The sequence below is a fragment of the Geotrypetes seraphini genome, chromosome 16 (assembly GCF_902459505.1).
Source record: "Geotrypetes seraphini chromosome 16, aGeoSer1.1, whole genome shotgun sequence".
Lineage (NCBI taxonomy): Eukaryota > Metazoa > Chordata > Amphibia > Gymnophiona > Dermophiidae > Geotrypetes > Geotrypetes seraphini.
In genome coordinates this window covers 12,351,041-12,409,016 of record NC_047099.1, presented here as the reverse complement: position 1 = coordinate 12,409,016, position 57,976 = coordinate 12,351,041, and the positions used below count along the sequence as shown (strand labels likewise).

The 57,976-nt window shown below is 40.7% G+C and overlaps 4 protein-coding genes and 1 pseudogene across 4 annotated transcripts; all 5 read right to left on the bottom strand.

The window, feature by feature from the left end:
* Nucleotides 1-12,626: 12,626 nt before the first annotated feature.
* Nucleotides 12,627-13,565, bottom strand: LOC117349628 (olfactory receptor 10A7-like). The gene has a single exon (XM_033923220.1). The coding sequence runs from the start codon at nt 13,563-13,565 to the stop codon at nt 12,627-12,629; it is 939 nt and encodes a 312-aa protein (XP_033779111.1).
* Nucleotides 13,566-22,652: 9,087 nt separating this feature from the next.
* Nucleotides 22,653-23,594, bottom strand: LOC117349627 (olfactory receptor 10A7-like). Its single transcript, XM_033923219.1, has one exon. The coding sequence runs from the start codon at nt 23,592-23,594 to the stop codon at nt 22,653-22,655; it is 942 nt and encodes a 313-aa protein (XP_033779110.1).
* A 9,222-nt stretch (nt 23,595-32,816) lies between these two features.
* Nucleotides 32,817-33,770, bottom strand: LOC117349626 (olfactory receptor 10A4-like). The gene has a single exon (XM_033923218.1). The coding sequence runs from the start codon at nt 33,768-33,770 to the stop codon at nt 32,817-32,819; it is 954 nt and encodes a 317-aa protein (XP_033779109.1).
* A 5,601-nt stretch (nt 33,771-39,371) lies between these two features.
* On the bottom strand, nt 39,372-40,307 carry LOC117350896 (olfactory receptor 10A7-like). The gene has a single exon (XM_033925608.1). It carries the CDS (start codon nt 40,305-40,307, stop codon nt 39,372-39,374), a length of 936 nt encoding a protein of 311 aa, XP_033781499.1.
* Nucleotides 40,308-50,100: 9,793 nt separating this feature from the next.
* On the bottom strand, nt 50,101-51,085 carry LOC117349625 (annotated as a pseudogene).
* Nucleotides 51,086-57,976: the final 6,891 nt, after the last annotated feature.

Genomic DNA, 57,976 nt, shown 5'->3' with positions numbered 1-57,976 from the left:
AGAATTGACACGGTTTTAAGTTAAGTCACAAAGTCTTAGATGGTATTTGATATATTTTATTCTACTTTTTGAAATTTTATTTTTGCTGTCATTTGTTTCTTGTTTTGGTCTGTTTATTATTATAGCATTAGCATTCACACTCTGTTACCGGCAATAGCAAGACACACCCACAACTACTTAAACACACAAATAATCACATAACTCATGTTAGTGGAAGAACTATTTGGCTGCAGCTTTATTAATTATCTTAACATCATTTCAAAAATCACATCACAATCCATATCGAACAACCCCAAACCCCCAATGTAATTTTCATACCCCCTTGAAGCTATTCGGTGACAAAACTAGCTCCCCTTAAGTTCTTAAATAATAATAATAATTTATTTCTTATATACCGCTATACCGTGAAGTTCGAAGCGGTTTACTGTGTAGCCTCCCCAAAACATGACCCACGGTAACAACAGGCCATCCTCCCCTTGCCGCAGTGTCACCTGCGAGAATTGCATTTAATTATTTATTAACTGCAGATGCCCCAAACCCAACTGGGTCCAATACCACATTCCCCCCCCCCCTTGTCAGCTGCGACCTCCCCCTCCCACCCAAACATTGAAAGCACCCAACTCGCCCAACCCAAAAACCCTGTAACAGCAACACAACCCAGGGGAAGGGTGGGTGGGATAAATTTTTCCTAGCCCTACCCTATGCTTCCCTGTTCTCCTCACACCAAACTCCAACTCACCAAAACACCTGACCAATCATCAAACTATTCCTCCCCAATCTCCCCATTTACCTAAACCAATCACCCATTTGTTTACATCTACCTTTTAACCCTTTATCTCCTCATTCCCAACCCCTGCATTCTAATCCCCTGCTCATTAGTACCAAAAACTAACTTATTTCTTACCCCCTTCTTTTAACTTTAATTACTCCTAGCAGGTGACTAGGCTCAGCTAATGTTATCTTCCACCAGCTTACTCTGGTGTCTCCTTTATGTATGTTATTGCTTAACTCCGCCTAGAATTTTTCAGAGAAATTTGCATGAGAGGGCATAGGATGAAGCTAAGAGGTGAAAGGCTCTGGAATAATCTGAGGAAGTACTTTTTTAAGGAAAGGGTGGTAGATGCGTGGAACAGTCTCCCAGAAGAGGAGGTGGAAACAGAGACTGTGTCTGAATTCAAGAGGGCCTGGGATAGGCATGTGGGATCTCTCAGAGAGAGAAAGAGATAATGGTTACTGTGGATGGGCAGACTAGATGGGCCATTTGGCCTTTATCTGCTGTCATGTTTATAGGTTTCTATGTTTATAGGCATATTTATTAGGGTATCTTGAAAATACAGCTGGCTGGGGGTCCCTAAGAACAAGTTAAAGAACCCTAAAGTAAACATGTCAAAAGTGTTGGTAAGTGTTTTTAATGGACAACATTTAATTAACATATGAAATTTGTTGATTCTAAGGTAATCAATATTCAGATCTAGTTTAACTTGGTAGGAGAGGCTGTTATGTGGTTAACTCATGCTAATATTAAGTTTCAGCTGGTTAAGTGGCACTTAACCAGCTGTAACTTCCACAGTACTATCAAGGTAGTCTGGGAGCGAATGAGCGCTGGTGGAGCTTGAAATTATGGTCAATTAAACAAGTTTTGTTCCACCTTGATGCGCTGCCTGGATTACCAAATCTAATTCTCAGTGCCCTTGCCTGACAATAAAACTTTTCTCTATGATACTCGCAGGGAGTGTATTTATACTTTTTTTTTTTCACTAAACTAAACTAAACTAAACCTTAAGTTTATATACCGCATCATCTCCATAGATGTTGTGGAGCTTGGCACGGTTTACAAGAACTTAAAATATAGGAAGAGAAGGAAAATAAAAGGTTCACATGAACTTATATATAGAAGAGAGGAGTAAGGGGGGATAGAATTACATTTTAGTGAAAAGCCAGGTTTTCAGTTGCTTGCGGAATAATTGGAGGGAGCCCAGGTTCCGCAGCGGGATAGTAAGGTCGTTCCAAAGACCTGTGATTCTGAAGAGAAGGGATTTTCCCAGTTTGCCTGCATAGCGAATACCGTGTAGAGAGGGGAAGGATAATTTATACCTTTGGGGTGGGTCTGGTAGAGTCAGGACTCGAGGAGTTATAAGATAGTGGGATTAAGGGAGGAAGGATGCTGTGAATGATCTTAAAAGCCAGGCAGGAGCATTTGAAATGGATTCTGGAAATCACTGGGAGCCAGTGAAGTTTGGCTAGGAAACATTGATTTAATTAGTGCACAAATGTTTTTATAGCTCATAAGAGGTACCTGATGATGGTGTGTGGCCTACGGTGGAGAATAAGTTTTCTGCTGTTTCAACTGGGCCTAAAATTAGAGCATTAGGGCTTTTAACATAACAATCAGCTTATATATCGCAGGACCGTGAAGCTCACAAAAGAATGAAATATACAGTTGAATGAAGAGAATTAGTTACCCAAGTACTTAGTAAATAAATGTGTTTTTAAATGCCCTAGGTAAATACTAGAAGTCACAATCAATTGATCCAAATCTTTGCCCCTTAAATCTGCCTGATAGGACAGTAAGCGTTGGTGATTTCTTTTAAGTTTGCAGCCATTTAGAGAGGGAAAAATAAAGCTCAAATGCGAGCATCTCTTATGTTTGTTAGTAGTAAGAGAGAAGAGATCAGTTAAATAGTTAGGAGTAAGTCCGAACAAACCCTTGTAGCAAAAGCAATCAAGCTTAAATTTCAATCGGGCCTCCGCCGGCAACCAGTGCAGCTCTCAAAAAGAGGCGTTATATGGTCAAACTTCTTAAGCCCCCAAATCAGTCTGACTGCGTCGCTCTTTGCCGTTCAAGCCCCATTAAAATAAAAATATTATTTACATGGTCACACTCCCAGTGAGATATCTTGACATTTTGTATTTGGTATATTTGAAAAAGTAATGGCCCATTTTGGCCATTGGGCTTTTGTAGTTGATATAGTCTGGGAACAGAGTCAGGGTTTAAGTGGGAGTTGTCCAGGAACCACCAATAACTACCCAGTTAACCGGGTAATACCTTGGTATAGCTGCAGAAAATCAATGTCTTTCCAGGTACTGGCTCTGAATATTGATGCACAAGGTGACCACTGAGAGGTACCCAAGTACCAGTAATATTATGCATCAGATTATCAATACCCAGGTACCTCCCAGTGGCCACCTTCTGAAATGAATATTCAGTGCCAGTACCTGGATAAGCTTTGATTTTCTGAGTTCACCATCAATCAAGTGAGGTAGCCGGGATGCCTCCCACGATCAGAATATCAGCCCCATGATCTTTTGACACAGATTCAATCAGGACAACATCCAAAGGGTTTGTTAAATCTCTAATAAATGTAGCCTTTATTCCATAATCAGATTTTATTCCAGTTGACTTGATCCACTAAAATGCAAGCCATGCTGGTCTTCACCCCGAGTCCTTTTCTTAAACCCAAATGCTAATAAGGCAAGTAGAATATTTTATGTTGATACACTTCAGATTTGATCACCGATTAAAAAGTGTTATCAAAGAGATTCCGGTTATGTAGATAAACTCCTAAACAGCACAGTGAGGCAAGAAACCTTGAGAGAATTTGCATTAAAATTCTGACCTGTATGACATTAAAATGAGAAATAAAATACATTGATAAAACAAGAGAGAAAAAGTACAGCCAGTGATGAATAAAGTAGGTTTACTTTTGATCAAAGCAATTTAGATTTCCACGGCAAGTCAGGACAAATTTCATCTGGAGCTCCAAGCGTAGAATAAGGAATTGCAGAATCGAAACGACGGTGAATTCAATGAAAATCAGGACTAGTTTATCTTTCTTTTTTATGATATGAAGCTGGTTGTTCAACCTAATTCAGTCACCACTAACTGGGAAACATGAAGACACCACCGCCAGTTGAAGATCTAATTATAGTAAAGCTGGACTTTTATGCTAACTTGATAGATTCATAACTAGCCCAAGTGCTAACCTGGTTGCCTGACCTTCTTTATAATCTTCTTGTCTTTATTCAGACTTTTCTACCTTCTGTATTTCACTCTCATCTGCATTCCTGTCGTTCCTTCTGCTATCATCTTCTCCAACTCCATCAGCTGGTGATATCCTCATTTGAATTTTTTACTTCAGTGTACCTTAAGAATGTTTGCAGGTATTTTATTCATGCTGTGTTTCCCTGGATATTAATTACTGCTAATAATGTCCACAATAACCTTGTTAAATTGCCTTCTAGTTCTGTAATGATATTGTTTTTCCGGTTCATTGTGAACTTCCTGGAGTGAAACATACCGGTTGATGAAATGTGAAAATGTTAATCCTGATAAACATAGGCCCTCTTTTACTAAGGTGTGCTAATCGGTTTGGCATGCACTAAACGCTAGTGCGTGTATGTTAGTCTATGGATGCTAGTAAATATGAATGATTTACTTTGAAGAATAATAAGTATTTTCCATATCTGTCCCAAGAGTCTCACAGTCTAACTATGGTACTTGGGTTAATGAAGGATTAGGTGGCTTGTCCATGGTCACAGGGAGCAGTGCTGGGATTGAACCCACAACGTCAGAGTGATGCAGCAGCTCTAACCACTAGGCCACTCCTCAGAAAGTGTTTCTTAATCAAGGATATCATTAGGAAAACGCACAGATGAGATAGTCATGCATGGAAAACTCTCTTCTGATGAGTTGAATATTATAATATGCCAAGCAACAAAAGAGTAAACTAAGTATTTATTCTGGGGCCTATTTCCAAAGATTGAGTAAAAGGCCATGTTAATGGCTCTGCCTCAAACAAGACTACCAAACCACTGAGCTATTTGAAAACTCATATTTAAGAACATAAGAACATAAGAAGTTGCCTCCACTGGGTCAGACCAGAGGTCCATCGCGCCCAGCGGTCCGCTCCCGCGGCGGCCCATCAGGTCTATGACCTGTGAAGTAGTTCCTGATCATTTTTATAACCTACCTCTACTCCTATCTGTACCCCTCAATCCCCTTAACCTTTAGGAACCTATCTAAACCTTCCTTGAACCCCTGTACTGTGTTCTGGCCTATCACAACCTCCGGAACCTTCATGAACATCACATCTCAAAATTACCATACCATACCATATTGTTTCTTATACTCTGCAAATGTCAATTGGGAATCATTGTGGCATACATAAGATTGCCGTGAAAGAGGCCTGTTTAAAAAAAATTGCTATGACTCTCGATTTTTCTCCTCACTTATTCGCCTACTGGGCCAACAGTCGGATGTGCCATTGCTCGTGGGGGGAGATTTTAATTGTGTTCATGATCCCTTGCTGGATAAATCACTTCCTGCTCCCCAGGATCGGATGCAGCCTACTAAAGGTATTTCTTTACTTTGTTCCTCCTTGGACGTTATTGATGTTTGGCGGACGCTTCACCCAGGTGAGCGTGACTACACTCATTTATCTAGAGCCCATGCGTCCTTATCCCGGATTGATTACTGGCTGACCTCTAGCGCTTTGTTTTCTCAGATTGAATCGGCCTCGATTGGTTCCTTTGACGTTTCCGATCATGCCATGCTATTGTTACTCTTGCACTTGGATGTCTCCCCACCGGGTTCTTTCCGTTGGCGATTTCCGCTCCGTTTGTATCAGGACTCGAGATTTCAGGAATTCTTGCTTCAGAAATGGTCTGACTATCAACTACATAATATGGACCATCGGGCTGATTCTACGCTTTTCTGGGAGGCTGCGAAAGCGGTCCTCCGTGGTGAGATTATGGCCTATTCCAGCCATCAACGTCGTGCTCGGGATAGGGAGCTTTTGCAGTTGGAACGTAGGATTGGTAACCTCCGTCGGCTTTATAGTCTATCTCACGCTTCCTCTTTGCGTTCCCAGCTCTTAGCTTCCCAGTGTAAGCTTCAGGAATTGTTGCATGCTAGAACAGTCAAGTCACTTGCTTATTATAGATATCAATTCTTTCGCCATGGGAATCAACGAGGGGCGCTTCTGGCAAAGGTGCTCCGTCGTTCGGCGGGACGTACACATATCTTGCAACTTCGAGCGGCAGGGGGGGGTTTGGTCCGGACGGACGCCGAGATTAATGCAGTGTTTTTTGACTATTATAGGAAGCTTTATTCACAGCAATCTGATTTAATGGACGGCACGGCATATTTGGATGGCCTCTCCCTTCCATGCCTGTCTGATAGGGCGGTAGCTAAACTTAATGCCCCTGTAACGGCAGAGGAGGTGGCAGGCGTCATACAGAAGGGGTCCTTGTTAAAGGCCCCCGGACCGGATGGTTTCCGGATGGAATTTTATAAACTCTTACTTCCTACGGTGGCTCCAGTCTTAGCTGATACCTTCACAGCAGCTATTCAACGGGGTGCCCTTCCGGAGTCTCTCACTTCGGCTCAAATAGTTGTGCTATTGAAACCCCATAAGGATGCAGCCCTCTCTTCTTCTTATCGCCCCATCTCGCTGCTGAATGTGGAGGCCAAGTTGTTCGCCAAGGTTTTGGCTAATCGATTGGCTTGTGTTCTTCCTGAGTTGATCGCTTCCCCTCAGGTGGGCTTTGTGCAGGGGCGTACGAGTGTGAAAAACATTAGATCTATATTGGCGTCTTTGGAATTCGTGGAGAGAACCCAACTTTCTTCTCTATTGGTCAGCTTCGATGCTGAGAAGGCCTTCGACCGGGTCTCTTGGAATTTTTTATTCGAGGTTTTAACTCGGTATGGCATTACGGGCTTTTTCCAGGATGCGATTCGGGTGCTTTATCACTCTCCTACAGCTTTTGTGTGGGCCAATGGTCTTTGTTCTCCTTCCTTCCCCATATGTCGTGGCACGCGTCAGGGCTGTCCCCTTTCACCATTGCTTTTTGCTCTGTCGTTAGACCCTTTGATCCGTGATATTCAGCTTAATGGAGCTATTCCGGGTATTCGAATTGGTTCTTCCGAATTTAAGATCTCGGCATTTGCGGACGATCTCCTGGTCCATATCTCGGAACCCGTGGTGTCTCTGTCCAATCTGATGGCCACTTTTCAAGAATATGGAGACTATTCGGGTTTTAAGCTTAACCTTGATAAATCTCTGGCGTTGGCCACATCCTCGGTCTTGCGGGATTCTTGGCCTGGATCCTTTCCCCTTCAATGGGCTTCTTCTTCGTTTCGTTATTTAGGGATTCTGCTGACGCCTCGTACTTCCGAGTTATATCGTGTTAACATTGATTCTTTATTCAGTTCTTCGGCTGAGTGTTTTGCTCGTTGGTCTCCTCTTCCTCTGTCCTTGTCGGGTAGGATCAATTTGTTTAATATGGTTCTTTTTCCAAAATGGCTTTATACTTTGCAGTTGCTCCCTTTATGGCTCTTGAAACGGGATGTTACCAAGTTACATTCTATGCTTTCTAGATTTTGTTGGGGGGGACGGCGACCAAGGGTGGCGCTGCGTTATCTGCTCGGCGCGTGGGGAGGAGGGGGACTGGGGCTACCACATTTTCGGTTATATAATGCTGCCTGTTTGATGCGTTTTTTGGGGGAGTGGCTTTCGGATCGTCGGGATTTTACTCCAAAATGTTATGAGAAAGAATTTTTTGCACCTTGGCATATTTTGTCTTTGGTGCACGCGCCCCGTTCTGCCTTGCCGGGGGCTCTTCGGGGGAGTTTGTTGTTGCACTCGCTGCGTGTCATATGGTCTTATGTGTTGGACTCCTGGAAGGGTACTCCCTCGACTACTAGATACTTACCTATTCAGGGGAATCTGCAATTCAGCCCGGGCATGGAGACTGCTAGTTTTCGTAAATTGGCATCCCGGGACTTCACGTTACTTACCCATGTTCTTCAGGCAGATGGTTCTTTAATGTCCTGGGATGCTTTGGTCCGGTCGGGTGTTTTCTCTGTGGGAGACTTCCTTGCGTTTCGGCAACTTCAACATTATGTTCGATCCCTCCCCCGAGCCGCTTTGGTTTTTCCTATTGAGAACAAATTTGCGGCGCTGCTGGATCCCTATTTGGAGGATGGGTTTACAGTTTCGGGTCTGTATAAGGATCTCCATCGATTATTGGGTCCGGCTGATCGAGCTGTCCTACACGCCCGTTGGTGCCAGGATCTGGGGATAGCACGAGACGCTTTGGATCTCCCTTCCTTGATTGCAAGACTCCCGGGAGTTTCCGTTAATGCAGATCTACGGGAGTGTCAGTTTAGGGTTCTTCATCGGGGCTATTTTACGAAAAGTCAGTTATATTATTCGGGTTACACGGACTCTCCTTTATGCCCTAAGTGCCTCCAGCAACCCCATTCGTTTATCCATGCCTTCTGGTCTTGTGTGAAAATCAAACGTTTTTGGCGGCAGGTTGTAACATATGTGGAGAGCGTCTTTGGTACTACATTACCTTTTTCTGCCGCTGGTCTCTTGCTGGATAAGTATGAGGCCTTCCGCTTGTCTGATTCGGGTCAGCGGCAGTTTATGAGACGGGTGGGGGTCTTGGGGAAGAAAGTAATTCTATCTGTCTGGATTGGGGAACTTTCTCCATCCTTTTGGGAATGGAGGAACCGTTTGCATGCTCTGCTGCTGCTGGAGTGTAAAGATGCGTCTTATAGCTTACGACGGAGGCGACTCTTTCTTCGGATCTGGGATTCTTACCTTTTTTCACTCTCACCACGGGCTAGAAGTGACATTCTAAATTCCTTGTGACTTTTTCGGAGACCTGGGCTTGTGTTCCATCCTTGAGGGGCGCCAGGTATGCTTCTTTCTCTTTCTTTCTTCTTCTTCTTTGCTCTCTTCCTTCTTTCTTTCTGTGTTGGTGTTCCTTATTGTCTTGGGCAGTGGGCTATCTGAGTCCAAGCCTACTGCACTCACTTTTTCTCGTTTCAGACTAGGGGGTTTGGGGGGGGGGGTGGTGTGGGTGGGATTGTTGGATCTCCTATTTTGTTTCTGCTGTTTTCCATTGTTACTGTGGTTCTGACCTATTGGTCTGTTCTGTGTTATTTGATAATAATAAAAATTGATTCAACATAAAAAAAATTGCTAAAGACACAATTATTTGTAGACGCTTTTTTCTACTCAGTAATTTATTTTCTGGTTTAGCTGAAGAATTATTCGGGATCTTTTTATTGAAGCTTTTGCCTTTTACAGATATGTTTTTAGGATTGTTTGTTTTATTATGTTCTTTTATCATTTATGTATATAATTCATATAAACCGCTTAGATTTAAGCGGTATAGACATTTGTTAAATAAATAGCGAGCCTATAATGAAAACAGATGTGTTTTTAGCACCTTCCTAAATGGAAGATAGGAGGAGGTCTGATGTAAGCAGGTCGGGAGGCAGTTCCAAATTTTGGGGCCTTGAAACTCAAAGGTGGATTTGATCACCATGCATGTTCAGGTGTTCATATTCTTAATGAAAATAATTATTCAAAAACTATGACTACACAAAATACCATATTCTTTCTAATAACCACCTGGATTATGATTAGAAACACTAGGGCCCTCTTTTACTAAGGTGCACTAACCAATTAGCGTGAGCTAAACGCTAACGTGTACATGTTAGTCTATGGACGCATTAGCGTTTAGCACGCGCTAATCGGTTAGCGCACCTTAGTAAAAGAGGGGGTGGGGTTTCTGAAGACCAATGTGGACTATTAATGGAGGCAAAAAAACAAACAGAAGAACAAGAAATCCTCTGTGGGGGAAAAAAGTACCAAAGAAATAAAGGAGCCAACGGCTGCACAGAAGGCATTGATATAGTTCAAAAGGACAGATTTTAATTGATACACAACTACATCTATGAATTGACACAAATTATGCTTCGGCCCATTGGCCTGACTCAGAAGTCAAAGTTGTCACAAAATCTTTTCCAGAGATAGGAAAATGGTAAAACCAGAGGACATAATTTGAGGTTGAAGGGTGATAGATTCAAAGGCAATGTTAGGAAGTTCTACTTTACGGAATGCGCTCCCGAGAGAGGTGGTGGAGAGGAAAATGGTGACGGGGTTCAAAGAAGCGTGGGATGAACACAGAAGATCTATAATCAAAAATAATAGTAAATATTGAAGAACTAAGGCCAGTACTAGGCAGACTTGCACAGTCTGTGTCTATATAAGGCCGTTTGGGGGAGGATGGGCTGGGGAGGGCTTCAATGGCTGGGAGGGTGTAGATGGACTGGAGTGAGCTTTGCAGAGTCCTCAATAGTTGGAACCTAAGAACAGTACTGGGCAGAGCTTTGAATTCTTGCTCAGAAATAGCTAAGAAGAAGAAGACAAAAAATAACCCAACACATTTTTAGATTGAATCAGGTTGGGCAGACTAGATGGACCATTCGGGCCTTTATTTGTCATCATCTACTATGTTACTATGTTACCTCATCTCGAGGTTATACTGCCTGACTTGGGGTAAAATAACCCATCTTAACAATAGCCTGCATTGATAACATCCCCCTAATCTGTTCTATTCACTTGTCACAATTTTGTGAATATTGTGTTAGGAGCACATTAAAATCACACATCAATGTTCTGCCTTAATGCACCTTAGTTTATAGGTCCTTGTTAATTCATTAGCTCAAGGTATTAAATTATAAAGAGACAATACTGTTCCAATAATATTAATATTAGTCTAACCTTATTCTTTCAGTTGTGAAAGATGCTGTATAATATATATATATATATATATTAGAAACATTTATAAGATAGGTAGCTAATATATATATTAGCTAACTATCTTATTAGCTACCTATCTTATGAATGTTTCTAATCACCATTACTGTGCCTCTGTTATATCTGTGATTTGGAAGTATAAGAACATAAGGATAGCCTTACTGGGATAGACCAAAGGTTCATCTAGCCCAGTATCCCATCTTCACAGAGACCAATCCAAGTCACAAGTATGTAGCAAAAACCCAAATAGTAGCAGAATTAAATACAAATATTAGAATATTGAATGAGCACAATAGCTAAGTTAAGTTCCTGGACTCATCCTAAACTAGAATAGCTATCTAATTTTTGGCATCTTTGCAAGGCACAATTTTTCTGAGGGATATAGTAGGCCAATAGATCTATTTTATAAGATGTGATAATACATTTACTTGATGCTTAATGTTGGCTAAAATGCATTATCACATGGTATCTGAAATTTAATTTGTGAAATTAATGTTAGGTGTTGTTAGAATCTGCCCCTTTGAATGCATGTGGTTGGCTAGTCCAAGAGTGTCTTTTTTGGAATTAAAAGAGACTATCCTGTGTGCAATCTTATGCAGATCTATGAATCTAACATTTGTAGTGTTGTCTAAAAATATCCTTCTTATTAGACTTGGGCATTTCTTCCCATTCGATTAGTGCTGTTGGCCATCCTAATTTGGGCCTTCCCTCAAAACACACCCACAACATGCCCCTCTTGCTATTTGAATGAACTGCAGGGTAGGACATCCAAATTCTTCTAGAATTCCAGTTAGGATGTTTTTGGCGGATGGACTTTTTGGCCATTTTGAGATATCCATGTGCTTTGAAAAAAACAGTCCCCTTAAGTTTTGAGAATTTATAATGTCGAAGACCATGTATTTGATTTAAATGTTTTCTATTTTCTTATGTGAAATGTTATATATTGGTCCTTATTATATGTGAATTTATTTTAAAAATTTCTATGCAATTTGTTAAAATATAATATTGCAAACAGTGCATGCCATTGATCAATGGTAGATCCTGCTATTATTGCACTAGCTATTTTTATCCCAAGATGTGTTATGGTCTCTTTCAATGTTCTCAAGATATATTCACATTCGACATCCACCAATCTTAGCACAGTTTTACTAGGCTTCAGCAGTGTCACTCAATGCTCGATTGCTCTCTTTGCATTGAGTTTTACACACCCACCTTGTCATTAGCCCTTAAGACTTTCCTTAAATTTTAAATGCTCTATAGTGCCTTCTATTCTTTTGGCAATATATAATGAATAACTTTTCAATAATATTTCAACAAGAAGTTATCTTTGTCTAGGCTTTCTGTTCATCAGGCTGGGGGAATCCGTACAACATGTTTTGCCAAACTGGAATGGCTTTATCAAGGACTTCCCCTATTTAGAAGGGCAGAAAGAAATCACAATGTTCCTTACACAGATCTAACCAAACTTATAAGTAACTTGGTTAGATCTGGTTAGATAGAAGGTACTATAGAGCATTTAAAATTTAAGGAAAGTCTTAATGATGAGGTGGGTGTGTTCAGCTCAATGCAACGAAAGCAATCGAGCATTGATTGACACTGTTGAAGCCTAGTAAGACTGTACTAAGATTGATAGATGTTGAATGGGAATATATCCTAAGAACATTGAAAGAGATTGATCAATAGTAGACATTTTTGAGGACTTCTATTCCCTATTATACAATAGTGTGTACTATTGAAATGTGAAAAGAATTCTATTTGTCCATATCATTTCAGGTTAAAAAAAAAACCCAATTAAAAAATAATGTGAGTTCTATGTTGCTAAAATAAATACACATCCCTAATCTATAAACCATGGAGGAATATGCTATCTGGGGGCGAGCTGGTCCTCTGGTAATTCAAAAGAACTTGCTTATTCACTATAATTCAAACTGCATTATTTCCACATCACTCCAAATGGCAAGATCATGGATGGTGAACTACAATGTACCTTAAAGCGAACTTTGATCATCACCTAAAGAAAGACAATATCTTCAACATTTTTCTTCGTAGGGCTCCTTTAACCTCCTTGCTCCTCAAGCTGTAAATAAGAGGATTTAACATTGGGCTAATCAAGCAATAACCCACAGCAAAAATTCTCTTATCTGCATAGCCTACACCTGGTTGTAAATAGACAAGCATGGCGGTCCCGTAGAATAAGGTAACAGATGTGAGATGAGAGGTACACGTTGAGAAAGCCTTATTTCTTCCATCTTTGGAGTTCATTCTGAGTACAGTGGAGATAATATAAATGTAAGAGGAAAGAATGATCAGGAACGGTATGATAAGAACAACTACAGATACTGTGAATCTGAATATGTCATTCAAATAGGTGTCTGTACATGACAATTTCAGTATGGGTGAAATATCGCAGAAGAAATGGTGGATTATGTTTGACTTACAGAAAGGCAAGCTTAATATGAATGTAGTCTGTGCAAACTGCAAGACAAGGCACATCATCCAGGACCCCAAAGCCAAATAAATGCACCTTTTATTGCTCATAAGAGTGGAGTAACGCAGAGGGTTACAAATAGCCACATAGCGATCAAAGGCCATTATACTAAGGAGAACACCTTCCTCGCCACCAAAAAGAAGTAAGAAATACAATTGCCAGGCACATCCCAGGAAAGAGATGCTTCTATCCCCAGCCAAGAAATTCACCAGTGTTTTGGGGATAGTGACTGATGTAAAACAGATCTCCAAGAAGGACAAATTCCTCAGGAAGAAGTACATGGGCATATGAAGGAGAGGGTCCACTGTGAGGATGATGAAGACGAGTAGGTTTCCTATCACTGCAAGGATGTAGAAGAGAAGCAACAGCACGAAAATTAATTGCTGCACCTGCAGAGTCAAGTCTGAGAATCCCAGGAGGATGAATCCAGTAACAAGGGTTTGATTTTCTGCTGCCATTTCTTTGCTGTATAACATAAAGAAGAGAGAGAACACAGCTTGCTGATACATTTTCAAAGGCTGCTATAGTGCAGGGTTCTAGTTACCATACGAGGGGCCACTGAAAAGTTCTCAACTCAACCAACAACGTTGGACAATCTCCATCGAATGACACTTAGTCTGGCGATTTTTCCACTTTTTCCATTCTGAATTTTTTGGATGGAGACTGCCCCGACATTGTTGGTTGGGCTGAAAACATTTTTAGGGGTCCCTCTTATTAGCCCTGGTTTCTTTGTAAGCTATGAGAACTTTTACCTCCTCCTTCTACAAATGGTGTAGAAAGATAGACACTAATTAGGCCGTAAATGATCAGTTTTCTGATTCTACAAAAGTGTGCTTAATTTCTCTATGGTGCAAAGCAAAAGTAATTTTTTAAAAAGCCGAAAGGACAATGAGGATCCCCCTATGTAAATCACCAAATGGAAAGTCCACAAGTAGGGCTAACTTGAATGACTCCAATTTTTCTCCACCCACCCCGTGTTTTATATAGGCGCTGACTTTTAAAAATGATGCAAGTATCCATATTGGTTTTATGTTAACATAACATAATATAACGTAACTTTATTTTTCTATACCGCCTTAATCAAAAGAATTCTATGCGGTTTCCACGAAAGAGAAAAACTGGACAATCGGTGAAATACAAAATAATAAGAAAAGGAATACAGCATGTTATATTAAAAAGACATTAAAAATTTTAAGTTAATGGATTATGTTAAAGATAAAAGCACAGATTAAGAGATAAATTTTTCAAATAAAACTGTCTTAATTTCTTTTCTAAAAGCGCCATAGGACTAGAATCATTTAAAATATTTTGACTCCTGACACAGGTGGATTGCCAACAAAACACAGCACCATGTCAAGTCAGTATATATCAACATTTGGACATATTTACTCAAGCTTTGTTTTGAATAAACTGTTTTTCTTCCCCATTGGTATTTGGAAATGATTGAAGTTAACCCCTACTTTTGAATATTCCCCACTGCAAAAGAAGATAGTCCAAGGGAGGGTCAGGGATAGTTCAGGGGCATCCCCAACATTCATGCCAGTAGCTATGAGGGGCTGCTGAAAAGTTCTCATCCCAACCAAGAAGAGAATGATATACAGCCATGAAGCTTACAAGTTGGAATAACTTGTAAGATTCGTGACACCACATTATTCTCTTCTCGGTTGGGCTGAGAACTTTTCAGCGGCCCCTCATACTGTGATGTCAAAATGCCTCACCGGTGATGTCACAGTGGCTTGGTTTCCCTAGACTTGTGCCCATTTGCTTGATGCATTTGCCTCACTGAAATGAAAAGGGTCAAGAAAAGTGTGGAATAACTTGTAAGTTTCATGGCTTCATATCAATCTCTTTTCAGCAGCCCCTCATAGTCTCAAAAATGCAGACTTAATTTAGTATTCTATAACAGCAGTCATTATAGAATTGGTGCGTAGCGACCTCTATCCCTCTCGTTATAATAGCAATAAAAGGTGTTTGCAAGAAAATTGAACTTGAGTACACTTTCAGTATCAAGCAGGACTTAAGAAACACCAATTAATGTAAGGGAAAGATGAAAAATTATACACACGTTACATGTTAGAAAGAGAGAGAGAGACTATCTTTAACTTCCTGAAATGAACATAGAGGTCTAGTAGCCAAATAGAGGGAGATCCTATTTTGAAGATAATCTGGGTTTAAGGCAATATTTTAAAAATTAATATCAGTATCTTAAATAAAGCGTGCATGCTAGCCTATGGATGCATTAGCAGTTAGTGCGCTATATCTATGTTAAAACGCTTAGTGCGCCTTTGTAAAAAAGGGCCTAAGTTCAGTTCTTGCCTTTACCAGCAGCTCATGCAACCTTGATTAATGTTTGAAATGATTTGATTCTAAGGGGTGACTATTCAGTTCTACCGAACTGGATAGATCAGGCTGTTATATTGATAATTAGTGCTGATTTTCGGCGGCGCTTCACCAGCTGCGACCACTGTGACTGGCACAGCAGTGCAGGGATAGAGACAGGGTGGGAACCACCAATATTAAACTAACTAAACTAAACTAAGCCTTAAGTTTGTATACCGCATCATCTCCACAGAAGTAGAGCTCGGCACGGTTTACAGGAATTGATATAGAAAGGAATTCCAAAGAAAGGTAGAAGAACTTGGTACAGAGAAGTTTAGAGAGACTTAGTATATCGAAGAGGGAGAGATCGTTACATTTTAAAGAAAAGCCATGTTTTTAAATGTTTTCGGAAGAGTTGGAGGGAGGTCAATATTCAACCGTGATGTCCAGATTAGAGAATGACATGGTGACAAAATTCATCACCGTTCCCGTCCCCGTGGATAACCGCGGGAAACCATCTTCATGTCATTCTTTAAGGAGAGAGGGAAGAATCAGAGTATGAATGGCCACAACAACTGACCCTCAAGCTTTGCGTTGAAGAATGCTGGTGTAGAAGGACTGAGGTTGAAATAGACACTAGAAAATGACATGGGATTATTTCCCGTGGGGACGGGAACGGTGATGAATTTTGTCACCGTGTCATTCTCTAGTCCAGATAACAATCCAGTAAACTCAGGACAGAAAAAAAAAAGCCTCGTCTAGGTACTGTCTGGGTATTTTGATTGAATATCATTGGCGCCTGGATATTCATTGAAAATCTGTGTGTAGCTTAGCCAGGGCAGCCGGCATTTAAAGAAATACTGAGCAGATGAATATTGCGCTCAAAATAACTAAGGATCTTTGAAAACTAATGTTAATAAAAACTCCCTTTCTAGAAGATAATTTCATTTGATACAGATTTAATTAGAATAGCATCCAAAGGGTTGGTTCAATCCATAGTGAATGTATCTTATATTCTCTAATCAGATTCTTCATCTGTTGGCTTGACCCGCTAAAATGCAAGCCATCCTGGACGTCACCCTGAGTCCTTTTCTTAAATCCAAATGCTCATAAGAGAAAAGTAGTTGACTTTATGCTGATGCACCTCAGACCTGAACTCCCCCCCCCAAAAAAAAGAAAAAATGCCGTCAAAGAGACTGAAGTTACATAGATAAGCTTCTTAGCTAAAATGAAACTTCTATCAGCACAGTAAAGCAAGAAATCTTTGCAGGAATGTGTATGAAAATTCTGAACAATATGGCATTAAAATCAGAAGTAAAATGCATTAGAAAACAGACAAAAAAGTAGTCCCATGAGGAACAGGGTGTATTTACCTTTAATCTAAATAATTTAGATTTCCACAGCAAGTCAAAACTAATTTCAGTTGGCGATCCAAAGAGCAGAATTAGGGATAGAGGAATCCAGATGGTGGTGAATTCCGTGGTAACCAGGAGTATCTCGTCTTTCCTTTCTTCGAGACACGAAGTTCGTTGGTCATCCTAATTCGGCCAACCCTAAATGGGAAACAGGAAGACAACTATGGCAGTTGAAGCTCTAACCTCAGTAAATCAGACCTTTTAATCTTACTTAATAGATCGATTACTTGCTCATGTGCTAACCCGGATGCCTGACCTTCTGTCTAATCTTTTTCTCTTCACGTTTTTCTTTCATTTTGTTTATTTATTGTACTTTTCAAATAATCACACAAGTATACTCTTCAAGCAATAGTGAACCAACCCCTCCCCTCTTTTAGTAAACCGCATTAGCGTTTTTTAGCGCAGGGAGCAGCACACTATACGCTAACATGGGCATGTTAGTCTATGGACGCATTAGCGTTTAGCACGCACTAATTTGATTAGTGCACGCTAATCGGTTAGCCCATCTTAGTAAAAGAGGGGGTTAATGGTCTTCCTTAGACCCCAAAATAGAAGTGGGGCATTCTAGATAATAAAGAGAAAAAAAAAGTAACAAATATATCAGAAAAGACTTTAACGTGATTTACGCTCCGATACAACTTGAAATTCAGGCGGACAACTTCTTTCAATTAATAAACGCCCTCAGATGCTCCGGCTGCTAATAAACATAAGTTGTACCCAAATATTTTATGCAACATTTACGCCTCCCGTGAAGGAAATATATTTCCACATTTTTCTACCTTCTGTATCTCGTCCTAATCAATATTCCTGTCGCTCCCTCCCCATGATCTGATAACAGGCATCATTCTTATCCAACTCCAACTGCTGGTGGTATGTATCCTCTGATTCAAATCTATAACTGAGTGTACCTTAAGAAGGTCTGGTGGTATTTGTTCATGCTGCATGTCCCTAGATATTAATTACTGCTAATGACCTTGTTAAATTGTCTTCATGTTTTCTGATGCTATTATTTCTACTGTTCACTGTGAATATCTTAGAGTGAAGCATACTGTTATAAATCTTATGAGGACTGTTCCCGTATTGTGACTTCCAGGACGTCTTATAAGTTCATTGTATTTGCACCTAAGAACATAAGAAGTTGCCTCCGCTGGGTCAGACACGAGGTCCATCTTGCCCAGCAGTCCGCACCCGCAATGGCCCATCAGACCCATGACCTGTAATGTGATCCTTCTCTAATCCCTTTTATCCTTCTATCTATACTCTGTCTAAAACCTATCTTTACCCCTATTTGTATCCTTCAATCCCCCTATCGTTCAGGAATTTATCCAAACCTTCCTTGAACCCCTGTAGTGTACTCTGTCCTATCACAACCTCCGGAAGCGCATTCCAGGTGTCCACCACCCTCTGTGTAAAGAAGAACTTCCTAGCATTGGTTCTAAAATTGTCCCCTTTCAGCTTCTCTGAGTGCCCCCTGGTGCTTGTGGTTCCCAATAATCTGAAGAATCTGTCCCTTTCCACCCAACTAGGCGCCCAACTAGAGAGGCGCCTATCTAAATTGAAGAACAAGCTCAATTAAGCTTTTTAATCAGCACTGATTGAAACTTAGGCGCCTATCAAGAAAGCGCGATTCTGCAACAAGGCGCCTCTAAAAATTTAGGCGGTCTTCAAAAAAATAGGTGCTATGCGTGTTAGGCGTGGGCGTGGCTACCTGTTAGGCGCCTTGTTGCAGAATCGCTGCTCTTAAGCGTGCGTAAGCGCTCAGCTAGGCGCCTAATTTTTAGTTGCGCCTAGAGCTGGCCTATTTCTTGGGCGCCTCCAAAACAGGTTCCGCTCAGTGTGATTCATTAAATAGCGCCCAATTTGACTTGAATCGCGCCGATCAGTGCCTAATTAGGCGCCTAACTTTTGGGCGCTTCTTATAGAATTTGCCCTTTATTCATCATCACCAACAATTGAAACCACATTTTCATCTCAACAGTCAGCCATATATTTGAACAATCAGGCCCTGATTCTGTATAGGACGCCCGGGAGAGGCGTCCTATTCAGAATCGGGCCTACACTAAACCCCGATTCTGTAACCGGCGTCCATGTTACAGACGCTGGTTAGAGAATCGGGTTAGATTAGACACGGCCCGCTACACTTATCGCGGCAAGGGATCTCTCTGCCGCTATAAGTATAGCGGGCCGCGGCCCACTGTCCGATTGCAGGCAGGAGGGTGCCCAAAACCTCATGCCGAAAGATGCTCCCCCCCGACACTACCGACCACCCCCCCGACATTACCGACCGCCCCCCCCCGACATTACCGATCTCCCTCCCACCCCGACACTACCGATCGCTGGCAGGAGGGTGCCCAATCCCTCCTGCCCAAAGACGCACCCTCCCCCCCCCGTGCTAACAGCCCCCAAACCTCCACCCCGCCAAACTAACCTTTTCTTTTGGCCAGACAGGTCTAGCCCGTCCAGCCGGCAGGCCCGCCTCTTCAAAATGAGGCGGGCCCGTCCCTTCCCGGCCCATCCCACCGAAGCCTAAGGCCTGATTGGCCCAGGTTCTAGAAGCCTGGACCAATCAGGCCTTAGGCATAGCGGGTCCACCCATCCCCACTTAATCTAAGGCCTGATTGGCCCAGGCCTAAAATTGGGACGCACTTTGTAGAATCAGGGCCTCAATGTCTGGGTGCAATGTTCTTCCTCATGAACTTAACTAGAACTAGAACAGCTAACTACTTTAGCAGTTGGAACCTAGGATAATACCAGGTGGACTTTAGTCTATGGCCCAGAAATATCAAAGAAGAGACAAGTTAACTTAATCATGTATTTTTAATGAGAATAACTAATGGGCAGACTGGATGGACCGTTCAGGTCTTTATCTGCCGTCATTTACTATGTTACTATGTTTTCGGCTGCTTTGCAGGGCACAATTTTCACCTTGAGGGCCAAAAGATCTATTTCTTAAGGTGCGATACCGAATTATGGTACATCAGTTGCTGAACTTGATACTTAATCACAAATTATCTGAAATTTGATTAGTTAGATTAGTGTACCACATTAAATATTGTGTCTTACCAAGAGTAGTACTTGTCCACTCAGTTCCCTCTAAGCTGACAGGGTGTCCTTCAACAGCATTGCTGTCAGTAAAGTGTGTTTTCAGTTGCTAGAATCAGTCAGGTTACCTGAAGTCCTGCAGAGCTTGCCTGTCATTGCCTGATAGTGACCAAAATATAAGTTGGGCGTGCCCTAGGACATTGCCCCCTTTTTTCCTGCCTGCCTGGAATCACTCTGACCTACAGTCGTGTTGGCCTGTTTGGTTCCTGAGGAAGGAGCTATTGCCCTGAAACCCCGCTGGGTCGAGCCGTGTTGAAAGAGGACTGTACTTTAACTTTGGTCTTTGATCCGAAAAAAGATGGACTCTCCTTGCTACTATTTGACTACAACACCTTTATTCAGCTAAGTGACTGGAGGGACAAGTGACTAATTTTTTCATTCTCTGTTCAGGTTAGTAGGTTGGGCATTCGGGGCATTGCAGGCAGTGAACTTTTTGTCTTCCACTTTTATATATATTTATTTATTGCACACTGTTTGCACTTGACTTGCACTTTAAAGCACACAGGAGCTCCCAGATGATGGTGTGTGGCTGGCAGTGAGTGGTCATTTCTGCTCAGTGTTTGCTGATTTTGCTATTCTAAGCACCAGAGCTGCTCTTTGAGTTGCTCTTTAAAGCTTTCAAACTCACGCTGCGGGTGCTCCTTATCTTAAAAATTTAGATTTGAGGTTTATATATTTTGGTGGAGTCTAGGGAGTCAACTTTCCTACAATGTCCTAGGGCACGCCCAACTTATATTTTGGTGTCTTTTAAGGATATTTTGTCTTGGGGTTTTTGCTATTGCCTGATAGTGAAAAGAAATCAAAATGCTACTTTTCAAAAAATTTATCCAGATATCTTAACCCAACCCTTCCCTCTCCTCCTAGATAAATTCTCCCCTCAAACCTCCACTTAAATAATCTCTTCCTCCCCAAAACACCAACCAAGTATTCAGATCCCTGAAATGTAACGTAATCTTATTTGTACTCTTAACTGTAATCTATTTGTTATATCACACAGTAATGTACAGTCAATTTAATATCCAATTTGCAGCTACCTCTCCTCCCTTGTAAACAAAAAAAAACAAAAAAACAAAAAAAAAAAACTGTTGTAACTTCACTGGAAATGTCCAGTTAGCTCTTTTGTAATCCGCCTTGAACTGCAAGGTATGGGCGGAATAGAAGTCCCTAATGTAATGTAATGTAATGTACCCCCCACTGGCAGGACTATAGGTGGAGGACTCCCATTGTGCTTATTAACTGTATAGCCATAAGTTCAATGCGGTTTACAAAAGATTATAAACAGTAAACATAATCTAAGAAATGGAATAAGTTAATTAGCCAAATACTTAGAAACTATCAGAAACTATCCCAACCAACATTCGCTGTAATGATATTTGAAAGCAAAAACTATTTCATTTGGTTGTACATTGTGAGATTTTTTGGTTTTATTTAAGTCAACTTTTTTTTGCTTTTATTTCATTGAGCAATGGCCTCAATAGTGAGCCATGGTGTGCAGCATTCCATAGCAGAATGCACTATTTTTCTACGGAGTGCACTATGGACAAGTGAAAAGAATTCTGCTTTCCCATCAGTTCAGGTTATAAATATTTTAAAATGCCTTTGATAATCTCCAAGGGAAATGCTTTTGTAATTTCCCATGTTGTTTAAAATGAATGTAGGACAAAAGAAGACAGTCCTCTACGTATGGCAACCAGAGAAGAGTAGAGACAGACCAAACAAATTCCAGCACAAAGGTTTTATTTAAAAAAGTCCAAATTAAAAGTTAGTATCCTTACTTAAACTCCTATGTTAGAGCCAACGATAGAACTGAGAAGTAAGGCTTGCTCATTAATAGAGATGAAGACTTTATTTCTCAAGTGCCCAAAGTCAGCATCCAGAGCGAATCATGGTTGTTGAAAATGTAGCTGGGCTATCATCGATTACTGTCTTATTTTCTCTATGAGCTTCTTTTTATATTTTTTAAATTATATTATTATTCATTTATATTATTATTGCACTTTTGCTTATGCTGTAATTGTGTGGTACTTAGCTCGGGTTTGGAGTAACGCCCGGCTTGCTTCCCACACCCGTTCGTGACGGAAGATCTTCGTTTCGCTCTTGTTGGAATATTAAGAGCTTCTTCAGAACAGCATTTATTTTAGCTTGAATTTTATTTTTGATCCATAGCTTTTCTCCCAACATATTATGTTTTAAATAAAGACCTTGCACAGATGTGGATTTCGGCACAGACATGCCCGCCTCAGGAGTCAACAATTCACTGAAAACAGGTATAGAAGCATGCGGATGAACAGCGGAAAGAAGAGCAAGCTGCATTCAAAATAATGAGTCTAGCCTGGTTCCTTATAGGCATCTATACCTGTTTAAAATTAATTGTTGAATTCTGAGTTAGATGGTTCTGGATGAAACACAGATCTACGTGGGACCTTTTTAAAAATAAAACCCTTGTGCTGAAATTTGTCTGGTCCACCACTCTACTTTGGTTTATATGCCTATCCCTATTTTGTATGCTGTGGAGGAATCTGCCACCCAGGTTCCTACTTATGGGACTGGTGCAACTAGATCATGGTTTCAATTACAAGGTAATGCCAAAGAACGTGTCTGCCCCTCTTCACTGAAACTACATCACTTCAAATGTATGCATATTTCTGCATCACTTCAAATGGCAGAAGTATGGGTGGTGACTACAATGTACCATAAAGAGAACTTTGATCACAACCTAAAGCGAGACATTATCTTCAACGTTCTTCTTCTTAGGGCTCCTTTAACCTCCTTGCTCCTCAAGCTATAAATAAGAGGGTTTAACATTGGATTAACCAGGCAGTAAATCACAGCAAAGATTCTCTCGTCTGCATATCCCACACTTGGTTGTAAATAGACAAGCATGGTGGTCCCGTAGAATAAGGTAACAGCTGTGAGGTGAGAGGCACAAGTTGAGAAAGCCTTATTTCTTCCATCTTTGGAGTTCATTTTCAGCACGGTTGACATAATGTAAATATAAGAGGAAAGAATGATCAGGAATGGTAGGAGAAGGAAAACCACAGATGTTGCAAATCTGACTATGTCATTCAAATAAGTGTCAGTACAAGATAACTTCAGTACAGGTGTAATATCACAGAAGAAATGATGGATTACTTTAGACCTACAGAAAGGTAAGCTTAATATGAAAGTGATCTGGCCAAATTGCAAGACAAGGCACATCATCCAGGACCCCACAGCCAAATAAATGCACCTTTTATTGCTCATAAGAAAAGAATAACGTAGGGGGTTACAAATTGCAACATACCGATCATAGGCCATAATACCAAGAAGGACACCTTCCTCACTACCAAAGAAAAAGGCAAAATACATTTGCAAAGAACATCCCAGGAATGAGATGCTTCTGTCCTCGAGCAAGAAATTTGCCAGTGTTCTGGGGATAGTAACGGTTGTAAAGCAGATCTCCAAGAAGGACAAATTCCTAAGGAAGAAGAACATGGGCGTATGAAGGATAGGGTCCATCATCAGTATGGTAAAGACGACTAAGTTTCCCATCACAGCAAGGATGTAGAAGATAAACAACATCACAAAAAGAAATTGCTGCACCTGCTGAGACAAGTCTGAGAATCCCAGGAGAATGAATCCAGTAATCAGGGTTTGATTTTCTAGTACCATTCCATCAATGTATAATCTGAGGAAGAAAGAGAGACCAAAGCTTGCTAATACATGCTCTAAGATGGCTAAAGGGTAGGGATGTAGTAGTCATATAAGTCTTCTCTTTGCAGGTGAGAACTTTGAATGTACAAGCATGATCAATAAGTATTCAAGACAATAATTTAAAAAAGAGACTTTTCTAATCTCAAAAGTCCACACCCACACAGTCAGTTATACATGTGAGACCCTGGTTCTATAAAAGACGCCTACTGGTAGGCACCTAGGTCAGGGCGCCTACTGATCAAGACGCCTAATTTATTTTATTTTTTTTTAATTGGTTTAATTGGCACTGATAATTGAGACACCATTAAAAACTGATCTTGGTAGGTATCTACACTGAGATGCCTACTGGTGCCTACATGGAAATTAGGCATGCTTAGAGGCCGAGTTTGGGGTTGGATTGAATTAGGTACCAGTATATAAGGCCAAGATAAATCTGGATTAATATAACGGTACCTAACAGTATGATGCCTACTAGCATCTAAGTCGATGCCATTCTACAAATGGTACCTAACGATTCACCTTGAAGAAACAGGAGATACAGCCTTCTCAGAACTTGGAAAGCAAAAAGCAAGAAACAACAACGAAGGTGACCTTTGGTGCTCAGTTGCTTTTATTGTATCTTAGTACTCGACACAAACGTGTTTCGGCCCAGAGGGACCTGCCTCAGGAGTCTGAATGCTAATTGAGAAGTGGTTATTATAGAGTATCATACAGTCAATGCCTGTGTTGTGATATGTGAAGTTTCTTTCTGTCTGATGACACAGTGGTAATCATTTGTCTGCTATCTGCACAAACACGTGTTTGTGCAGACAGCAGACAAATACATTTCTACCTGGAATTTGCATTACCTGCTGTTAAGTACGAGGGTAATTTCATAAATAATGCACACTATATATATATACTAGCTGATGCCCCGGCGTTGCACGGGTATTTAATTATAGCAATAACACTGTAAATGGATTCAAATAAAGATACTTTATAGTGGTGAATGAAATTATTTTTTAACAGCTTTATAAAAAGTACAATATTCAAATTATAATGTGAAATATTTGACAAAATGAATACAATACAACTAACACAAAACTTGATTATAAACAACATTTTTAGTTTCACCTCCAGGAGCAAGAACATATAAATTCTTGGGTGAACCCACCCTTGAGCAAGCAACATAGAGTTGTCCATGGGAAAAACAGGGGGATCTTAAATCCACTCCACAGTATGTAATAGTCTGTCCCTGTGATTTGTTGATTGTGATAGAGAATGCAAGTCTCACTGGAATTTGCAATCTCTTAAAATGAAAAGGAAGATCTGTTGGAATAAGTGGCATCCAAAAGTTTCAGTATTGATTTAAACAACTCAATATGTGGAAACTCAGGTTGAAAAGAAACTCCATGCAGTTTGTTCCCGGTTCAGAATGGAACCTGTGTTCCTAGTTCAGGATGTGTGAGTACTCATGTAATGTAATAACATTATGAACTGGGGTGCATGAAGGAAACAGTTACAAACACAGTTAGAACATACAAACTCTATATGTATGGTGTCCGTGGTAGAATAGAAACGATGTCCCTAGTGGTTATAGTGTCATAGAAAGTGTTTTATAGTTGGAATTACTGTGAGAATGGCAGCTTTTTACATCCTTTCCAATGACATGAATGGGTGAAATCTGATTTTCTGTTTGTAGCTCCGCCCACATGTGCAGGTGGGCCGCGAGACCCCCAGAACATATCACCCCAGGTAGTGAGGGATCTGCATACCAAGTTGCGTTCAAATCGGTCAAGCCGTTTTTGAATTACTGTGAGAATGGCAGCTTTTTACATTTTTTCCATTGACATGAATGGGTGAAATCAGATGTTCTGTTTGTAGCTCCGCCCACGTGTGCAGGTGGGCCGCGAGACCCCCAGAACATATCACCCCAGATAGTGAGGGATCTGCATACCAAGTTTCGTTCAAATCGGTCAAGCCGTTTTTGCGTGATCGCGGCACATACATACATACACACATACATACCTCCAATTTTATATATATATAGATTTTTTTAATGTACATGTTTTATTTTTTTCAAGTATTTCTTTACAATCCTTCAATATAGTCTCCCTGCTTTGCAATGACCAAGTCCCAACATCCGGGAAGCTTCATTATTTCATCCAAAACACTGTTTTGGTTCAATTGCCGAATGGCTCGGGTACCGGTGGAAGAAAGCTCTTCCAGAGATGCAAAACAATGTCCATGCATAGCTTGTTTCAACTTTGGAAAAAGGCCAAGTCTGGTGGACTCATGTCTGGACTGTAGGGAGCATTAGGTAACACCTCCCAGCCATATTTGCATAGTTTTTCAACTATGTGCGGGTGAGCGTTGTCGTGAAGAATGAGTGGCCCAGCCAAGAGCAACTGAGGTTGGGTTTTGTGCATTTTCTGCGCATTTTTTATAAAAAACAAACAAACAAACAAAAACCTCATGATAATGCACTGCTGTGACACTTCTTCCAAATGGAACTTGATGCCTTCATGATCATAAGCAAAAATCATCATTTTTAGACTTTTGATTGAGCTCGTCAAAATTTTTTTGGTCGTGGAGCTCTCCACTCGTCATTGAAAAACTGCGCAAATACGGCTGGGAGGTGTTACCTCATGCTCCCTACAGTCCAGACATGAGGTCACCAGACTTCGACCTTTTTTCAAAGTTGAAACAACCTATGTGTGGACATCGTTTTGCATCTCTGGAACAGCTTTCTTCTGCCGGTACCCGAGCCATTCGGCAACTGAACAAAAACGGTGTCTTGGATGGAATAATGAAGCTTCCCAGATGTTGAGACTCGGTCATTGCAAAGCAGGGAGACTTTACTGAAGGATTGTAAAGAAATACTTGAAAAAAATAAAACTTGTAAATTTTTTTTTTTTTAAATAGTGTGCATTATTTATGAAATGACCCTCGTACATATTTGTCAAGTTGAATTTCATTGATTACCAATGATACAATAAAAGCAACTGTTGTTGTTTCTTGCCTAAGACTGATTGACATGGAGTAGGCGTTGCTTTTATAGATGCCACCAAGTTAGAGGCTGTTTATAGGATTTGGCCCTAAGTTTGATCATGTGACGCCTTGCTACCAGAAATTGCATTGGCTTCAGTTGGAGGGTCAGGTAATTTTTTAAGTGGGGATATCTATATTATAAAGTAGCCTTTGGACTTGCCCCACGATATCTTATTGACAGATTTGATATTTTGTCGCAGGAGAATACTAGAAAATCACATGCTCTGTTTGTTTCCTTCGGTCAAAGGCTTAAAAGTAAGAAATCACGAACACACTCTCGCTTATCAAGCAGGGTATTATGATAAAGATTTCAGACTATTATTAGTTAGATTTACTTCATATGAACACTTTAAAAAGTTGCTGAAAACCTTTTTTTTTTTTCTAAATTTTTGATTAATTAGATACCTTTGTATTCTTTATATCTTTTGTTTTTTTTCTTCATTAGTATAATCTTTTGTTTACCGCATTGAACTTAACGGCTATTTGGTCTAGAAATCTGCTGTTATGTTATGTTATGTAAAAACATTCCCAGGTGAACACTGAACCACTGCAACCAGTATGTTTTTCCCCCCTAAAGCTGGCCAATGCAATTTTAAAAAATCCAAAGATTCAGCCCCAGTATCCAGATAGTGCCTGCCGTGGAACATCTGGATACAGAGGTCAATTCCAGGTAAAAAGTGATATTGAGCCCTTTTCTGTTGTCACATATTTAAGTATCACATTAAAGTAGACCTATAGACATTTTTAATCCCCAAAATCCTATTGATTCCTTCATACTTTTATGAACTGAACATTTTATAACTGAATTAGCTACTTTACACTGTTATAGTAGTTAGAGATATTTAATACTAGTGTTTAAGCCCGTTAGATTAACGGGTGCTAGAATAGATGTGTAGACTTAACAGATCACAAAATTTAATGAAAACTTACCGTGTGAGCTGTCTGTCTTTTTTTCTTTCTCTCTCTCTCTCTCTCTCCTTGGCCGCTAGCTGTCTCTCTGGCCCCCTCTCTGTCATTCCTTCTGTTTATCTCTCTCCCTGGCCCCCTGTCTGTCTGTCTTTCTTGCTTTCTGTCTCTCTCCCTGCCCGCTGTCTTTCTGTGTGCGACTGTGTTTCGTTCTCGTGTGCTGCCTGCCTGTCTTTCTGTCTCTCTCCATGGCCCCCTGCCTGCCTGTCTCTCTCTGTGGCACTATGCCTGCCTACCTTCCTTTCTCTCTCTCTCCGTGGCCCCCTTCTGTCTCCCACCCCCCTCTCGAGGACCGGAGTTCCCTACCCCTGCCCTAGAGTAACATATCAAAAGTGTTGGTAGCCATTATAAGTTGCCAAGACATGCCATTCCTTGTTCTTAGGGGTTGATATTCAAAAGGGTTTAACTTGGAGGGAGAGGCTCCTCCTGGGTTAAACCCCATTAAGTGAGGCATCTACCATTGTTTAGTGCCAGTGAATATATTCTCTAACCAGTAAGCCCCTAATGGTTTGTTCAGTCTGCTAACTAACTAACCCCCTCTTTTACTAAGGTGTGCTAAGCGTTTTAGCACATGTTTAACATGTGTTAAATCTACGCACGCGTTGACCGCTATTACGTCCATAGACTAATATGCACGCATTAGCGTTTAGCGTGTGGTTAGCACGCTGATATTTAGTGCATGCTAAAAAGCATAGCGCCCCTTCGTAAAAGGAGCTAAACAGATGTCCTAAATTTATGCACCAGGTTAACCGGGCCCCAGTCTGAATATCAGATAGTGCAAGGTTAACCTCTGGTTCAGTGTATATAATCCAGATGTTCAATGCTGACATTCTGCGCATGCCCCACTCACCATAATGGGTTGCATATTACCCCCTAAGCAACGTGGAACCTATGAAAAATAATTCTAATCACAATAAAACTCTCATTCCAGAAGATCTTTCTGCATTGTTTTATGACTTTAGATTTAATCAGAACGATGGCAAAGGTGTTAGTACAATCCATAGTAAAATCATCCTATATTCTTAGATCAAATTTTAGGACTTCACTCTGGTTCCTTTATTTTAAACATAATTTCTCAGATGAGGCAGGTTGCCAACCCCTACACTGATATATACCAGACTTGAATGTCCCAAAAATGCTGTCAGAGATTTCAGTTATGCAAAAAAGCTGCTTAGCTGAAGAGAAATCTCTACCAGCACAGTAAAGGGGTGGGGAGTATGTATATATATATATATATATTTTTTTTTTTTTTTTTTCTTCAGAGAATTTATAGTACAATTCAGGATTGGACATTAAAATCAGAACTAATGTGCATTAAACATTAGAAACAAGAAAAAATATACTCCATAAGAAATAGAATATGCTTACCTTCAAGCAAAACAATTCAAATTCCCCCAGCAATTCAGAATGAATTTCAGTTAGAGCTCCAAAAAAAATGAGCAGAAAGAAGAGATGGACAAATTGAGATTTTGGTGAGTTCACTAGAAAGTAGGATAAGTTTATCTATCTAGTTGGCCATCTGAATTCACCCACCCCTAATTAATTGGAGCATAAGAAGACTATAAAGTCAGTTGAAACTCTAGCTGGACTTCCCTACTTGCTTAAGTGTTTGATAACTAGCTCGTTCGCTGACTTGTCCTTCTGTATAACCTTCTTGTCTTCTACCAAGGTTGTTTCCTACCTTCTGTATCTCATCCTATTTTTGATTCCTCTGACTCCCCCTCCTGGGATACCACAATATGCATCATCCTAATATAGCTTCATCTGTTGGTGATACCCCCCCTCCCCATCTGAATTTGTTCTGAGTCTACCTTAAGAAAGTCTCTAGGCATTTATTCATATTTCGAGCCCACATATATTAATTACTGCTAATGATCTCCGCAATGACCTTGTTAAACTGTCTTCATCTTATTAATAATACGAGTTCTGGCTGTTCATTGTAAATTTCTTAGACTTAAAGTGAAGCAAGAGTGTTTGAAGAAACTTACCCCCGTTTTACTAAGGACTCCTTTTACTAAGCTGCCGCTTGTGTTTGCAATCTGTATTTCTTGTTGCTCTGTTTGACTTCAATAAACATGATTAAAAAAAAAAAGAAAAAGAAAGTTTTACCAAGGAATGAAGGACCTAAGCTTTTGTTGCTATGTACTCTAGTCTTAATATATGTGAACCGAGTCAAGCTCCACTGAGAGATGTCCCGGTATATAAACCGAAGATTAGATTAGATTAGTTATTTTCAAGAAACATTCATATGCTATTTTATAGAGGAGGAAGACTACTGAAGAAGGTGCAGCATTTAGTCATGAATTATAGAATTATATTCCTGCTGTCAATAAAAGACTTCCCCCCCCCCCCCGTCTTTTACTAACACGTAGCGTGGGTTTTAGCACCGGTAATTGATCTGGCGCTCATAGAATTCTTATGAGCATCAGAGCAGTTACCGCCACTGCCAGAGCTAAAACCTGGGCTACACGTTAGAGAAAGGGGGGGTGGGGGTGTTTGGAGACATCTCGTCCTTTCCACTTGATTTCTCTATAATCAGCAAGCATTATGGTATCAATTCTACTGTTCATTGTGAATGTCAAAAGCATACTGGCAAAAAAACAAAAAGCATAAACTTGGTGAGCATAGTTCCATTATATTTACCGACCATTCTCCATAATATAAGCCCACTGACCAATTGTCAGCAATTAGCAACATATAGGGGGTAGTGTAGAAAGATGAACACCTACCCCTATTACCGTTGATCATTTCGATATCACCTTTAGACATTTGCAGTGCTGTTTTGTATGAGAGACTATAGATGGGGCCAGAATGGAATATCCAAGAAGGTGACCCAGAGAAACATTTACCCCCCCCCCCTTTGAAGACAGCAGGATTTGTTCATCCTTTCTCCCATGACCACTATACGTCTGTTAGGCCTGGATTCTCAATACAGCACCATTGTTGGTGGGTGCCTTAAAAGCAGCTACAGATTTCATGCAAAGGAAAAAAAAAAAAGAAAAAACAGCTATATTGGCATATAAATTAGATCACCAATCTGCGTCCTCATAACATGAGCACTTTTTTTTTTTAAATTAAACTTTATTGATTTTAAAATATTAACAGTTCTTAAAACCACCTGTTTAATTTTTTCTCCTTGACTCATAGTCTCAATCCGGTTACTGTCCTTACATCATGACAAGTAATTTTTATACTTTATGCAGCAAAGTCTGTATAGGACATCTGAAAGTTAGGCGTCATGTAGACGTCCAGTGGGAAAATGCTGAGCGCAATTCTATAATGTAAAGACATACTAGAAAGAATCACGCTCAGCGTTGCTCAGTGAGTCTAGACACCCTTTACAGAATTGCCTTTTAGGTGTCACATAGATGTCTTCATAATGTCTATAACATTATCGCGTTTTAGTGGTATGATGTCATTAGAATGGTGATTTTATGCTGTTTTTCATTAAAATTTATGCAGTGAAATACTGGCACCACTATTATATTTTATTTGTCTTTTAATCCTTTTTGTTTATTTCTCTTCTGTTATAGTAAGCAGTAGGAGATTTGAACCCCCTAATGTCAGCATGCTAAAGGTGTAGCTCTAACCACTGTGCCACAGATGCTCTTTTTCTACCTTAGGAGATCATAACCATCTCAGAGTAAAAATAAATTTCCCTCTGGACCCTAGAAAGGGCAGAGTGCTAATGTAATTGACAAAGTCCACAATCTATACTCTCTTATGAGACCAATAAGAAGCTGTTAAGGGACTGGGGTGGGAGTGGGGGTGGGAGGGGGGTTGTAAACCCATGACCTGTTGAAGATAGAATAAGTGCCTTTAACCACTTAGCCACAGGAGTGTTTGTTCAAGAATGCGTTCCTATGTGCATATTGATGATGGGTTCATTTGTGCATATTGATGATGTCACCCTGTTGTCAAGATTGTGCATAAGACATGTCCACTTGCTCTGAAGCATAGCCATTGTAAGTAGTGTATCTCTTCTTCATTTCTTAACCTTTTGCAAATGAGGTTTAGTATGTTATATATAGTATATATTTCAGGTGCTTTCTATTATTTGCAAATAGGAAACCTCTTTAGCCCCCAAACTAGAAGGTTTAGTATGCAATATATATATATATTGCATGTGCTTTGCTTAAGGAATGCATTATTAAACATCAAAAAATAGAAGCCCCGTTTACCTATATGCATGTACCATTCTGTGTGTATATGGAAAGGTAAACATTGCATATGAATGTCACTGCATAGGGAAGCCTCTTAGTGTAGTCTGGTGGAGCTCATCTGTGGAGAGGATGTATTGCCCAGAATTTCTCATGTAGAACTCCTGCCTGACCATTGATGGTCTTCCCAGTTTGTGAGAGGCTAGGATGTTGCTGCAATCCATGGTGAAGAATTGCTTTTCTTTTTAATACTAATGAATTATTTTCTTTCTATTGCTAATAAAACAAATATTATACTCAGTTTTATAAGCAGCCAAAGTGTATTAGTCTGTTTTGTGCTAGCTACCTATGACATTTCCAGTTAGGCAAAACACAGTGATAGCCAAGGTCCTGATAGTCATGCCCCTATAAAATGTTTGGCCTGTTACACAGAAGTATGAAATGTCTGCACCTTGTACACAATGAAATATGAAGCAAAACTGAAGATCTGTGGTATGCAATTTGTTTTGACTGGCACGGCATAGTTGCATTATGAATATGTGTCTGTGATTAGGGATATGTTAATCTGTTAAGGTTAACGAGGTTAAAACAGTGAGGCGAGAATGTACAATTTTAAGGGTTAGTGGGAGGAGATCAGGGGTTGGTGAACTTTTTAAAAGATTTGGAAATTCTTTAATACATTTCTATTTAAATTTCAGCTTATGCTCATATGAAACAAACACCAACATTTCCTGGCAAATAATTCTACTATCAAGGTCCCATCTTGGAAGGAAAGACATAGGGCCTCTTTTACAAAGGTGTTCTAAGCATTTTATCGCAGATTTAGTATGTGCTAAATCAACGCATGTGCTAACTGCTAATGCGTCTATAGGGTAGCATGCACGTATAAGCATTTAGCCTGGGTTTAGTGCACGCTAATATTTAGCGCACGCTGAAAAGCTTAGTGCACCTTTGTAAAAGAGGGGCATAGTAGTCTCAAACTCTTCAACACTTTTTGGGTGATTTTTCTTTATATTTGTCTAACTCAAAGGATCAATGCTTGTAAAAAAAATGGCATTTTCCCCCCAATTTTTTTCCTCAAGGCTCCCTTCACCTCTTTGCTCTTCAGACTATAGATGAGTGGATTTAATGGTGGTATAATAAAACAATAAAACATGGCGAAAATTCTATCATCTACAGTGCTTGCGTGCGATTGTAAATATGCCAGCAGTGCGGTCCCATAGAATAAGATAACCACAGTAAGGTGAGAAGCACAGGTTGAGAAAGCTTTGTTCCTTCCTTCTCTAGAATTCATCCTCAGCACGGTAGAGATAATGTAAATGTATGAGGAGAGAATGATCAGGAATGGTACAAGTATTAGAAGCACGGTGATTGTCAGGCGGAACACATCGTTAAAATAAGTGTCGGTACAAGATAATCTCAATATTGCTGGAATATCACAGAAGAAGTGATGGATTACTTTAGATCTACAGAAAGGCAAGCTGAATATATACATGATCTGTCCAAACTGTAGGACAATACACATAATCCAGGAACCCACAGCTATATGAACACACCTTTTATTACTCATGACAATGGAGTAACGTAAGGGGTTACATATTGCAACATAACGATCATAGGCCATGATCCCCAGAAGCACGCATTCCTCGGCACCAAAAAGAAACACAAAATACATTTGCAAGGCACAACCCATAAATGAAATGTCTCTGTCCTCAGTCATAAGGTTCACCAGTGTTTTAGGGGTTGTAGCCGTCGTAAATCCAGTTTCTAAAAAGGATAAGTTCCTGAGGAAGAAGTACATAGGTGTGTGGAGGGAAAGGTCTACTGTAAGGATGGTAAAGACAAGCAAGTTCCCCATCAGGGTGAGAATGTAGAGGAGAAATAACAGCATAGAAAGGAATTCCTGTAGCTCTGGAGACAGATCTGAGAATCCCAGAAGGATAAATCCAGGCACAAGGGTTTGATTTTCCAGTACCATTTCTTAATTTAATCTGAAATGGATGTAGAGACCATAGTTTTATCAGTACATTTCTCAGCCATTCTTTGCATTTAGAGAAGGCAGGACAGTTTGCAACAACCTAAATTATCTGAGACTAGAATAGGAATTAGGTATGCCCCATCTAAATGAGGAGATGCAATGTCCAAACCAATCTTTAATGGGTACTGTAGATACAAAATAGACTGATTTTCTTTCTTCCAGGTACTTTTTTTATTTTGCAGTCCTGTTATGATCTAAAAGTTAACTCTTGCCTTGGACCTAAATATAAACCACGGCTATAAGTGGTATATAAATGTTATAAATAAATGAATTTATTCTGCAAGTCAAAATCACTTATACCAGTGGGCCTAAAGTGAAAGTTGTGTTAGCATTAGGAATGTCATTCTATCTGATATCAGATCTTCCACTCCACACTTCATATAGAAGCAAAATCATCACCACTATTTATGTATTTGGGCATTTCAACTTCCTCTCTACACAGTCCCAGTGCCTAGTAGCCTAGACTTTATATTTTCTATCCGCTCCTTCATATATTAATGGTAGGTTTGCCATCCCAATACATCCATTGCCCGGTGCCTCCCACAGCTCAACGCTTGACTCCAACACATGCTTCAATCCAAAATATCTAAGATAGCCTGTGAAAGCGCCCCTATTTATATAAGTCTTCTCACCCTTCAAAGACTACTCTCAAAGGCACTCCATCTTAGGCCACAACGCTCTCCAACTTCCTATCCACTTCTGGAATGTAGTCTTTCCCCTAAGAGTCCCAGGCAGAAGGGAGGTAGAGCAAGTGGAGCAATCTTCATGACTGAATTTCTTTTAGCATTGCTCAAGCAAAACACCATTAGGCAGCGTTATTTTGCAACCTGAAGCGGTGTCGACAGAAGGGCTTTCAGGTTATTTTTATGAATGACAATTGGGACCCTCTGAAATGTTCTGGTCTATCCATTGCTTGTTGACTGATGGTATTGTTGAAAACCTTCACTATTACCACATAAGCACTGTCTTCAGTTGCTTTTTGCTTTCACTATTAAGTAAATAACACTAATTCTTCTTTCAGAGCTAATTCAGCTAGATAGTTTCATTATTCCACCTTGCCTTCATCTTTATGCTCTTTTAATTATTCTTCACTATTCAATACTTCATGGACCAAAACAGATTTAAAGAGACCAACAGCTAAAGTGAGTTGGCAAAGAAACCTTTTTACACATAAAGACATAAGAATAGCCATACTCGATCAGACTAATGGTCCGTCTAGTCTAGTATCCTGTGTCCAACAGTGGCCAATCCAGGTCACAAGTTCCTGGCAGAAACCCAAATAGTAGCAACATTCCTTGCTACTGATCCCAGGGCAAACAGCGACTTCTCCCATGCCTATCTCAATAGAAGAGTATGGACTATTCCTCCAGGAACCTTTTTTTTAAATTCAGATACACTAACTGCTGTTGCCACATCCTCTGGCAATAGGTTCCAGAGCTTAACTACTCATTGAGTGAAAAAATAAATCTTTTAGAAATGTAAGTTCATTGAGGCCCGGATTTCAGAATATATACAGTTTGTGAAACATATTATTTTTAAAAATAGGCAAACAAAGCTACACTATTACATTATAATTAACACTACATTTTACTAAACCATGGAAGAGTTTCTTACCGTGGGCCAACATGATAAATGCTCCAATGCTCATAAGAATTGGATGAGCATCAGAGCATTTACCTCGCCAACTCTTGGTAAAAAAAAAAAAAAGCTCTTCCATGGTGTAGTAAAAGGAGCCTTAAATCAGAGAAAAAATGTTTATGTACCTTATATTTTCACGTCGTCTATGATTTTCCATCAGAAATCTATCTGCATAGAAGATAATGAACTGAGCATGTTCATTCTGTTTGAAAATTGTTACAAAGCCACTTTTTTCTAGAATCAGAAAATAATATTAAATATTGAACTAAGGCCAGTACTGGGCAGACTTGCATGGGCTGTGTCTGTATATGGCCATTTGGTGGGGGATGGGCTGGGCAGGGCTTCAATGGCTGGGAGGGTGTAGAAGGGCTGGAGTAGGTTTTGACAGAGATTTCGGCAGTTGGAACCCAAGCACAGTACCGGGTAGAGCTTTGGATTCTTGCCCAGAAATAGCTAAGAAAAAAATTAAAAAAAATTTAAATTGAATCAGGTTGGGCAGACTGGATGGACCATTCGGGTCTTTATCTGTCGTCATCTACTATGTTACTATGCCCTCTACATTCATGACTGTTCTTCTTTCGTGAACTCATTCATATGCTAGCATAGTCTTTCTCTTTTCTCTCTAATGAACTTATTTATCAGCAGAGCTTTTTCCAATGCTGCATCTTCTAATCACTGCACTGTTTCTGTTCATGCATTTATATCTTCTTTGTAATCAATGAAGGGAATCATTTTATTAAGGCGTGCTAACCAATTTTGCACATGTTAAATCGGATAAGCGCATCTTAAAAGGACTCCAAAATATTTCCAAGCACATTAAGTCCTTTTTCAAATGACATTTGTTTTGTTATGTTCTCACCAAATGGGACTGTAAATGTTCCTTAATCAGACACTCGTATTTCCTATTATTTTTGTCAAAGTGTATTATTTGTTGGTTCAACACAATATATCATAATCAGCAACTAATCCAGTTGAATTAATAGAATGTATTGGAAAAATGAATTTTGATTGAATGAATTCTAGAAAGAACCTTTATCATCCTTTTCAGGTTTGTTGTTTTTTTTTTCTTTTTAAAAACAAAGCATTGCACCTCATTAAAGGGGGGAAAAAAAGAAGATTTTCCAAATTTGTGTTGATCCCATAAAATATATCACGGCGAAACAGATTCTTCATATCAATGAGAACAGTGTTGCTTTTTATCTACAAATTGAACTGATATCCACGTCATTACTTAGAAATAGAAGGAAATTATAATGGATAATTACAAACATTGTAATTACTCATTGGACTTCATTTTCCCTGGATATTAATTAGTGGGGAGATGTTGTTTTCGGAAATTATGAATATTTTCCATTAAAGATTCTGAGTAAAAAAAAAAGAAAGAGAGAGAGTATTTTTTCTGATATTTAAGAGTACGGTTAGACTATAAATTATTATTTCATAAACAAATTTCCAATCTAGTGAAAACAAGATTCTTCATATTACGTTCTCTTTGGGCTCTCAGAGATTTTTTTGGATTTTGAGTCATTAAATACAGCAATATATGCTTTCCTCATTTCCAAAATTGACTATTGTAATTCTATTTATGCAGGCATATCTCTGAATTAAATCAAGAGCTCCTTTTACTAAGGTGCGCTAGTGGTTTAACGCAGGGTAGGGGGTTTAACGCAGGGAGTACCGCGCATTAAACCACCTGCCGCGCTAGTCGCTAATGCCTCCATTGACGAGGCGTTAGTATTTTGGCTTGCCGCGGGGGTTAGCGCATGATGTAATGTCCGACGCGCTAACCCCCGTAGTGCGCCTTGATAAAAGGAGCCCTTAGCGTGCGCAGCAATGCTGTACACGCTAAACACTAATGCCTCCATAGAGCTCTAGGCGCCTGAGCCAATCAGGCCTTAGGCTTAGTGGGGATGGGTGGACCCGCTATGCCTAAGGCCTGATTGGTCCAGGCTTCTAGAGCCTGGGCCAATCAGACCTTAGGCTTTGCGGGATGGGCCGGGAAGGGGCGGGCCCGCCTCATTTCGACGAGGCGGGCCTGCCGGCTGGATGGGCAAGACCCGTCTGGCCAACAATTAAAGGTTAGTTTGGTGGGGGGAGGTTTGGGGGCTGTTAGTGCGGGGGGGGGGGGCGGAGGGGGGCGTCTTCTGGCAGGAGGGATTGGGCACCCTCCTGCCGGTGATCGGTAGTGTCAGGGGGGAGCATCTACCGGCAGGAAGGTTTGGGCACCCTCCTGCCGGCAATCGGTAGTATCGGGTGGAGTGGGAGCATCTTCCAGCAGGAAGGGTTGGACACCCTCCTGCCGGATCGGACAGGCAGCCTCGGCCGCTATACTTATAGCGGCAGAGAGATCCCTTGCTGCTATAAGTATAGCGGCCGTGTCTACTTACAATGTAGACCAGCATTTTGCTGGCCTATTTTGTAAGCGTCTCTTCCTCTACTAGGGAGACGCGTAGGGCCGCCTAGGTTTGCCTAAAGCCCTTAGGCGAGCTTAGGCATCTTGCGGGCCTCCCTAGGCTCCCGGAGACGCCTTCAATATAGGCGGCCTGCCTGGGGAGCATTTTTTTAAAAAACGTGCATCTCGATTGGCTGATTAGACAGCTGTAGGACGCCTACAGCTGCCTAAAATCGGGACGCACTTTGTAGAATCAGGGCCATCATATCTATGTTGATTCAAAGAAAACTGAATCAATTAAAAATTGTAATACCATTCATCACTCGAAGAAAAGAAAACTCTAAATGGGCTCATAAACTTATATACTACAATACGTTGGGATAACTTTTACATTTTCCATGCAAAATATCACCGCCTATAAAGAGGGCTTGTTCTCCCCCAAATTATTGTCATCTTTCACTTCTTTGCTTCTTGGGCTCTAGATCAGTGAGTTTTAATATCGGGTTAACTGAGCAATTGAACACTGCTAAAACTCTTGGAACTGTAGCACTGGTATCTGGCTACAGATATGAAAGCATTAGTCACCGCAGCAAAGTAAGAAGAGCAAGTCAAAATGCCTTGTTTCTTCTTTCTCTGGAATTCATCCTCAGCATGATGGAGACAAAGGAAATGTTAGAGGAGAGAATGATCAGGAATGGTATGAGTAGGGACACCACAAAAACACACAGGCAATTTATCTGCAACAGCTCCGTCGGACACACTTGATATTGGTGGTGGTGAATAAAGCCTGTTTGGACTCAAATGGAAAGGGTGTATGCTCTGAGGTGAGTCTGGGTATTTTGTACAGACTGAATTAACCCTACAGGTTTTATGTGTCATAACATATTATACTTTAGCATTTATATACCACTTATAGCCTGCATTTTTCCCTATCTGTCCTGGTGGGTTCATACTCTATCTAATGCACCTGGGGCAGTGGGGGATTACTTGACTTACCCAGGGTCACAAGAAGCAGCTTGGGATTTGAACCCACAACAGGGTGCTGAGGCTCTAGCTCTAACCACTGTATCACACATTCTTCACATTCAAACGTGCTTTTAGAATTCCCCACTATACAGAGCAAGTTGGAGGTCTTGAGCTTTTCACAGCACTCATACTTTTAGCCACAGAATGCATGGGGTATGTTTGGGTGTAGATGTGAAAGAGGACACAAGGATTTCACTTTTTATTCTCTGCTTAAATTCCAAAATGTACACGCATCAGTGTCCGAGCATGTTACAATTTTAGAAGGACATCCCAGTTCTAGTTTGGAGGACCCCAAGATGAATTCAACCAACCTGTAGATCTATGCAAGAGTTGACTCAAAAGAAACTGGATTGACTTCTAAATTCTAATACCACTCATCAAACCTGTAAAAGAATTGCTTGAAATAGCGCCATAATGGTCCCAAGATCTCATCTACTACATATGGAGATAACGTTTACATTTTCCAATACAAAGTATCACTGCCTTCAAAGAAGTGTCACTTTCCGAAAAATCCTTCTCATCAACGCACCCTTCACCTCTTTACTTCTCAGGCTGTAGATCAACGGATTTAACATCGGGTTAATCAGGCAATAAAAAACTGCGTAATATCTGGGTTCCGCAGAGCTTGTATCTGGCTGTAAATAGGCAATCATGGCAGTCCCATAGAATAAGGTCACCACAGTCAGGTGAGAAGAGCAGGTAGAGAACGCCTTGCTTTTTCCTTCTTTGGAATTCATCCTCAGCACAGTAGAGATAATGTAAATATAAGAGGAGACAATGATCAGGAATGGAATAAGCAGGAAAACCACATTTGCTACCATACGAATTATTTCATTCAAATAAGTACCGGTGCACGACAACTTCATTACAGCTACACCATCACAGAAGAAGTGATGGACTATCTTAGAATTACAGTAAGGTAAGCTTATTATGAATGTGATCTGTCCAAACTGCAACACAACCGACACAATCCAGGAACCCACAGCCATATAAATGCACCTTTTATTGCTCATAAGAGTGGAGTAATGCAGGGGGTTACAAATAGCGACGTAGCGATCATAGGCCATGATACCAAGAAGCACGCATTCCTCGCTGCCAAAAAAAAAGAAGAAATACATTTGCAGGGCACATCCCACGAATGAAATGCTTCCATCCTCGGCCAAAAGATTCACCAGCACTCTTGGGATTGTGACTGACGTGAAGCAAATTTCCACAAAGGATAAATTCCTGAGGAAGAAGTACATGGGTGTGTGGAGGACGGGGTCCACTGTGAGGATGGTAAAGACAATCACATTTCCCATCACAGCGAGGATATAGAAGAGAAGCAACAGCATGAAAAGGAATCGCTGAAACTGCGGAGACTGGTCAGAGAATCCCAAAAGTATAAATCCACTCACAGCAGTCTGATTTTCCAATGCCATTAATCCACCGTTTAACCTGAAGTAGACATAAAGACCACAGCTTGATAACGGATTGCTCAAAGAGGGAAGAGTTGCAGTAGCCACATTATTTTTTGGAGAACACAGTCAATTTTAAATCTGGAGATTTATACCTTCTTTGTATTACAAAGCCCCACAAAGAGTGCAAGCAATGTTATTAATTGGTGTTATACTAATGAAGCTCCTGCTGAGGATATATTGGGAAGGAGGGGGGGGAGAAACTCAGGGCCAGATTCTATAAATGGCGCCAAGGGGCACCTACGTGGCTCGGCACACTGGTAAATTAAAAAAAAAAAAGACACTGTTTATAGCATATTCCTCTGGTAACTCAGCCACAAATGATTACTTGAAAGTACTTCCAAACTTGGCATGAGAAAGTTTACCGTTGCTGCCACAAGAATGGGACAGTCGTCTTATTACTAACACGAGCTTCAGACAAATACAGAACAAACACAGGTTTAAAAATCATTGGCTCCTCTTACCCATGGAGAGAGGTGCAGTAAAAAAAACAACAAAAACCCTCATGGACTAAACGTCCGTATGAAAAAACCCTGCACCGCCTCCAGAGGTAGAGATTTTTTTTAACTGCACCTTTCTCCATGGGATGGGTAAGAGGAGCCAATGATTTACAAACCTGTGAGTCTTTTATGACTGATTGTGTATGCATTTGTCTGGAGCTCGTGCTAGAAATAAGACGACTATTCCGTTCTTGTGGCAACAATGGTAAGCTTTTTCATGCCAAGTTTGGGTGCACTGTTTATAGAATAAACAGAATATCTCCCTCTCTTTTTTTGGTGTTTTTAAATCACACATTAACCAAATGGACCTCAAATCCCATAGGGAAAATATCTCAGGGAGCTTACAGCTCCACTCAAGAGTTGATCATTCTAATCATAGGTCTGCTCTAGAAACAGGCCAGAGAGAAAAAAACTCCCTGTCCTCCCTACTTAGGAAGAAAAAGTCTGTAGTCCAAAAAAATGGACCCAGCACAAAAATCTAAATAAGGTTATACTATTCTATCTGGGAGCTGTACTATCGTGAAATTCAAAAGTACAAAAAACCGCAAAGATAGCCAATCTGAAGAGATAGGCCGTCTGAAGTGAGAGAGAGGTTTCTCCTGACCCTGCTTGGCGAAAGAAGGGCTTGCAAAGACCCTTGGTGAGTTCATTGGATGTAACCCGGTGACCTGCACTTTAAAAAGATGAATGGCTATGAAATGCTGTGAATTATAATCATCATTTGATCGGCAGACTGTGTAAGAAATGTATCTGCCTGTTTGAAGCTAAGTGCAGTGGAACGACTATTTTTTGGCTACCTTCGCTGTTTTTTTATATTTTTGAATTTCACATTTGATGAAAGCAATGTTCTTTCAGCCCATTTTAATTAGTTGAATGTCCACATACTTTGCAGATTGTCACCCTCATGGTGTTTCATGCAAAAGGGGGATAGAGGTGGGGGGAACAAGATACCAAAATAGAAAGAAATTGAACATTACCTAATCTTAATTGAATAACACTCATAATTTACATCAAATCATTCTTATGCACAATCATTGAACATTGCCAAATGTTGGGTCAAGGGGATTTTGTTTTCTGAAAAATCGTCCATAACTGCTGGCCTCAGCTCTTTGTCCAGCTTATTAAAATTGATAGATGCATGGTATTTTTTTTTTTTTTGTATATCTTTATTGAATTTTCAAACTACAATTGTGCAACAAGTAATTCATATGCATATAATATTACAAGAAAAGCACAATAAACTTTCAGACATTAGTGTACAATTATATTTTCCCCCACCCTACCACCTAATATTCAAATAAAATAAAAACCTTCAAGAAACTATCCATAAATTCCCTGAATCGAATTCCAGTGCAACTCCCTTCCCCCTCCTCCCCACTCCCCCCCCCCTGGATGTGTATGTTTACAGGTCAATGAAATAAAATCAGTTATCATTCCTTACAAAATTTAGCCAATGGCTCCCAAACATCCATAAAATTCCTGTAACGTCCCTGCTGTATAGCCATGAAACGTTCCATTTAAAAAATATAACAGAAAGATTCCCACCAGAATGTGTAATTTAACCTATCCTAGGCAACCCCTGTCATTATAAGGAGAAGTTTATTATTCCGAGCAGATATTTGACTTTTAGCTGTCATGAAAATACCAAATAAGATGGTATCGTACGTCAATGCCACCGGATTTTCCAATAAATTGTTCACTTGATCCCAGATGGATCTCTAAAATCTAAGTAAACAAATGTAAACATTACAAAACTTGGAATTCTGAATAGAAATAGCAATACAGACTTACCAAAAGTAAGCATCTTTCAATACTTTTCTTTTTCTTATTTCTATCAGGGCATAAGAATAACTGTGGACCCAACTACTCCAGTTTCCATTTCTATAGCTCTGCTAGACGTACACAGAGCTGTACATTAAAGCATTCAAGAGACAGTCCCTATTCAGAAGAGCTTACAATCTAGTCAAACAGAACAAGTAGGGGGTTAGGGAGTTTCTGAAACTATTCCTAAAGCTTCAGAAGCCATAAACGTGATGGAGCACTGGATGACAACCTTTAGGCTCAAACTTAATTCAGAAAAGACAACTTTCTTTGTTGCTTTGCCACATCCGCTTGACACCAAATCACCACTATGTATCAATAATCTTAATTACCCTATCCAACCTACCATAAAGATACTAGGATCAGTGCCTAACCATGAGAGACCAGGTGGACTCCTTGATCAGAAAGGGATTTTTCACTCTCTGGAAACTCAGATCCATTAAAGCTTATTTCGATACAGCGGCATTCAGAACCCTAGTCCAATCCCTCGTACTGAGTCTACTTGACTACTGTAACATCGCCTATTTAGCAATTTCCCATGATGCAAAATGCAGCGGTCAAACTGATCTTTGGGCTGAGGAAGTTTGACCACGTGACACCCTACTACCGGCAGCTGCATTGGCTGCCAATAGAGGCGCGCGTAAAGTTTAAATTTGCCTGCTTCTGCTTCAAAGCACTACACGGACTTGCCCCTAAATATATAACTGACCTTTTTGTCTTCTCAGCCAACAGACACAAGAGAAGCTCGCATTCCAACTTCGTTTCCCCCCCCAGTGAGAGGTTGTAAACTGAAAAAACACCATGAACATCTTCTCTCGCACCAAGCAGCATCATGGGGTAAAGACCTAGAACAATTGCTTTCGCCCACTACTTATGAGGAATTTAGGAAACGTCTGAAAACACATCTGTTCCTAAAGTATCTAGCCAACTGATCCTCTCTTCTCTCTCCCCTCTATAGCGATGAACTTGTTCTATTGATCACTCTCTCCTCAAAAATGGATTTCCTGTCCTATTAACCCTCTTTCTTCCTCCCCTCTTAAAGTCAATCAATTTGTACCTTTGCTTAATCTTTGTAAACCGCATAGAACTTCACGGTATTGCGATATATAAGCTGTTATTATTATTATTATTATTAGGGAGTTTCTCAAGCATGGTTGCTTTAGAAGCAACTGGGAGTTAAGAACTAAAAGCAACCTCTAAATATTGAATGTGAAAATTACAAGGTGAGACAAAGGAAGCTGGATTATAACGTGAAACATACAGGGAGGTGCTGAAAAGTTCTCAGCCCAACCAGGAAGAGAATGGCGTGAATATGGTTCAATCAATGATCTGATACAATGTCAAAAAGCATAGAATTTTGTTTCTGCAAATTGGGAGCTCCAGTGGCAAAATAACGCTCAGAATTTAGGAAGTTGGCTGGTTGGGCTGAGAACCTTTTAGCAGCCCCTCGTATTTCAAGCAGATTTCAGTACAAAGTGAGTTTTCTTGCTGTAAAATCACACACTAGGGATAAGTGTATAAATTTGACTAAGATGAGAAGATCCAGATTCCCACCCAGTGAAATGAAGACAAAATTATGAATTTAAACTGATTGATTTTTTTTTTTTTACTTTTCATATTGCATTGTCAATTAGAAGCTTATTTTTTTTTTTTTACCTGGAACTCTTGTGTTCAGTTTGCCCTGCCTTGATAAATCTCTCTCAATTCTCCTTTCTTTAATCTTTTTTCCTATTCTTTCCTTCCTTTAATCTCCAAAAGAGAAATATTTGTAATTAAATGCAATACATGCTATCACATTTCTATTAATTAATTTTAATCTCTACTTTGTTTACTGTCATTAAAATATTAATTTTGAATGGCATTTGCTCTTTGTTTTTTCTACTGACAAAATGTGAAAAAGTGACCTAAACAAAATCGAAGTGATCCACTTCTATTTTTACTATCAGTGGTGGTGTAGCAATATTTGTGGTTCCATTAAATAGGGATAGGCAGGACCCTTATGCTGCCTGTACTTCTCCATTGTAGCTATAATATTACTGTATCACTAGTAATGTTAAAACCAAAGGTGATGGAATTCAAGAGGGAATGTTGCTTCTCTGTCCAGCATTATCTTTTGTGAAATCTGATACTGAAGATAATACCCTTAAACACATTAGAGACAAAAAAAAAAGACTAATCGAAGTAATGAATATGCTGGAAAAGTGAATTTTGTACCTGTAATAGAACAGATTCTATTGCCACTCTCTTCATAGGCAAAAAATGACATTTCTTAAAGAGTCCTCCATTGTCTTGAAATTTTGCGTACTGTACAACAGTTTGCAACATATCTACCAGTATTTACCTTTAGATACTGGTTCAATATTTATTGAATAAGTATGTATCTGTTATTCCATTGGGTAGACAGAATTAATAATGTGTAATTATCATTATTTAAATCATCTGTTCAGATTTCACTTTCCCTAGATACTAATTATTGGGGACATTTTGCTTTCAGTTGTTTTTATTGAGATAATTTGACATCACAAATTCATATTAAAATTTTTTTTTGAGTTTTACAAGCAGCAAAACTAGACTACCAACTCTCCAATTTACTGATCACGACCCCAGACTACAAAACTTTCAGAAAAGAAAAAAAAACAAGCTCCGATCCACATAGGGAGGAGCGAAGACAAATCGGCCGAAGCCTTGGGGCCAATCGGCGAGGAGTAGGGGGAGGTGGGTGGGGGCAGGATAGATTAGGGGTGAGCGGAGGGGAGATCGCCCCTCGCGAGCAGGGGAAGCTGGTACGGCACCCCACGTTCGGAGAGGATGGAGAGGCATATGCTGTGCACTTGATCATGTGGTGGTTATATCTAATAAGTGTTATACATGGAGTGCTATGTCATCTTCAGATGTTCAGTTTCGATGTACAGTTGATCACATTTCATGATTTGTTATTCTGCTCAGTTGATGACAGTTGTGATGTAATAGTGCTGTTATGGCTGCGGCCAAATAAAATTCCACACTAGTCGAAAACGCTTGAGTATCGTCATTGTTTTCAGGACAGATCTCAGGGGGTAGAGCAACAAGTGCTGAGTGCACGATTTGTAAAAACCATGCTATTCAAGAAATCCTTAAAGACAAACTAACACCGCAAGAATCATCTCAATCCCCGCTCCACGCTCTAATACCTCTGGAAACGTCTAGATAACTTCTTATGTAATCCGCCTTGAACCGCAAGGTAATGGCGGAATGGAAATCACTAATGTAATGTACTTTGATCAACTTGAATTATACTTTCTTAACCTCCCCTTTTAGAAAATCGTGCAAGAGATTTTTAACGCCGGCCATGATCGTAGAGTCCCTATGAACATTGGAATAGTGCAGAGCATTCATCGCATCAGCTGTCACTAAAATCCTCTTGCACGGTTTTGTAAAAGGGGAGGGGGGGATAAATGTTTTATCTGTTTAAGTTTTTGATTAACATCCAAAGAAACAACTTTGAATGAAACAGAAATAAAACAATGTTGGTGTATGTAGAATCTTTGATAGAGAGAGGATTATGCGTTATGATTAGCTGATTCCTATGTGAATCTTTAACCAGCAACTTCTCCTTTTGCCCCCCTCTTCTATCAAGCCGCGTGAGCTACATGCCATGCTTCCCTTTCTAATCCTATGGGCGGTTCGGCATTTGGCTCGTGCTGCTCGGCAGTGCAGCTTGATTAAAGGGAGGCTATATTTTTACTTCCTTAGATCATATTTTCCTCCTTGATTCCCAAAATATGGCAGACAAAAGTTTATTGATGATGTTTTCTTGTATATGTTGATCATTTAAATGATCTTAAATTATTATTTATTTTTGCTTTATTCTAACTCAACTCTTTTTTTTCATAATCTTTATTCATTTTTACATCTTATAACAAGTCTATCAATAAATTGACTCCTTCAATTAGAAGTTCAAGATAAGTTATGTTCAGGTAGAGATAAAAGGGTCACCCAGATTAAGCTGGGTGGCTGTTAACATTGGCAGAAAACAAGGCTACTCGGGTCTTTAGGGGGGAAGGGGGCTAAGGCTATCAAAAGGGAAGAGGAGAGTGAGACGAAATGGTCCTGGAAGTAAAGAAAGCTAGAGGAGGTAACAATAGGGGTGGGAGTAGTAACAAGGTCAGGATAGAATTGGAGGAGGGAAAGTAAGTTTGTGACTGGATAGATGGAGATGGGGAGAGGAGAGAACATTTTGGCAGGCTGGGGATAGTGGTTGTGATACGGGCGGGAGTGGATGTAGGTGTGTGGTGGTGAAGATAGGTGGCTGGTTTGCTTGTTGATGGAGTCATAGATAGGCTGGTGGTTGGCTCTTTATGGTGCTAAGGGAGGGGGAGGGGGGTTCTACAGCTTAGGGTTGGGGTATGCCATAAAAGCAGTATTGGTCCTAGATGTGGCTGGGGATATAAGTGGTGATATATAGTCTATAAGTAATTACAGGTTTGACTTGTGGGCAGTACCATAATGAGTTAAGAGTGGCTTGACAACACCGTAAGTCACCAAGGAAGCAGGATTGAAAGAATAACATTTAATATGGAGAGCTAGATCCAATGCTGGATGGCTCCAGAGACTAGCACAGTTGCATTATGAATTTGTATGTTAAAGAGTTAAGGTTATACTATGTTGAAGATTGTATTTTAAAGGCAAATATAATGAAATAAAACTGTGGCCAAAATGTTTGCCAAGTTGACATTTGAGTGATGAGGAATTATTGTGGTTGTGTGGGAGGTTGTAAGTTGATGTGATAGGTGGTGTTGGTTTGAGTGCCAATGTTATATAATTGTACAAGGAGACAATGACTAGGAAAGCTATGAATAGTAAGACCACAATAGTTGCAAGTCCAGTTAAATTCCATTGATCAGCTCTTCCCCTGATAATAGAAACATAGAAAGATGACGGCAGATAAGGGCTACAGCCCATCAAGTCTACCCACACCATTTACCCACCCTCTTAAGTCTACTGACCCCCTAAAGTATAATTGTAATTATACTGTCACTCTACTGACCTGCTCATTCAAGTCCATACCCTAGTGACCCTATCCCTTGGCATGACCCTCGTAGGGATCCCACATAGGTATCCCATTTGTTCTTGAAGTCTGGGATGCTACGTGCCTCGACCACCTGCACTGGAAGCTTGTTCCAACGCTCAATCACTCTCTCCGTGAAGAAGTACTTCCTGGTGTCTCCATGAAACTTCCCTCCCCTGAGTTTGAGCGGATGTCCTCTTGTGGTCGAGGGTCCCTTGAGAAGAAAGACATCATCTTCCACCTCGACCCGTCCTATGATGTATTTAAATGTCTCAATCATGTCTCCCCTTTTCCTACGCTCTTCGAGAGTGTGTAGCTGCAATTTGCTTAGTCTTTCTTCGTACGGGAGACCCTTTAGCAGCACTTAATAATAATAATAATAATAATAACTTTATTCTTCTATACCATTACAGTCAAAAAGACTTCTGGGCGGTTCACATCGAAGAAGGCTGGACAATCAGCGAATTACAGAATGCAAGAAGAGGGAGTACAGCATATTACATAAGAAATAGATAAAAGGACAAACATATTACACCGAGGTTGAACAGAGGGAAAATATAACTTAATAAGTGGTGAGGTTTCAGTTTAGGAGATGAGTTTGTCAAACAGCGTGGTTTTAATTGCTTTCCGGAATACGCCATAGGTCAGCCTGGCTCCATTAATGTAATTTCCCAGCCAGGACTGCTGTTTGCTTGCTTGGTACCTGAAGGACCTGTCCAAAAATGATTTGTATTTGCAGCCTGTGATCTTTGGGTATGTAAATATGTTACAGTTTCTGGTTGGTCGTGTGGGGTTGTGTAATGTGAAATGTGGTAGTAGGTAAGAAGGCGCTAGGCCCCAGACCTGCTTGAAACAAATACAGGCAAATTTGAATAGTATTCGCGCCTCCATTGGCAACCAGTTCTTGGGTTAGCAACAGTGAGTTTTGGCGCAGTCTGCCATGGTGCTGTCCAGTCAGTGCTGGGGTGGTCTGTGGGCAGAGTCAAGTCTTGAATTTCCGTATCTGGTCACCGGCATTGAATATCCGGGTCAAAGCTCACCCCCTTGAACTTAGCCAGCCAAGCCAATATTCAACATCTGGCTGGCTAAGGCAAAACAGTGAAATATAGACTTGCTATATAGGCGAGTCTATCTAGCCACTAGCCTTAGTGGCCAGCCACTGAATATTGGTGGTAACCAACTATGATGCGTAACATAGCCGATCACTGATCAATCCAGCAAGCCAGATATTCAACAGGAGATAGCCATTCCCAGCCAGCTAAGATGAATATTTGGGCATGGAGATGATAGGATACGGCAAGCGAAACATGAATTTTATATTGGCAATTATACATGTTAATACTCATGCCTAAATGTAGCAGTTGCAAGCTTAACTTACAGTCTGTAGCCCATCCATCCTTGTGAATGCCCCCTTGCAGTTGTATGCTATAGAAATTACCTTATAGAAAAGCAGATGTACAGTTTAATGTATTTAACACATTTACATACTGCCTAAATCTAGGCGGTTTCCAGTATCAAAACATTCATAAAATCCACAAAGATAGACAATTTTCATTATGGACATGAGCAATATTCACTATCGGCGTGTATATGGCGGCAATAAGCCCAAAGCACATGGGAATCATTCCTACATCTTACAATGAACCGTTGCGTCTTTAGTAGTTTCTTGAAGTTAACATATTTTGTGCACAATCTCAGATGGCCAGGCAGATTGTTCCACAGATGTACCCCAGCGATACAAAACATTTTCATTTTTGAAGACAGATATCGCACTCCCATTTCCTTAATAGCTGTTAAATCTCATCCCCCCTGCCCTGTTCTCACTGTCCTTCCAGTTATATAGATCTCCCACAAGACATTTAAACATGCTGGGGCCGACCTATATAGAACTGATCATGAGGACTTTATGCTGTACCCACTGTCTCATTGGGTGCTAATTAGCACCAATGGCTGCCAATTGACTCCAACTACCACTTAGCAAACACTTTTCAGCTGATTAAGAGAATTGCAAATGCATAACTATCAGAAACTGTCAAGTTTTCAGGATATCCACAATGAATATGCAAGAAAGAAATTTGCATAAAATGGAAGTAGTGTATGCAAATCAAGTATATGCATATTCATTGTAGATATCCTGAAAGCCTGACTGGCAAGGGGTTATTCCAGGACTGAGTTGAGAAGCACTGTTCTATAACATGCACTCACAAATGCACACACCTGGCGTGCAAATCTACACACACAGTTGCCATAATTTAAATCGATTGATCTTCACCAGCTCCATATTGACGCAAAAGGAATTATTTAAGGAAGGGATGTAAATGGTGTCAAGAACTTATATAATATATGTTGCGATAATTATTATATTGTCCAATACAAAATATCACCATCTTCAAAGAAGAGTTGTTTTCTCAGAAATTCTTCTTCTCAAGGCCTCCTTCACATCTTTGCTTCTCAGGCTGTAGATCAGCGGGTTTAATGGTGAAATAATAAAGCAATAAATGACAGCAAAAATTCTCTCATCTACAGAGCTTTTAGCTGGTTGCAAATATGCAAGCAAGGCAGACCCGTAGAACATGATAACTACAGTAAGGTGAGAGGAGCAGATCGAGAACGCCTTGCTTCTTTCTTCTCTGGAATCCATCCTTAGCACAGTGGAGAGAATGTAAACGAAAGAGGAGACAATGACCAGGAGTGGTATGAGTATAAACAACACAGTCGCTACCTGCCTGAGAATCTGATTTAAATAAGTGTCAGTGCATGCCAACTTCAGTATAGGGGGAACGTCACAGAAGAAGTGATGAATCACTTTAGATCTGTAGAAAGGTAAACTCATTGCAAATGTAATCTGTCCAAATTGCAACAAAACAGACACAGTCCAAGAACCCAGGGCCATACGAACACACCTTTGATTGCTCATAAGAGTGGAGTAACGCAAGAGGTTACAGATGGCAACATCGTAGGCCATGATGCCAAGAAGCACGTATTCCTCACTGCCAAAAAAGAAGTAGAAATGCATTTGCAAGGTACATCCCAGGAAAGAGATTTGCCAGTGCTTTGAGAATAGTAACTGTTGTGAAACAGATTTCCACAAAGGATAAATTCCTGAGGAAGAAAAACATGGGTGTATGGAGGACGGGGTCCACTGTGAGGATAATAGGGACGATGAAGTTTCCCGTCAGAGCAATCGTATAAAATAGAAGCAATATCACAGAAATGAATAGCTGAATCTGCCGAGACAGGTCCGAGAATCCCACAAGTATAAATCCATTCACAACAGTGTGATTTTTGGATGCCATTAATTCGTCATTTAACCTGAAGTGGATATAAAGTCCATAGATTGCTAACATATTGCTTAAAGAGGTCAGGGATGCCATAGCCACGTCGCCTTTGGAAGAATCCAAGAGATTTTGAATCTGGGCATTAATTTCATGTTTGTATTACTAAGGCCCCCTTGTATTGCTGTCTGTATTGGTATAGAATTCTTATGAGCATCGTAGCTAACACCACCGCAGCCGGCAATAAAAAAAGTCTAAGAAAAAGGGGGGTACATAATGGGTGCTGTACTCAAAAAAAGGCCAAGAGATTTGAGCCTAGTATCGTAACTTCCCCAGAGTGCAAGCAGTGGGTTTTTTTTTATAATAATCTGATTTTTTTGTTTACTGCTATACTTGTCCACTGCTTACGTTTGACTTATTCTTGCTGTGCAAGACCTTGAATGAACTTCTTCAATAAGACGATAAATCCATCTTAATAAATAACTAGTGTTATGAGGATAATACGTTGGTAAGAAACGGAGACGCTGACTCTGTCTTTGAAATTTGTCATGATATTCACTTTCACCACTATCAAAAATGAAATACACATATCCCCCCTTAATTCTATACAGTGCTAAGTTAGAGATGACAGCAAATCAAAGGCCAAGCTATGAAGTTAAATTTGATGTATCGGAATGCATCTTTGGAGGGTTGACTGCTTCTGAATTCTCTATATGTGTTGGTTGAATATGTTCAGTTATCCCTGCCCAATAAATATACAGTGGAACCTCGGTTTGCGAGTAACGCGGTTTGCGAGTGTTTTGCAAGACGAGCAAAACACTCAGCAAACTTTTGTCTCGCAAACCGAGCAGCGCCCCATCAGCTAGCCTTCCACGCCAGGTGCCTTCCGCATGTTGGAGCGCCTCTATCTGAGCCCACGCCTCCGAGTGCCGTCCCACCTGCACGTTGCGTATGATCACGCACAACGTCAATCATCAACGTTGTGCATGATCATACGCAACGTGCAGGTGGGACGGTACTTGGCTGCGAGGGCTCTCATAGGCTCTCCAACATGCGGAAAGCACCCAGCGTGGAAGGCTGACCAGCGGACAGAAGAGGAATTCCCCTGAAGAGGCGCTGAGTGGGCTCAGGGGTTCTCCAGCGGATGGCGGATGGAGAAGGCATTTCCTAGAGATGGCGCTGCAGCACCCGGCACTCGACAGGTACACACCCCTGGGCCACCCCTCACCACTTCCTTGGCACCTTTTGGGTTGTGGAACGAATTGTCAGTGTTGTCATTATGGCCTATGGGGAAAGTTGCTTAGATATACGAGTACTTTGGATTACGAGCATGCTTCTGGAACATATTATGCTCGTAAACCAAGGTACCACTGTATTTCTGTTCCTCTTTCTTGATTCTATAAATCAGTCTACTAGGGTTTTATTGTCTATCATATTCCTTTTTTCCTACAATCTCCAAACCAGAAACTTTTAATTAAGTATATGTAATGTTTCTATTCATTGATTTGAATTTCTGCCTTGTTTATTGTCATTGAAATATTCATTTGGAATATTCCTCTCCTCCCAACAAAAATATGAAAACACAACTTCAGTGCAATGCTTTCTTCAATAAAATGAGAGTTGTCTATTTCTATTCTTACCATCGGTTGTAGTCCAGCGATATTGCAGTTCCATTAATTATGAGGGGCCGCTGCAAAGTTCTAAGCCCAGCCAACAAAGCTGGGGCAATCTCCATCAAGGGCTACACACGATTTTCCACTTTTTTCATTCCGTCGCAAAAATAAAGAACAAAAAAAGTAGAGAAATGCTGGACTGAGTGTACAGGCACAATGGAGATTGCCCCAGCTTTGTTGGTTGAGCTGAGAACATTTCATAGGCCCCCTCATATTGTCAAGAAGGATCCTTGGTAGCTTTACTGAACCTCCCTGTAATTAGCAACTGAAACCACAATAATGCTGTATCACTGACAGTGGTAGAAACAGTGGTGATGGTACTTACACACCTAAGAAAGTCACCTCTGTGGTATAAAAAATTCATAACCTACAATATATTTTGTGAAATCAGATGTTGAAGATGAGCTAATTGAACACATCAGAGTCTGTAAAAGGTAAAATGGATTTTGTACCTGTGATAGAACAGTCTAATTTGCCTTCATTTCTCTGTTCATCAGTAAAACTGAAGAACCTCCATAGTTTTGAAATTTCATGTACCATACCACTTTAAAAAAAAATATCTAGCACCAATATCCACCTGCACTGGATATTTATAGCGCTGGTATCCAACAGTTCCAAGAATTTCTTAGTGGGTAATTAAAACAATGATATAATTTCATTTCCCCGGATACTAATTACGGAGATGTGGGTTTAGGTGGGAAGATGAGCAGCTCTGTTTTAGTCATATTCAGTTATAGATGGTGATGAGACATCCCGGTGGCAATGTTGGACAAGCAGGCTCAGACTCTGATCTGGGTTTCAATAGAGATATTCGGTGCAGAGAGGTAGATCTGGGAGTCATCAGCATAGAAGTGATAATGGAAGCCGTGGGAGGAGAGCAGCACTCCAAGTGAGCAAATGTAGATTGTGAAAAGGAGCTGTCCCAGGACAGAGCCTTGAGGTACACCAATCAATAGCAGAAAGACTGTGGAGGAGAAACCACAATTTTATACGCTGAAGGTGTGATGGGAGAGATAGGAAGAAAACTAGGAGAGGACCGAACCTGAAATCCCATGGATAGTGTATCAAGGAATAGGCGATGATCAACAGTATCAAAGGTAGTAGACAGATCAAGAAGGATGAGGTTAGAGTAGAGGCCTTTGAATCTGCCCAAGAACAGGTCATTGGAAACTTTAGTAAGGACAGATTTTGTGAAATGCAGTGGGCAAAAGTCTGACTGAAGCAGAACCAGAATATCATGGGATGAGAGGAAGTCCAGGCAACAGCAGTGAACAGCACGTTCAAGTAACTTAGATAAGAAGGGGAGGAGGGAGATGGGGCTATAGTTGGAGGGACACATGGGGTCCAGTGAGGGTTTCTTGAGGAGAGATGTGACAACGGCATGTTTGAAGGCATCAGGAACAGTTGCAGTGGAGAGTGATAGGTTGAAGATGAGACAGGATGGATGACAGAGAGCGAGATTGGGCACCCTCCTTCTGGTGCTCTTCATGGGCGGGTGGGTGGTGTTCTGGACAGGAGGTATTAGGCATCCCTCCTGTCGTGTTCGTTCAGGGGTTGAGGGGACTGGTGGCCGCAGCCGCTAAACTTATTGCAGCAGGAAGTTCCCTTGCCGTGATATACTTAGCGTCCGCGTCTACAATAACCTGATTCTCTAACTGGGGTCTGTAACATGGAAGTCAGTTAGAGAATCAAGTTTAATGTAGGCGTCCTTAGGCCCAATTTTATAAAGGACGCCTGTCGGTTTCTGAGATTGGGCATCCTATATAGAATCCAGGCCTAAGTGTCTATCTTAGGTGCAATTCTACAAAAGATAGGTGCCTATTGCATGACACCTAGTAGCATCTAACTTCAAATTAGGCGATTCTTTAAAGGGCTTAGGTGCCTATAATGTAAGCCTTTAAAACCCTGGCCTGCATTACAGGTGCCAAAGCTTTAGGCTTGATTCTATAATAGGTGCCTATGTGTGATTAACATGAGATAAACAACTATTTTTATAGGCACCATTTGGATAATTTTTTCCCCAATTGGTTCCAAAATCTGTGTGCCATATTGTAGCAAGATAGGTTTCTCCAGTATTCGTTGCCTCTTCTCCCAAGCTAAAGACTAGGTCCTCTGTGAGGCCAAGCTAATCAACCAAATTTAAAAGAACTATTGGAAATAATTTGTTCTCTAACCTCTCTTTGCTTACATTGACTTAGATGGGCCACCAGAGAATTAAAGTGGTGATCCACCGATGGATCAAACACTGGTTGGCAGGCAGGAAACAGAGGGTTGGAATAAAAGGCCAATACTCAGACTGGCAATGGGTCACGAGCGGAGTTCCGCAGGGGTCAGTGCTGGGACCTCTACTGTTCAATATATTTATAAACGATCTGGAGACGGGGACAAAATGTGAGGTTATCAAATTTGCTGATGACACCAAACTCTGCAGCAGGGTTAGAAACACGGAAGACTGTGAAGACCTGCAAAGGGACCTAACGAGACTGGAAGACTGGGCAAACAAGTGGCAAATGAGTTTTAACGTACAGAAATGCAAGGTCATGCATGTAGGGAAAAAGAACCCGATGTTCAGCTACAAAATGGGGGGAACACTACTAGGGGTGAGTAACCTTGAAAGGGACCTGGGGGTGATGGTAGACACATCACTGAAACCATCGGCACAGTGTGCGACAGCCTCAAAGAAAGCAAATAGAATGCTGGGCATCATCAAAAAAGGTATCACAACCAGGACAAAGGAAGTCATCATGCCGCTGTATCGCGCAATGGTGCGCCCGCACCTGGAGTACTGTGTTCAATACTGGTCGCCGTACCTCAAAAAGGATATGGCGGTACTCGAGGGAGTGCAGAGGAGGGCGACTAAACTGATAAAAGGTATGGAAAATTTCTCATACGCTGACAGGTTAAAAAAGCTGGGGCTGTTCTCCCTGGAGAAGAGGAGACTTAGAGGGGACATGATAGAAACTTTCAAAATCCTAAAGGGCATAGAGAAAGTGAATAAGAACAGATTCTTCAAACTGTGGGGAGCCACAAGCACTAGGGGTCACTCGGAGAAATTGAAAGGGGACAGGTTTAGAACAAATGCTAGGAAGTTCTTTTTTACCCAGAGGGTGGTGGACACATGGAACAAGCTTCCAGAGGAGGTGATAAGCCAGAACTCTGTACAGGGGTTCAAGAAAGGTTTGGATGGGTTCCTGGAGGATAAGGGGATAGAGGGGTACAGATAGAACTTGAGGTAGGTTATTGAATTGGTCAGAAACCACTTCACAGGTCGCGGACCTGATGGGCCGCCGCGGGAGCGGACCGCTGGGCAGGATGGACCTCTGGTCTGACCCAGTGGAGGCAACTTCTTATGTTCTTATGTTCTTATGATAGGACTCTTCAGCTACCCCTCTCTTGTGATAGGGGTTATGGGGAAAGACAGGGGACATAAGTACATATTTTATGAAATATTTCCCAAATTCTGAATATGCTGCCATATGTTGCACACAGCTGATTTGCACGTACCACTTCATTCTTTAGCAAGCCTAATTGGTACTGTTAATTGGTGACGTCAGTGAAAGGGCGGGACCGCTGGAAGAGGAAGCAGCACAGACGCAGGGCTCAGAGAAGGGGCGGGACCACCGGCAGAGGAAGCAGCAGGACAACGGTAGGCAGCTTCTCCATGATGGGGGGGGAGGCTATGGGGGTACGAGCGGTCCTTCGGGGTGGGGGTGGGGGTGCGGGTGCGAGTGCGAGTGGTCCTTCGGGGTGGGTACTTTTTAAATGTACACCGCTTAGAAACTTTGTTTAAGGCGGTCAATCAAGCCATCTAATAAACTTGAAAACTTGAAAACTTGGGGGTGCGTGCGGTCCTGCGGGGGCATCAGGCTTTCAGGGTGGGGACAGGACTTCAAGGGGGGACAGGACTTCAAGGGGGAGAGGAGAGTCGGGGCGGGCGAAAGGAGAGTCGGGGCGGCCAGAGGAGAGTCGGGGCGGGCGAAAGGAGAGTCGGGGCGGCATGCGCGATATACGGGTGTGCGCGGTATACAAAAATTTCTTTACATAAATTACAGTTTCCCGCGCGCTATACCCATGTGCGCGTTTTACACGGGTGCGCGGTATATGAGTGAAAATACGGTAATAGTGACTGAAGATCTTTCTTCTGTGTGCATAAATTTACAGATACTATAGAAGTACAGAAGTGTCCTATCTTGTTACCTACGCTGAAATCATTAATATGTTTATATTTCTGATCATTAAAATTCTTTATATTACTGCATAGTATAAATGAATAATTGAACTAAACAGATTCATGGATTTACATAACAACAATCATAAAATCGTAAAGAAATAAATATCAGACTATCACAAAAACAAAATACCAAATAGAGAAGACCACCCCTACATCTACTGCATTCACGAAGAACCTATTTTTTTTAGAATTAAAAGGTAAAGATACATGTTTTTAATCATTTCTTAAAGTGCTTAACAACTTTCTCCAAATAAAATTCCATCAGTAAATTATTCCACTGGACAGGGGTCTTAACAGAGAACAATTTTTGATTTAAAGCTTGCTTGTATTTCCAAATTGATTGAATTTGCACTCTATCCCTGTTTATAACAAGGACGATTAATGATGTTGTTTAGACATGTCTATGTTCTATGTGATGATCGTATAACATTTATGTATGTGATATGGAAACCACATAGTTGTATGCGGTATCTAATCTAATCTAATCTAATCCTTAGGTTTGTATACCACATCATCTCCACGTTCGTAGAGCTCGACGCGGTTTACAGTAGGAGAAATAAGGAACTACAACAGAGGGTTAGAGGTAGAAGTGTGAAGAAAATTTAGAGGACTTGGGATGCCAAGATATAAGAGTTTCCTTGATTCCTAAGTTGGAGGGAGACTTACATTTTTTGAGAAAAGCCAGGTTTTCAGATGTTTGCGGAAAACTTGGAGAGAGCTCAAGTTCCGAAGAGGGGAGGTAAGGTTGTTCCAGAGCTGATTTTGAAGTGGAGGGAGGTCCCTAGCTTTCCTGTGTGGGAAATGCCTTTTAGCAAGGGGAAGGATAGTTTTAATTTGTGGTAGGATCTGGTGGTATTAGGGTTTGAGGAATTCCAAGAAAGAGGGATAAAGGGAGGGAGGATACCATATAGGATTTTGAAAGTTAAACAGGCGCATTTATAGTGGACCCTGGTGATTATCGAAAGCCAGTGGAGCTTGGCCAGGAGCGGGGAGACATGGTCAAATTTACTTTTAGCGAAGATGAGCTTGGCCGCGGCATTCTGAATCCGCTGGAGTCTGTGGAGGTTTTTCTTAGTTAGGCTTAAG

What these genes read in the sequence shown, in the direction of transcription:
- LOC117349628 (XM_033923220.1), bottom strand. Translation starts at nt 13,565, where the DNA reads ATGGCAGCAGAAAATCAAACCCTTGTTACTGGATTCATCCTCCTGGGA.
- LOC117349627 (XM_033923219.1), bottom strand. Translation starts at nt 23,594, where the DNA reads ATGGTACTAGAAAATCAAACCCTGATTACTGGATTCATTCTCCTGGGA.
- LOC117349626 (XM_033923218.1), bottom strand. Translation starts at nt 33,770, where the DNA reads ATGGTACTGGAAAATCAAACCCTTGTGCCTGGATTTATCCTTCTGGGA.
- LOC117350896 (XM_033925608.1), bottom strand. Translation starts at nt 40,307, where the DNA reads ATGGCATTGGAAAATCAGACTGCTGTGAGTGGATTTATACTTTTGGGA.